Source organism: Myotis lucifugus, unplaced genomic scaffold (assembly GCF_000147115.1).
Source record: "Myotis lucifugus unplaced genomic scaffold, Myoluc2.0 scaffold_300, whole genome shotgun sequence".
Classification (NCBI taxonomy): domain Eukaryota; kingdom Metazoa; phylum Chordata; class Mammalia; order Chiroptera; family Vespertilionidae; genus Myotis; species Myotis lucifugus.
Window position 1 is genome coordinate 963,300 of NW_005871348.1, and position 72,089 is coordinate 1,035,388.

The 72,089-nt window shown below is 41.6% G+C and overlaps 3 protein-coding genes and 1 non-coding gene across 15 annotated transcripts in view; 2 read left to right on the forward strand and 2 right to left on the reverse strand.

The window, feature by feature from the left end:
* The window catches only part of IL4 (interleukin 4), a 7,984-nt gene extending 3,175 nt beyond the window's left edge, over positions 1-4,809 (forward strand). Inside the window, exons 3-4 of the mRNA XM_006100175.3 lie at positions 2,874-2,999; positions 4,699-4,809. Of these exons, the coding sequence (XP_006100237.1) occupies positions 2,874-2,999; positions 4,699-4,809 (237 nt within the window). The remainder of the gene's footprint in view (positions 1-2,873; positions 3,000-4,698) is intronic.
* Positions 4,810-15,208: 10,399 nt separating this feature from the next.
* KIF3A (kinesin family member 3A) lies at positions 15,209-52,434 on the reverse strand. 4 transcript variants are annotated; one of them, XM_014465551.2, is made up of 18 exons: positions 52,304-52,434; positions 49,426-49,699; positions 44,710-44,854; positions 44,481-44,565; positions 43,751-43,856; positions 37,916-38,055; positions 37,322-37,519; positions 36,592-36,766; positions 30,515-30,613; positions 26,318-26,326; positions 22,663-22,819; positions 22,078-22,258; positions 21,638-21,748; positions 20,991-21,116; positions 19,255-19,308; positions 18,836-18,904; positions 18,197-18,321; positions 15,209-15,929 (listed from the first exon to the last, which is right to left on the reverse strand). In XM_014465551.2, exons 1-18 carry the CDS (start codon positions 52,307-52,309, stop codon positions 15,881-15,883), a joined length of 2,109 nt encoding a protein of 702 aa, XP_014321037.2. In that variant the 5' UTR covers positions 52,310-52,434; the 3' UTR covers positions 15,209-15,880. The 4 variants fall into 4 exon arrangements, with proteins under 4 accessions (XP_014321037.2, XP_006100218.1, XP_023619561.1 ...); XM_006100156.3 differs by lacking the exon at positions 26,318-26,326; XM_023763793.1 differs by lacking the exon at positions 18,836-18,904.
* A 4,127-nt stretch (positions 52,435-56,561) lies between these two features.
* On the forward strand, positions 56,562-59,277 carry LOC106699072. Its single transcript, XR_002832003.1, has 3 exons — positions 56,562-56,831; positions 57,356-57,519; positions 59,149-59,277. It is a non-coding gene; the product is annotated as an uncharacterized LOC106699072 (transcript).
* Positions 59,113-72,089, reverse strand: part of SEPT8 (septin 8) — a 25,548-nt gene continuing 12,571 nt past the window's right edge. For 3 of the 9 annotated variants that reach the window (XM_023763751.1, XM_023763750.1, XM_023763752.1), the window contains 6 exons: positions 70,836-70,997; positions 70,218-70,314; positions 69,844-70,012; positions 69,498-69,630; positions 69,203-69,393; positions 59,113-60,427 (listed from right to left, as the gene is read on the reverse strand). In XM_023763751.1, the coding sequence (XP_023619519.1) occupies positions 60,262-60,427; positions 69,203-69,393; positions 69,498-69,630; positions 69,844-70,012; positions 70,218-70,314; positions 70,836-70,997 (918 nt within the window). In that variant the 3' untranslated portion in view covers positions 59,113-60,261. Of the gene's footprint in view, positions 60,428-64,092; positions 67,034-69,198; positions 69,394-69,497; positions 69,631-69,843; positions 70,013-70,217; positions 70,315-70,835; positions 70,998-72,089 lie in introns of those variants that run through there. The other 6 variants (XM_006100160.3, XM_014465556.2, XM_023763754.1 and 3 more) reach the window with 5 other exon arrangements.

Sequence of the window (72,089 nt, forward strand, 5' to 3'; positions counted from 1 at the left end):
AGCTCCCCTGGCCTGCGCCTGGGCCTCCCCTTTGAGTCCCTTTCCCTGTGCAGTTCTGAGCTGCGAGGCCCGCCAGGCTGTGAAGTGTGCCCCTGAGCTGGGCTGCGCACATGCGGGCAGCGAAAGCTGGACACGCAGCTGAAAGCAGTCAGCATAGGCTGGCTTCCTGTTGCTGCGATACCAATGGAACTAAAACTCTAGCCCTTTGTTTAAAAGGCCTTAAGAATTAGGTTGTTTTGACCTTTTTCCACTTGATTCAAACTCTTTTCAATTCCTATTTTACCCTAATGGCCTTCAGGAAGTCCTCTGACAAGTATCGTGCAGTGGTTCTCAACCTTCCTAATGCCGCGACCCTTTAATACAGTTCCTCATGTTGTGGTGACCCCCAATTTCATTGTTACAAATTGAACATAATTAAAGCATAGTGATTAATCACAAAAGCAATATGTAATTATATATGTGTTTTCCGATGGTCTTAGGCGACCCCTGTGAAAGGGTCGTTCGACCCCCAAAGGGGTTGCGAACCACAGGTTGAGAACCGCTGCGTTAGAGGTTTCCCTGTATTATACGGCCATCCATGCAATACTGAGAGGCAGCCCAATCTCTAGGCTCCAAGCCAGCGTTTCTCCAAAGTCTCATTAGGTTTTGATGGAAAAATAAGGCAAGGGGCTCTTCTCCTCTTGGCCCCCTTGAACCTCACTGTTCTCTCTACAGCCACACAGGGTCTGCCTCATCTGCGTCCACGGGTGGTATGTCTTCCCCAGGCCTCACCGCCCAGAGGCAGGGTGCTGTATGGGAGATTTCTTGGCTCCCTGAGCCCAAAGATACCAGTGCTGCTCTTAAATTTCCAACTGGAATCAGGGCCCAGGACTCTCACCAGCTCATCAAGTGGGTGCCCTTCCAAGGGTGTGCCCGTCCCCCCCACCCCCACCCCCGAGGGGGAGGTTCCAGGAAGCTTCTGTAGTTTGGAATTCTGGTGTTTCTAGAATTTTGCCTAGATAAGAGATGAACACAGGTATGTGCACAGATGACTCACTGCTGCGTTTATTTACAAAAGCAAAAAAACCTGCAATAATAGGGGATTGATCAATTAGGGTACAAATATGCTATGAGTTCCTACAGAGCTCTCAATCCCATGTTCCAGGTACTTTTGAATAACTGAAGAATACACTTGTACTATATGTTAAGTGTAAAAAGGTTACAAAGCAGTACCAATAGTTGGTCCCTATTTTGAAAAAAAGTATTTTTAAAAACCTGGGAAGATATTTACCAAAATAATAACAGTAGTTATCTCTGGCTGGTAAGATAATGAGTGAATTCATTTTTGTTGCATATATACTATTTTTATAGTAAACTTACATGACCGTGATAACTGTAAGAACGTACAAAGCTGCCTGGACAGTGCTTCTCATGTAAATCTCCCCTGGAGCTACTGTAATGCACATCTGTGGTTCAGGGGGTCCGGGTGGGGGCTGGGATTCTGCATTTCCAACAAGCTCACGGGTGATGCCTGTGCTGCTGCCCCACGGGCCACGTGCTGAGTGGGAAGGGCCTGGAGCGTGTCCTGAGAGAGGCCAGGAGAGCTTCATCTGCTCTGGATCGGACTCGAGCTAAGACCACTCTCCAGACCCTGTGACTTCGCTTTTTAGGGGAAATGAAGCACACACCAGGCCTGCTTCAGATGGATACACAACTCCTCTCCCAGGTTCCCAGCAAGAGCTGTTTCCCTGCTTGTACGTTCCCTCCTCTAAGGCCCAAACGTCCCCGGGAAGAGGCATGTGGCCAGAGCCCCGTCAGAGCTGCCAGCATTCCAAGGAGGTTCTGACCATGGACATGCAAGGTCAAAATCTCCTGACTGCAGCCCCGTCCAAGGCCCAGCTCAATGGCACCCTCTCTCAGATGCTTCCTGATCTCCCAAGGCCAGACTCCTGGGGCACCTCACCAGGATCCTGGCACTCACCTAGCTGCGGGGAAATGTCTTATCTCCTCACTTGGACCTGAGTTTATACACACACTGTTGTCTCCCATGGGGACAGCTAAATGGAGAGTGCGGCCCACAGCAGCACTGTTCAGGCAAAGGCTGGGCATCCCGTTATTCAGCACATATGTAGGACTTCCAGGGAGACCTGGGCTTTCAAACCCCATAGGAATGACTGTGAGCTCACGTAGGCACCTTCCACAGAAAGAAACGGACTTGAGCTCCAGATAGATGGATCTGCATTCAAATCCCCACTGTGTCCTCTCCTCAGTTGAGTGACTTTATTAGGCATCCTTTCTGCAAAACCCTCTAAGACAGTGGTTCTCAACCTTCCTAATGCCGCGACCCTTCAATATAGTTCCTCATGTTGGGGTGACCCCCAACCATAAAATTATTTTCGTTGCTACTTCATAACTGTAATTTTGCTACTGTTATGAATCATAATGTAAATATCTGATATGCAGGATGTATTTTCATTGTTACAAATTGAACATAATTAAAGCATAGTGATTAATCACAAAAACAATTATGTAATTATATATGTGTTTTTCGATGGTCTTAGGCCACCCCTGTGAAAGGGTCGTTCGACCCCCAAAGGCGTCACGACCCACAGGTTGAGAACCGCTGCTCTAAGAGAAAGGAAACGGGGAGCGTCTGAGGAAAAAGCTGCTGAATTTACAGATAACTGGGACGGGGAGAAGTTGTTTGCAGAGGTTGATGGCTGTGGTGAGCAGCCTTCATTACCATGGCAAGAATCCTTGAATACCTGGGCCCATGTCTGAGCTAACCTGCCTTTATCACTTGTCTTCCTGGAAACCAGAAACCAGAAGGAAAAACCTCTCTCCCATGTTCAGAACAGAGCTAGTGTACAACTATCTGGTATTTCTCTTTCTAGAACACAACTGAGAAGGAAACCTTGTGCAGGGCCGCGACGGTGCTTCGGCAGGTCTACAGGCACCACAAGTGCTTGACCAGAATATTGAGCGGACTTGACAGGAACCTCAGCAGCATGGCCAACAAGGTAAGCTGCATCATGCCAACAGCATGGCTCCCGGCGGACAGCACCTTCACGTCTCAATGCTCCTCCTATGAGCGGTAGCCCCGTGAATCAGCCTATCCATTCATTCAAGCAGTATTTGCTGAGGCTCTATGTGTGCCAGGTGCTGTTCTAGGCACTGGGGATACAGTAGTAGGGAGAAGGCAGAGTCCCTGCCCTCAATGTTCCAGTGGGGGAGATAGAAAAGCAAACTAACGTGCCCACGATGTCCAGCAGGGGTAAGTGTGCGAAGAACATAGGAATAAAGAACATAGGGGTTAGGAGGAAGAGGCTGATTAGGAGTTGGTGACATCATCTGAGAACTTAAATTACGTGAGGGAGCAGGCCTCATAACTAACTGGAGAAAGAACATTCCTGGCAGGGGGACAGCTGTGCAAAGGCCCTCAGGCAGAAATGAGCTTCATGTGTTCAAAGAGCGGTAGGAGGGCCAGGGTGGCTGGACCAGAGTGAGCAGGGGGTTTTAGCAGGAGATCAGATCACACTGGGCCTTTGGACTCTGCCCCAAGTATGGTGGGAAATACCCACCCGGCTTTTAGCAGGAAGAGACTACGATCTGATTTTTGTGACTTAAAAAGATTACTCTGGCTACTGTGTGGTAGACTGAATAGGGAGTGAGCAAGTGTGTCAGGTCACTAGAAGGTCAAGTAAGATGAAGACAGAGATGGCCATCGGATTTGGCATGACAGGGGCATCGGCAAAGCTGAAATAAATGGAGATGTGGTAATGAAAGGCCGACTGAAGTGGGATCCATAGAAAATGGGCAGGGAGGAGTGAGAAGGAAGAGGCAACGAGCACAGAAAAGTCTTCTGAGGTGTTTGCTATAGGTTGCGGAGAAATGGACCAACAGCTGAAGGGCAGGTGTGGAGTGAGGGAAGTTCTTTGAAGGTGGGCTACATACTCAGCATGTGAATGTACCAATGGGCATAGTCCAGTGAGAGGGGAGAACCAACAGTGCAGGAAAGAGGGACAGCTAAGAGTGGACGTTATCTAATGCCAAGCAGAGGAACTGGGGCCATTCACCCCTCCCTGGGCCAGTTACCTTATCTATTAGATAAGGTGACGGAATAGGGAGCTGACATTACACTCAATTCTCTTTTAATACTCTTAATCATCTTATAAAATCCGCACTGTTTTTCCCATTTTACAAAAGAGGAAACTGAAGCGTTCTATAAATGAAATGTTTGTCCTAAGCAATATAATCAATAGTAAACTGGTAGAGCTGAGACCCAAACTGAAGCAGTGGCCTGGTGGCAAGTACCTGGAATCCTTCCCACCTGGCACGCTGCACGCTGTATTGTTGCTATTTAATGGGCAGGAAGGCAAATGGACTGAACCTCTCTCAGAAGCCCAGGTGCCCCACAGAAGACCCAGGACAGCAGTGGACAGGTCTCAGCCTCTACCTTCATGTTAGGCCCCTGAGCAGCACCTAGCAGTGTGTGACACACGTCTCCAGACACTGTGGCACCCTGAAGGCAGATACTGGAAATAGGCAAGCCCTGCTGTCCTCGTGGTGGAGTCAGACTCCCCTTCAATCTAGACTGGAGGCCTGGTTCGATCATTGCTCTGGTGCTAAGTGCCAGAGTGGGCTTGACTGGAGCAGACAGGCAGGACAGCAAGACTCGAATATTTAACAATGCCAGCTAATGAAATGTTTCTTTTGTAGACCTCCTGTCCTGTGAACGAAGCCAAGAAGAGGACACTGAAAGACTTCTTGGAAAGGTTAAAGACCATCATGCAAGAGAAATACTCAAAGGGTGGAAGCTGGACATTTTAATTTATGAGTTTTTAATAACCTTATTTTAAAAATATTTATATATTTATAACTCATCATAAAATAAAATATATGTAGACTCTGACAGCATGGTTTCACTTTACTCGCAATGGCACCTTACTTGACAACTTTTGGGGAAACCAATTTAATTTGCTGAGAAGCTAGTATGGAAGTAAAAAAGGAAAGATTGCTTTCCTCTCCCTAGCTGTGGACATAATGCACAAAATGACTAGAGAACACAAGTCCACTTAAGACATAGATGATGAGAGCGAGCTGCAGAGTGGGCCCATGAGTCCTGCTGACCACAATTCTGAATGGAGGTGTCCCCTGGGTGCTTAGAACATGCTTCTCTCATTGGCACAGGGTTGTTACATTGAGACTATAGGGCAGTGATGGCGAACCTCTGACACGCAAACTCATTTTGTTGGTTGATTTTTCTTTGTTAAATGGCATTTAAATATATAAAATAAATATCAAAAATATAAATCTTTGTTTTACTATGGTTTCAAATATAAAAAATTTCTATATGTGACACGGCACCAGAGTTAAGTTAGGGTTTTTCAAAACGCTGACACGCTGAGCTCAAAAGGTTCGCCATCACTGCTATAGGGGAAAGTAATTCTATCACACTACATGGCTCTGCAGTGAATCATGTTTAAAGCTCTAATAGTATAAATTATCTTGATTCTCAAGTCTTAGAATCAACAAAGCACAGAATTATGGTTACAGAACAGACTGCAAATGCTACCAACCTGACACTCAAAAAGGTATAGCTGAATATGGTTGAGAGGTAAAAGAGGAGGGAAAGAATGAGAGGTGGGGACCTAATATCCCTAGCCCACTCAGCGACGGGGTCCGTTAAGCAATACTGTCTACAGTTGATGGAATGAGAACAAGAGATTTAAGTATTTATTCAAAATTGCAAAGGTAATAGTGTGTCGCGCCAGCACAGCCAAGGGTGAACCTGAGTGGGGGCGGTTGAAAGGCTTAGAAAAGACAGACAAGAGAATGAAAGCCGGGTCTCGGTGGGACGCTGCTTCTCTGAGAGACAGCGCTGACGCCCACAGCCATGCCTTTATTTTATAGCAGATGCCACGAAGCAAAGTAAGGGCGTGACCAAGATGTTTACAACATTCTCCTGGGTTTCAACCCTACTCAAGTACATGCAACTGAACTCTATCAAGCCCACATCACTCAGGCACATGGGGCCATGTGTTTGGACCATAGGTTCAAGCTTACAACCATAGCTGTTGGCTATAGTTGTGCTGGGAGGGTCCTGCCCTCCAAGCTGGGACTTGCACATGGCAATGAGAGGACTGTGCCCTCTCATCAGTCCAAGGCTTGAACCTGTCCAAAACACTGTAGTGGCTCCCCACATAATAGAAGATCTAAAAATAATCTTCTATATATATAAAAGCCTAAGCAACAGTTACGCCCGAATGACCGGAAAAACCTAACAACTGGTCACTATGACGTGCACTGACCATCAGGGGGTAGACGCTCAATGCAGGAGCTGCCCCCTGGCTGCCAGTGCGCTCCCACAGGGGGAATGCTGCTCAGCGAGAAGCTGGGCTAATGGCAGCGCTACCGAGAGGTGGCAGACGCAGCGGGCCGGGGTGAGCACGAGAGGAAAGGCACCTGGCCCCAGCTTGGGCTCCTCCCTGGCCACCTGCCATTTGCGCACTGCTACATCCCCCGAGGAATTCCGGACTGCGAGAGGGCACAGGCCAGGCTGAGGGACACCCCCCTCTCCTGCACGAATCCATGCACCAGGCCTCTAGTTTACTATAAAACATTTGGAACAGTAAATAAATGAGGTAAACCCTCACTTTCCAATAAGGAAACCAATACATACTAGTATCTGAAGTTGATAAATCAAAAAATAGTTGGCAAGAGTGATCATGAGTTGATTGTGGTAGCTAGAGATGGGCACATGGGGGTTAATTGTACTACCCTGCTTTTATACATGTTTGAAAGTTCTTATCATAAAAAGTGGGTGGGGGGATCAATAGTGAGTGAATAAAGAGATTATTGGTATTACCATGGTAGCCAAAGAAAACCTAAATACAAAAAAGGGAAGGAGTTTGTTGGGAATGGAACTTGGGTAAGGATGGGTGAAAGCAAGGGAGGAGGCGGATGGCTTTCTATTTTAAATCTGTGTGTGACCATGTACACAAATGATAACGTTTTTAAACATTAAAAAAAAAAAACTAAAGTTAAAAAGACAGATGATCACAAACATTGGCGAAGATGTGGGAAAATCGGAATTCTCAGGCATTGCTGGTGTGATTGGAAAATGGTACAGGCACTTTGGGAAACTGCAGCAGCCCTGCAAAAGGCTACACTTAGTTACTACAGGACCAGCAATTCCAACCCTAGGCCTCTATCCAAGAGAACGGAGAGCACGTGCCCACACAGACACCTCTACCCAGATGTTCACAGCAGCATTACTCATAATAACAAAAAATCAGAAACAACCCAACGGTCAATCGACGGATGAATGGACAGACAACATGTGGTATATCCACACCACAAAATATTACCGGGCGATAATAAATGAGGTACACATGCTACAATGTGGATGAACCCTGGAAACATGATGCTAAGTGGAAGAAGCCAGGCACAAAAGGCCACATATAGTACGATCCCATTTATATGAAATGTCCAGGAGAGGCAAATCCATAGAGGCAAAATGTAGAATACTGGTTGCTAGTATGTGAGTTATATCTCAATAAAGCTGTTATTTTAAAAAATTAAAGGGGAAGAAAATAAGTGTCAAGTCACTGAAACTTGCCTTTTGAAGACATGTTCTCTGCAAGAATATGGATCTAAAACAGTGAATGAGCATTCTTTTCATCTTCGCTTACACGTGATAAAAATTAATACTAGTACTAAAATTATACTAACACATGTAACATCTTTTTAACTCTTTCAAAATAAGGGAACAAATCAAAAGCTTAAAGTCTCACCCTGACCACAGGCAGTTTCACCCTGCCCACATAAAATACCAGCATGCCCAGGGCAACCAGTAACTAAGTCATGGAGCCTTCAAGGCCCCACTGAAATGTGAGTTTCCCTTCTTCTTTGATTGAGGCACATTTGCATTCAATGGCTAATGTGAGCTGTAGCCTGCCACAGGATATGAGCTGTGGGCTGCAGTTTGTGTGCGAGGCCAGGGTGGTAGAGAAGGGCTGAGGGGAAGAGGTGTTTTAGATGGGCCACAGCAAGGACAGAGGCGGGCTCCAGGAAGGTCTGTCATAAGATAAGCTTCAATGGTTATGATGCAACTAACTCTCTACTTACTTCCTGACAAGTGAGGCTGGGCTCTGGGTGGAAACACTCAACAATAAGCCCTTGTTTACCAAGGGAGTGAGACAACATGAATTGAGGCCACACATCAAAAGTATGAGTGAAGGAACTTTAGGATTAAGTGAAAGTGGAGATGCTTGTCATTTAAGCACATTCGCTTAGGAAACTTAGCCACAGCCCATGCCTGCTTCATGCAACATGCCTCTTGCCTGTGCATGGAATGGGTGACGTTGACAGCGAAGGTTAAACACCTTCCTCCTGCTAGCAGCTACCTCCTACCTTTTACCTGTGAATATATTATATCTCTAACTGGCATTAGTAGGTAATAAATACCTATTGAACAAATAAGTGAAAGAAAAAAACATTTCCATTTCACTTATATGTGGAATCTAAAGAAAATAAATGAACAAAATTGAAACAGACTCATAGATACAGAGAATAAACTGAAGGGTGCCAGAGGGGAGGTGGGTGGGGGTCTGGGTGAAAAAGGTGAAGGGATTAAGAAGTACAAATTGGTAGTTACAGTCACGGGGATGGAAAGTACAGCATAGGGAATATAGTCAATAATATTGTAATAACTATGTATGTTGCCAGGTGGGTACTGGAAATATCAGGGGGATCACTTTGTAAATGACTGTCTCCCGTGGTTCTCAACCTGTGGGTTTCGACCCTTTCACAGGGGTCACCTAAGACCATTGGAAAACACATATATAATTACATATTGTTTTTGTGATTAATCACTATGCTAAATATGTTCAATTTGTAACAATGAAATTGGGGGTCACCACAACATGAGGAACTGTATTAACGGGTCACGGCATTAGGAAGGTTGAGAATCACTAAACACTAAACACTATGCTGTACCCCTGAAACTAATAGAAAATAATACTGAATATAAACTGTAATTTTTAAAAAACCATGCAACCTAATAAGAGAAAAAACAAGTTTCACTCAATCTATGGCTGACTGACTTTTACTGAGACATTCTTGGCCCAATTAGAAATGTTGGCCTCGATAAAATGCATCAGGGGCTCTCTTGCTGCTGCTATTGATGGATGTGTCCATCCGGTAACCTGGCCCTGTTTTCCCCCCACCTTTCCCCACATCATATCCGTCGGCCTCTCAGGGCGCCCAGACCACCTGAAACTGAGGAATCCTGCGGCAGAGTGTGTGCACAGCTCTCTCAGGGAGCAGGGCGCCGCGGCCTCTTAGCATGCAGGGTGAGCTCCGGTTCCTACCAGCTTCCCCAGAGGTGGAGCGAGCACTTATTCTAGTCCAGTGGTTCTCAACCTTGACTGCACATTAGAATCACCTGGGAATCTTTTTAAAATCCTGATTTCTGGGCCTCATCCTCCAGAAATTGTTTCTTTGTTATGGGGTGAGGCCACAACATTACTAACAAACAGAATTTCCAGAGGATGAGGCCCAGAAATCAGGATTTTAAGAAGATTCCCAGGTGATTCTAATGTGCAGCCAAGGTTGAGAACCACTGCTCTTGGGGCTGATTCTTTGGTTCAACTTGCAGCTCATTAGGGCTCCCATTCCCAGGTGGAAACTCCTGTTCCTGTCATGCCTAGTATTTCCTGAACGGGTCTCTGCCCCAAGCACTCTGACATTCTCTCTTCAGCTCTCTGAAGTGTTTATCTTCTAATGCGTCCTTCCTGGCCACTTCTTCCTAGTTCGACTTCCAGTCTCCAAGCAGTCTATCCCTTTCTTGTTTCCAATAGCCAGTGTAAGCCCAAACACAAGCATGTGCTGGTGTCTTGTGTGCTGACCGCACACCGGTAACTGCTAGGCAATGAGAGTAAAGAGAAGTGAAGGTGCAGGTGTTGGCCATCGAGGTACCAGCCAAGTGCAAGAGAGCCAGCGGGGCGGGGGGAGGGGTGGGGGGTGGGGGTTTGGCTCCTCTGGCTCACAGCCAGTGCAGTCTCCAGCACACAGGGTGACATCATCTGCTCTCCCAGCGCCCCACCTAATCCTTCACCGTCTTTCCAGCAGTACTTTCTTTAAAACACAATGCGAGTGACCACTTAAAATCCTCCCGTGGCTTCCCGCTGCTTACAGAAAACTCACAGCAGGAGCCTGCCTCTCTTTCCTGTTCAGGCTCCATTGTCCCACCCCTTTTGCCCAACTTACCACCAAGGCACAGGGCATGAGGATTCAGGCCTGGACTGCCTTTCCCCGCATGTTGGACTGCCTCCCACCTCCCACAGCAGTTCCCTGGAGGAACAGCCTTTTCTGGCCTTTTGGTCAGGTAGACGTGTGCTAGGCACCGTGTCAGCTGCTAGGGAAGAATCCACGCCTGGCTGTTCCCCCTTCACCCTCCTTTACGACAGCCCTCAACATGCGCTGTCATTCTCCATTGACGTGGCCACAGCGCAGGGTGGGTACACGGGAAATCCAGAAGACACCTGTGACTGAGCAGCATAACTCAGGACGGAGGAGAAATCAAGGTCAGCACAGTATTTCTGTAATGACTCTGTACTTTTAGGTTGAGTTAGGCAATATCCTCTTGCTAAGATTGGTATCAACTCTGAGACAAATTGTATGTAGTTGTAAAGTCCCAGTTAAATTCCTTTGTACAACTGGAGAAATAAAGCCTTTGATTAAAAACTAAAATTTCCCCCACCCTCAAAACAGGGATGGGGGAGGGGAGCAGGCGTGGAAGGATGTCTGATCTGCCATATTCTTTAGTGAGAGCCATAAACGTGTTTGGGTAAGACAAAGTGATGTTCTGATCACGTTGATAAAAGCAGCTTGAAGATCGGGTCACAGGAAGCCCAAGATAAATGCTGAGAGGAAACCGGTTCTTTTTGAAGTAGCCTCTTCATAATCATTTTCCCACACGTTTGTTCAGCTTCCGAAGGAGGACTGAGTATCTGATTTGCTTTGCAAATGACACGGCTGAAGAATGCGACATTCAGATAATGTTGTAACAAATGTGTTCAGAGGGAGGGCTCAGCTGGATGTAAGTTGTGGCTTCAGAGCCCTGTCACTGCTCCCCTAGGCACAGGCTACTCAGGTCCCTTAGGCTGATACTGGGGGTTCTGCTTTGATTTCTGGGAGTTTTCATGAGAAGATGGGATGGACAACATGTTGCTGACGCCAGGGCAGGTCTTTAATTTTATCTTCATGTTCTACACACATATTAGAGTTTTACATAAGCTAGCAGTCGGGACAAGGAAGAGAGCAAGCCCTGAAATGTCTCCTCTCCTCTGCAAAAAGCACACAAGTTCTTTGAAACGTGCCAACAAATCAGAACTTCTGGACCCCTTTGTGACGATAAGGCTCTAGCATGGTGCTTGGTAATCATTAAGTAGTTATTAAAAGAACCCATGATAACACTAACCCAAGCACTGTTATTGTTTTGAAGATATTTTAATCTCATTACAATTGTGAAGAGATCATGATATTGCCACCACTCAAAAATGTCTCCTTTTACCTTTTAGTGAGATACATTCTGCACACATACTTCTTTACGTTTCTGTTCTCAACACTAATGAAAAGAATAACAAAACTTGGATAAAAATATTTTTGGTGAAAACTAATTTTATCAATGAGAAGCACATTTAAAAATCTCTCTTCCCATTTTCTGTTAAAGACTCACACCAGCATGAGAGTTTCTGGGTGTGAAATTAAATAGGTGTGTTTCTTTCTTTCTCTCTCTCTCTCTCTCTCGTTAGAAGGATTTTTTTTTCACTGATTTTTAGAGAGAGTGGAAGGTAGGGGAGAGACTGAAAGAAACATCAATGTGAGAGACACACACTGATTGAATGCTTCCCACGCACGCTCTCCGACCGAGGCTGCAACCAAGGTATGTGCCCTTGACCAAAATCGAACCCGGGACCCTTTAGTCCACAGGGCGATGTGCTAACCACAGAGCTAAACTGGCTAGGGCTAAACAGGCCTCTCTTAAACACATGAAACTGAGATGCCAAGTACAAAAAACTGCCTGTTAATATCAGGATGGACATAAACACAAAATAGTTCAATAAAGAAGCAGATCGCTACTACAGGCATTATGTAAACACTTTTATTTCTTATTTAACCATGCTGCACATGTATATACAATATCAATATGTACAACTTGAACAAATACAATTTATACATAAAATACAATGGGAAGTGTGGCTTTTGAAATTAATGCAACAAATTTATTGTACAATTTGTAATTTAGGCCAGTATACAGTATTATAGCAATGCTACTGAAGTTATTAATGATTTAAACTAGTCAAACTACAGTGTAAGTTCAAAGGCACTAGGAAGATCTATGTTTTGTTCTAGTATTTTAAATTAAAAATAGCTAAAAAGGAAAAAAAATGCATATATTAAGAAATTAGGCAGACACTGGAGTGCTTAAATGTACACCCTACCAATTCCTTAATTCACAGCCCTGTAGGAAAGAGAGGGACATTCCTTAAGAGTCAAGGGGAAAGACATTTTAAAAAGACTATGAAGAAACAAACCCAAAAATCATAATCATAATTTTTCTAAAAATCTTACAGATGAAGTGGCACCCCCCCCCACAATCCCAAGTGACCTTAAATCTCTTGCTGCAAAAAGAAAGGTCCCCTTTTCCTAGAAAGTAGATCAAATGGATTCTATTTGTGGGATAAACACATGGATTCAGACCTCCCTCCTTGAGTAATCTTATACTTTAATACAAGCACCTAAACAAAAATGAGGACTACGATGATATTTTAATATCCTAACTATCAGTATATATAATTACAGGGCTTATTAAAGAATATACCACAACCAATAACATTCTACCAAGGCTCCTTTTAATAAATAAATAATACTTTTTAAAATTAAAGAGAAAATACCCATTCAAAAACCTATTTATATGTGCCACTCATTTTAAGTCTGTCTATTTCATATAATGAGCAAGTTTGCTTATCTATATCCTTATATGAAATTAACACTGAAGTTACAAAATATTTTATCTGTGCACAAAGACACAGTAAGTGTGAAGAAACCACAGAACTGCTATGATTGGAGCTAAGAGAATCGCTGTCTAGTCAGTGTCCCATGTTTTCATACGGATGAGTCAGGCCTGCCTAAATATATAATTCTGTTATTTCATAAGATGAACAATTATTGTCCATCTGGTATAAGTTCTAATGTAAATACTTTTAAAAAACTGCTAAAGTAGCCTATTTTAAAAAAAAATTTTTAATGCTTTGACTTTCTATAGGTTTCTTTTTGTTATTATAGTGGAGTGGAATAGAAAACAATCTAACATACTGGCTTAAGTTTTCTGTGCTGTTTTAGAGCTTAATGTAAAAGCTATTCCTTTCTTATTAACTAGATAATTAACCCTTTGCACTCCGAACCATTCTGGACATTGGCTACCAGCTACTCGACGCTACTTTGCGGCGGAAACGTGCATTTACAGACCCTCGTATTATTTAGTATAATTTTGGAACCAAGTAACGTATTATAATGATATTGGACTTATATGAATTGGGTGACATCGAGGAATGTATATTTGCAAAAAAAACAATATTTTATTGTTTATAATTTTGTACAGTATGATAAGTTTTGTAACACTCCCCAATATGCATTGCAGGCTGATTAGTGCATGTTTGACAGTAATAAGTGGTTTGACGCCTGCCACCAGGTGTTTTCCTGTTAGAGCACACAATGCAGTCCCGTTTTCTTTGTCCCACATCGGGAATATGTAGTTTATTGTTTAATCCGACACAAAACCCGCTGACATTTCTTGTATATATCTTAGTAATTTTACGATATTTTGATTTAATTTCTTGTGCCATTTCAAGATAAAACTTCAGGGAAACATGCATGTCTCAAAAAGTTGCGTTGAAATAACTCAATTCCCCGTAATCACTAATAAACTGCAATGTCCCCTGAGAGGGGACATCCGAGTGATATGCTAGAATTCCGATGTCCCCTGAGAGGGGACAGCGGAGTGCAAAGGGTTGGCGATAAACATGAACTTCTAAAAAGAAGTATTCATCTTTTCTTTCTATTGGTAAAATTAAGATTTCCCTAGAATAATTACTAACAGTTAAATGTGCATCTACAACTGCCAAGATATTCTGCTCACACAAAGCTCTTACAAGACACGTATTCACCTCAAGCCTTCACAGTACGTAAACAATTGCCTCACAGAGTAAAGTTATAAACTTCTATCTTACATACTACAAAGAAAACACTACCAGTTAAATGCAATTCTTATTACCTAGAAAATATGCACCATACACAGGACATTCAGTACACACCTTTGTAATGTACTTTAAATTTATGGACACATTTTTACTACCACCTCACAAGTACACCACCTTTACTCACCCCCACTCTATACATGGCTTTGTAATTATAAACCATTTAACCAAACTTCTTAAACTAATGTTAACTTAATGCTAATTTATTTTAAAATTCACAAAAGATATATTCAGTGGTGTAACATAACATTAAAAAATAAAAACAGCCCTGACTGGTTTGGCTCAGTGGATAGAGCGTTAGCCTGTGGACTGAGGGGTCCCAGGTTCGATTCCGGCCAAGGGCATGTACGTTGGTTGCGGGCACATCCCCAGTAGGAGGTGTGCAGGAGGCAGCTGATCGATGTTTCTCTCTCATCGATATTTCTAACTCTCTATCCTTCTCCTTTCCTCTCTGTGAAAAATCAATAAAATATATTTACAAATAAAAAAAAAATAAAAACAAAAATTTTGTAAGCAGCCAAAAAGGAAAACACAATTCTATATGTTACAAGTTATTTTACTATAAAATAAGTATTATTTTTATTTTTTAGAGGAAGATGGTCTGACTGGATTTGTCAATGGAAGAAATTCAAGGAAGAATATTTCTTTTAATAAACTATAAAGAAAAAACAAAACAAAGTATTTTAAAGGTAGAGGATTAAAAGCTATTTTTCTTGCTTTAGTTGTACTTTCTGGGAAATGGAGACTCAATTTTCATCACAATTTAGAACTTAAAAGGAAGCATCCATTAATCACACTTCAAAATAAATTTTAAAAAATATACACATATAGCAAAGACTAGTGACCAGTATTTAGCTTAATTTCCTGCAACTGTGACTCCTTTATAATTAGGTACATACTCAATGTTTTAAGAGAACATGAAATCAGAACAAAAGTATATTTGATTTAAACTCTAAATGGCAAAAAAGGTCAAGAGAGGTACAGTTCAAACATATTTTCAACGTGTACTTCTAAAGATTGCTTGTAAATTATAAATTTTCTACAGGTCATCTAATACTTAAAATGCAATAAAGATAACACAAAAATGAGAACATATTTAAACAGGCCGGGCGGGTGTTAGGATTGAATCGTTTCTTAGATACGCAGCTCAGACATTCATATACAACAGCAAAACAGGACAATTAGAACTGCTGTCTATGTGCAAGACAGGACCTACATTTTATTCCATTTTGAACATCCAGTTATGTAAATAGACAGGAGTTGAGCAAATTACTAGCAGATTTATGAATGCATTTCGACAGCAACTCTCTATAGTAGGAGCTGCTCCCCAACTTCCCTGCATAGTATAAAATGAAGAGTAATATGACTATTTGAACAATTACCAGTTGTGCAATTTCAATGTTATATTGACATATATAGACTAAAAATTATTAGACAAATTACTACTTCCAGTCTCACTCCATGACTTACAGCTTTCATTACTTGAAATTACACAAAAGTCTTCAGTGTTTTAATTAAATATTTTGTCCAGGCATGACGATAGTGATATTTTTATTGAGACTTTAAGTCTGTAACATTTACTGAAGTAAAGAGTCAATTACAGTTTCAGGCTTTGCAGAACGCTTTCTGTTTGGAGAAGAGAAAAAGAAAACATGAAGACTTTCCTAAAAGACTGAAATGCAAACACTTTACATTATGTAGAAGATAAAACAAGGGGGCATAGAGCCTAGAACCAGGCCAAGGTTTGACCATGTTAAGAGATCAATTCATGCCCACTTTTTCAGGCGAGGGAAAGGTCACCAAGAATAGGTGCAAGATCATGGCACTCCACCCTCCACCCAGAGAGGTGAGAAATTGAGTGGATGATAATTTCCAAAACTGGACTAGACAACGCAGCCAGGCCAAGTGGCTGCATGCTTGCCAGATTGAACCTGCTGATGATCTCTTCCAGGGTAGGCTAAAGGTGCGGGTTTACTCAGAGACAACATCATCTGAGGCAATACAGTACAGATGCACATGTAGGGACTGATGTAAATGCTACATTAATGTACCATGTTTATTGCAATTTTGCTTAGCATATTGCACTATGCATTTCTAATGAGAAACATACACTGAACATTATCATGTAATGTAGTATCAATAAACCATTTAATGTGTATATTTGTCTGTGTTTAAGAACATCTATTGTTTTCATAATACAGCAGGCTAATTCTGATGCACAGAGATGGTGGGTTTGGCTAATGTAATGTTGGCTCACATGTTTGTTTTGTTTTGTTTTGTTTGTTTACCAAAAAGGTACATATTTTTAAATGAGTATTCTGAAAACTGTATCCAAATAACATTAAATTGTTTGTTTGCTTTAGGTCCACATCGTTCTTAAAAAGTGACTGAAAATGGAGAGATCTCATTTAAATAATTTGATTTCTGGCTTCTTCTTTGAAACAAGAGGCGTTGGAAACAATGGGCCCTCTAGTCCCAAAACTAACCAGGAGCAAGGTAGCAGCCACTCGTTTCGGACAGACTACTCTCCATGTTGTCCCCTCCCCACGGCTGCCTATTTTTCACCTACGCTGAAGCCAACTGTCTTACCATTTATCATCACACTTGCATTGTTAGTTTTCTTACTAACTTCAGAGTTAAGAGGAAAATATCTCTATTAAAAGTGGAAAAGTGAAAGGTCTAAAGAGATTCATGTTTCTTTGAACTGCTATGCTTCATTCATTAATGCATGGCTTCTGCTGGCAGATGAAGAGTTTTTAACCCCTAGCACATAAATGCTAAAGAATGTAAAATTTGTGCACTTTTAATATGGTACTGATTCCTCCTCCTTGAGTTCAACTATCCCAAATTTATAAATGTTAGGTCATGTCTATGAGATCATGCAACAAAAAAATATTAAACCCATACAACCTCACCTTACATGTAACTCAAAAATCCAAGTGCTCAAAGCAGTGGGTAAAATGAGCTTACTATTCCCTCTCATTTCAGGAGCCCCAAAGTCTTACAATCAGTTTAAATAAGCTCAACAGCACTTGATGGAGGGCAGAGGGAGAAGCTTAAGCTCCAGCCTCTCACGTCCTGGTTCCCTGGGCTTAGGTGGTGGCACATACAGACTACTCAACAGTCAAACCAGCCCCCAAAGGAGAAGAAAAGATGGTCAGAGAAGTTTTCTTTAACTGGTGACTGAGGACATCAAGTGATTGGGACAATGTTTATGATAGAAAAACAAATCAGCTGAATGTAATACTTAAGAGTCTAACCAGGCAAATTAATTAGCGTCTCACTAGAAGAATTAGTGTAAGAATTAAGGAATTAAGATAGTAGATATCTTGGAAAGAACAAAATACATTAAAAATAAAATCTATTACTCAATACAGCTAAAGACGTTGGAAGACCTTAATTCTTTAGCAAGATGTTATTTACTCAAATCATAACTAATAAGAACATTTGTGTGTGTGTGTCAATCCTCACCAGAGGATATTCTTTCCATTGATTTTCAGAGACTGGAAAGGGGAGGGGAGGAGGAGACAGACAAAGAGAGAGCAAAGAGAGGAGAGAGAGAGAGAGAGAGAGAGAGAGAGAGAGAGAGAGAGAGAGAGAGAGAGAGAGAGGGAGAGAAACATTGATGAGAGAGAGACACATCGACAGGTTGCCTCCTGCACACAGCCCAACCAGGGTTGGGGATTGAACCTGCAACCGAGTATGTGCCCTTGACCATGAACAATGCAGGTCAGGGCAAGAATTGCGATATTTAAATGTATCAGCCAAAATATTTATCATCTTAACTAAATTTCCTTTAAATATATCTAATTAGCATCTCACTGCCTTGATTTCGTGGGACTCTAATTAGCATCTCACTGCCTTGATTTCGTGGGACTCTAAGACAGTCTTACCTTCTCCCTGTCTTTGGCCTTGCTTTCCCCTTTGAAGTCCGTGGCCTCTCCAATTTCATCAGGGACTGTCGCAGGCTCTCCTCGGTGTAGGCAAGATACACGTGGGAAAGGTCCACTTCAAAGGGCTTAAGTAAAGGAAACCAACACCAGACAAATCAGATTTGGGGGAAGATTTAAAGCACTGAACAAACTCTAGAAAAAAGCCACAGAAGACAAGACGAAACAAGTATCTAAAGACATCTTCTTTAACTCCACTGATCTCAAATGTATTCAGCCAGGGTTGGCGAGTGAGCCCTGACACACCATAAACTCCTTAGCAGCAAAGCTGCTATCTCCTCCTGTGGACCCAAGACTAAGACTAGCTTTGAAAAGGACATTCTGGTCGCTAAACACATCCCCATGACCCAGAAAGGTGGTGAAAAGAGGGAGTCCAAAGAAGATTCCATGCCACTCTTTGGAGGAGGAACTCCGCCTGCCATCACAACTGTCCTAACAATCGCCCCATCCAAGAGCCTCTATTCCCCAAAATCAACCCACTTGTTCTAGCACATCTGACTGATTTCATGTTGATCACATAACTTAGTGACCCACAGCCCTATAAATATTTTACACTGTAATTTTTTTTAAAAGCACTCTTACATCTTTCTCTTTTTTATCAGGAATTGGAGTTTGCTTCCTCATGTTATTTCCTGTGTAGGCAACACATTTCTTGGGGGTGGGAAAAAGAGACAGAGGAGAATTGTTTTAATTAGCAATTAATACTGTGAATTAGCAAATTATTGTGAGATCTACTGATGTTACACTCATGAAACATAATTTGAATGCTGGAACAGAAAGGGACCTGGAAGTCCTTTGGTACTATGTAGCCCTGCCCATGCCATTTCCACTGAATATTCTGTGTATTATAATATAGTTAATTAGAAAAACATCTCCACCCTACTGCAGTCTCATCTGATTCATCCTATGGACCACCTCTCCCCCCACTGGAGCCAGCAAAATTCCTAGACTACAGGTAGTACTCCACAAGGATTCCATGAAAGGATGAAGGTAATACTCACTAGCTGCCATTCTCCTATGTCTTCATTCCAATGGACATAGTTTTCAATCATTTCCTTTTAAGAGTCAAAGATAGTCTACTTTTAATATTTAATAATACTTAAAATACTGAAAATATTCATGAAACTAAAATCTTAATAAATTATGGGGGAAATTTTGTCTCAATTATGTACTGCATGATACACTTGTTATAAATTTAAAAATATATGCTTTTAAGAAATATATGTAGATGCAATTAAACTATATAAAAATAAAAAGCAAGGAAATGAAGAACATGATTCAGAATGAAAGTTACCTTGAGTTGGAAGAGGCAAAGGGAGGGAAGAGGGAGAGGGAACCATTTGATTGGAAGTAGGTTACTATAGTGGTCCTAGCTTTTGTTTGAGGTGATGAGTTCACTACAAAATAACAAATTAAATCAAAGGAGGCCTTCCAGGGCCAATAAGGAGAGTGTACCAAGAACCAAAGGTTAATTCTATACACCTGATGTTCAAAGGAAAAAATACTACGGCTTATTTTTAGACAAACTGCTTACAACTGTATAGAGATTCAAAGTAAAATTTTAAAAAATCAATATGTTAAAGTGTACTAAAATGTACTAGAAAGATGAATATTTTGGTAAAGAAAAATAGTATTAAGGATTAGCATCTGTCTGGAAATGGAAAATAATGATGGTTGTACAACATTATGAATATACTTAATGTCAGTGAATTGTACTCTTAAAAATACTTAAAATGGTACATTTCATGTTATGTATGTTTTACCCCCACCCCCACACACAGAGAATTAGCATCCATAAGCAGGGAGAAAAAGTTCCAACAGGAGTTCTGCTTATTTTATTCATAGGATAAAGGACATTGAATGAATAAACAGCAGCTATATCTTGATTCTGACTGTGACTACATTAAGTCCTCACTTAAGGTTTTGTTCGGTTCTTGGAAGCTGTGACGTTAAGGTAAATGATGTATAATAAAGCCAATTTTATCACAAGCTAACTGATATAAACAAGAGTTAAGTGTCTATATTTCTGGTCACAAAAACATCACCAAACTTCTAAATAAAGACCCCAAACTACTAATATTAAACACTGAAATAAATGTGATAATTATATATAGATGAAAGATTAAGATCATTATTTTCCAATTGGCTCATCCAGTTCAGGGAAAAATATTCACGGGATGTTGGAGCTTGTCCAAGCAGCTGAGAGCACGAGGCGAAAACCAGCCCTGTTCAGGACGCCCTTCCATCACAGGGCACACCACACACACATACGCTCACTCAGACTGGGGCAATGCAGACATGCCGTTCACATCATGTGCACATCTTTGGGATGTGGGAGAAAACCTGAAGACCCAGAGAAAACCCATACAAACATGAGGTAAACATGCCAACTCCATACAGACAGTGGCCCTGGCTGGGAATCAATTTTTTTTTCTTCTCATCAATGATATAACAACGATGACCGAAACAATGTTATTTAAGCACCTTCTATAAATGAATCTGGATTTCTCTAAAGGACTGAGAAGTTCTTATTTAGATACTTAGATACTCAAACAGAATTATGTACTAAGAAAAGTTAAGACCTAAAGTGAAATGTTATGGCATTGGTTCAAGAAAATTTTATCATCAACAACTGAAATGTAAGTATTTACCACCAATTAAATGACAAATTATATTTCCTTATTTCTTAACCCCAGCCAAGTGACCTATTATCTAGGTCAGAGAACTTTCCTCTTACCTGGTAATCCTGAGGTATAAAGTTATCAATAACAAGCATCTGAAGCCGAAGCTCCCGGCTAAGTTGTCGAATGTTCTCCAATAGGCCTTCAATTTCCCTCTGATGTTCTTGTTGGAGATCAGCCATCTATGAGAAAATCAATGAAAATATTAAGGACAAACAAGATTTTAAATACAAAATAGTTCAATCTGACATAGAAACCCTGTAAGAGCTTACCCAGTTCTTTCACTAAAACAATGGACAGAATGACACTAACAATGTCTTATTTATTTTATTGTATTTTATTTGAGAGAGAGAGAGAGAGAGAGAGAGAGAGAAACATCGATGTGAGAGAGAAACATCAACCAGTTGTCTCTTGTACGCACCCTGACAGGGAATCAAACCCACCACCTTTTGATATACAGGACAATGCTCCAACCAACTGAGCCACATTGGCCAGAGCCTCACATGTCTTTTTCACATTATTAGTTAAGGTTAGAAATTTAATTTAAGAGCTAAAATTAAAAACTGCACATCAAGGATAAATTTTTATTTCTTTAAAATTGTAAGCACACATGATTCCTTTCGGATTCTTAATCATACTTAATAAAATAATAAATTTTTTTAAATTCAGAACTACATTAGTAGGTAATTTCTAAGAGACCAACCTCTGACTTTGCAGCCATCAGCATAGTCCAAACTTTCTTTAATTTTTTGGTCTTTCCCTGTGCTTCCTCTTGCAAACTGGTATATTTTTCTTCAATATCCAAGCGTTCTTGCTATGAGAAAAATTGATAAACTTCAGAATAATTTATTCTTTAAATCACAAATTTATTTTTTAAATTTTATTGTTTAAGGTATTACAAATAGTACATATGTCTCTCCCCCCCCGCCCCCACTTACCTCCCCCCCGCCTCCCCCCCCCACTTGCCCTTGCCTCCCCTCCCCCAGTGTCTTGCATCTGTTGGTTGTGCTTATATGCATATTTAACAAATAATATGCTTAGCAGCCATCTTCAAAGCAACCCACGGGTCTGCTTTAAAATGTTATTAAAATTATATTTAGCTTTTCACTAGAAAAAAAATGTCAACCAGAACCAAAAAGATACCTCTTTTTCCTCCAATTCTCTTCGAAGTTGCTCTGCTCTTTTCCTCCTTTCTTCCAGTTCCATATTAGATTCTTCAAGAAGTTTCTCTTGTTCCTCAGCTTTCGCCAATAAATCAACACCACCAACAATTACCTTCTTCTCCAGTGCGGATAATTTCTCTAGCAAAGACTGATGCTCTTGTCTGTTGATTAAAATGAGAATACTCTATATTCATCGATTATCTACTATTGTACCAATATCATTTACCAAATTTAATGAGTTTGGATGCAAAATTTCAAAATAGGAATATGGTTATGCAACATCTCTATCAAATTATACCACTGGATAATTCATTACTGTATGATTTGATCTATAACTAATTCAAATTCACTTAAAATTTTTTCCTCTCACAAAGAGAGGAAATAATCAAAACATGTAATTTTCAGAAATACAACATACACAATGAAACCGTCTATCCAAAAATAGCTACTCTGGAAATAAAAATCAAGCTTTTAATTATTATTCAATTTTTTTCCTTATACATAAGTCCTCGGAAAAATACAATAAATTTAAAACACAAATCTACATCAATTCAGTAATACTCACTGGGCCTTAAGAAGATCCTTTTCCCGTTTCTCTAATTCAGCCCTAGCCTTGTTTCTTTCTTCTTCTTCCATGTCAAGCTTTGTTTCAAGTGCTTTTCTCTCTTCATCAATTTTTGCTTGCATTTCAACCATCTTATCAGGGGAAACTTTCTTTTTACCTGTTTGAGTCATTCAATTATCCAACAATCACTTTAGAGTCAATGTTTCAGACCAGTATACTAGTAGATTCTCTTCATTTTTATAAAAGGTACATTCCTCAGTAATATAAGATCAAATATTAACATTTTAAGGAAATCAAATGAATAATTTATTTTATGTTCTTAGAAGAACTTTTAAACTAATTGCTAAATTCAAACTGTTTTCCAAATGTGCAATGATTAGGACAAAAGTAAGTAAAAGAGGAGCAAAACAGATGAGCAGAAAAAAAAAAGAGAAAGATTAACAGGAAAGCCAAAGCAAGCAAACAAAAAAACACAGATCTGTGTGTCTCAAAATAACATATATGGTGGGAAAAGCAATGTGATTATTTAGTTACTTTTTTCTGATAACCAGATACAAAATAAAGTGGCTTCCCAAAATACTTCCCTATAATTTATTTAAATAAATAAGTAAAAGTCACATATATGTTTAAAATGAACAGATAAAAATATCAGTCAGAACTTATACCAAGTAGTTTTCAATATATATCTTCAGAGTATTTATAAAATTTTGTTTAATAAAATTACTGGAAAATATTTTATTTCACGGTATGCTTTTAAAGGAAAAAAGTCTATACTAATTATATAACAGTTACATAGTAATTAACCAGGCATTTTATAGTTGCTGAGCTGTCATGATGTCATATTTTAAATGAAAAACTAAAATAACTCATTATTATATCAAACAAAGGACCCTAAATCTGTCACATTAAATACAAATATTAAGTATAAGTAGAAATATTACAAAATAATCAAGCTGGAAACACAGTTTCCAATTTATTACTTTGATTATAATTCTAGTAAGTAGAGTGGTTAATATACAAATAATAGTATGAATAAAAGTGCTAAATTGAGTGTTGTAAATATTCAATAAAAGTTTATTGAATGAGCCCTAGCCTGTTTGGCTCAGTGGATAGAGTGTTGGCTCTGGGCTGAAGGGTCCCCAGTGCGATTCGTCAAGGGAACATACCTCAGTTGCAGGCTCCACCCGGCCCTGGTTGGGGCCATGCAGGAGGCAATCAATCTACGTGTCATCGACGTTTCTCACTCTGTCTCTCCCCCTCCCTTCCACTATCTCTAAAAATCAATGGAAAAATATCCTCGGGTGACGATTAACAACAACAAAAGTTTATTGAATGAATTTCAAAATCATGACGTTGAAATGCAAAATCAAAGAGAGAAAATAAAACTAGCATGTTAAGCTGCTTATGAAACTGAGTCAAAGATCTTTCATTTCTGGTAATAAATATACTTTCTTTGAAACACACTTTCCTTCAGAAAAATGATCAAACTTTTCACAGAATTGGCCTGAGGCTCTCCTGGGAGCTTTCTGTATTTTTTAACTTCTTTCCCAAGGACCACAGAAGAGTGTAAACCAGAAGACTTTCTCAGTTGTTAATGTCTCCACCCAAAATAACCCCTCCTGCTAAGAAGGAAAAGGAACTGAAAAATAATGATGATGGAGATAGATATTATCTGAATATATTCTTTCGGAAACCATGAGACAAAGAATCATGCATAGGCTTCAATTCTTTAGGTTAAAATTATAGTAAAAAAACCCCAAGGGTTTAATTTAAAATATATTACCCTTCATTTCTAAATAAATATACGTCTGAAGCAAACTTAAGCCATGAAACAAATAAGTTAAATAAAAGATTAAATAAAAGCACTGATCCAAATTCATGCTCTGGTATGGTGTGATTCATTGCATTCCAAAAGTCAGGATGTAGACCTGATTCTACTGGCTTCTTTGGCACAGTCACCTGTATTGAATGTTCTGAATAACACTATTAAAAGATAATTTAGAAAAGTAATCTAATCCCTATTCCCAAAGAATTTCCCATTGATAATACTATTTCTTAGAAATTTGAGGGGGAAAAGTGTAGGTTCAGGTATAATGTAAGTGGCATGCATAATAAATTATAGCTTCCTTTCTACCTCAGAATTTCAAATATTTAAAGAAAAAAAACAGCAAATATGTTAAGGGGAGAAAACAACAACCCTGTATGTGTGAAGACATGGATATTAATGGTATAAAAGAAATGATCTGGTCAATATATGCACATTAATTTTTTTAGGCCTCCAGGCTTCTAATTGTCAACGGTTAAAAGCATATAGTTTCCACCCTTGCCGGTTTGGCTCAGTGGATAGAGCATCAGCCTGCAGACTGAGGATCCCGGTATGATTCCGGTCAAGGGCACATGCCCGGGTTGCAGGCCGATCCCCAGGAGGGGGTGTGCAGGAGGCAGCTGATCAATGATTCTCTCTCATCATTGATGTTTCTCTCCCCTCCTCCCCCTTCCTTTCTAATATGTTAAAACACACACACACACACACACACACACACACAAAACCACCATATAGTTTCCAAGCCCATTAAGAGGCAATAGAATAAAAAGATTTTATATTTAGAAATACAAAAGCACATGCCTACTGATGAATTACTACTATAATTAAATTGCATTAGTTATTAAAAATCATTCAGGTAATATTTTCAAACTGATGTTTTAGCAACAAAGATCTTATTGTGCTCTTGTAACATTTTCACAAAAATAACCATGTATATATAGCTAGGTTCAGTTTCAAAAATCTAGTATTTCGCAATATATTATTGCCAGAATTACTCCAATAAATCATTATATTTCTCTTCAAATAATATTTAAAGCTAAATGTAGATATGTACCAACTCTTCTAACCAGGCACTTGAAAATATGAAATCACTAAAAGTCACTTTTACATTAATTTTTTAAAATTTCATTCAACAAAACCAACCAAACAAAAAAATGCTTCTAATACTGCATAACAGAATTCAGCACAAACTTTCAGATAAATATATTTTTAATTGCCCTGTGACATGTGCTCTATCCAAAACTGTGAAGGGGGACATTGGCAAGGTACAGTTAAAGGGAAGAATCTCAGAAAAGTGTTAATTGAATTTCATTTTCACTATATGAACACCCATGGGCAGAAGTAACCAAGCATCTGATTCCTCACTTAAAAAAAAAAAAAAGGAAAAAATGCCTGAAATTATTTATATTTGTATTTCCAAAATTTGGCTTAATGGGTCTTTTAAAATTTTAGAAAAAAAGATTATGCCATCTAGTTCTGGTGATACATTATTTTTGTCTCTGCTGTTAATTAGGTCTAGCATATCCTGTGTGTCTGTCACTGTCAATCTAATACTTCTGAATTGTTCTGCTAAGAAGATCTTTTGGAAATAAAAAAATGTTCCTAATATTTAAGTCAATAAAAACGGAAGTAAATTTTAAAAAAATTATTTAGAAAAAAATGGAGGTTTTTTTTAAAGCTAAAGTTGAAAGATTTTTTAAATACAAAAGGTGGGTACTTACCTTGTTAAAAAATCATTAAATTTTTTAAAAAATGTAATATAGTTAAATGACAAAGTTCTTTATAGTTTGAATAATTGTACCACGGGGAGTGCAAATCAATCACACCAACCTGCTTGATCTTTCAATAAGAAGTAGTAAGCAAATCGTAGACAGGAAGCATATGCACAGAGATGAAGAGGAAAAAAAGAAAAACATTATTTCTTATGTAAAACAAAGAAAAATGTATAATAGCATTTATTTATAGTATAAGAAGAAAAAATCAAATCACTATCAAAACTGAAAGAGCAGTTTTATGTAAAAAGTAAAGCATATTCAACACAATCAGAGATGTAATTTAAGCAAAGATAATAGGAAGATTAATTTCGTCTAATATTACAATTCAATTCAATGTGAAGAGCTCACAGACTCCCAAACTCCTGCAAATATAACAGTTCAGCACCATGTGGGTATAATAACAGTAGACATGGAATTGGGAAACTGCTAAGACCTGAGAAGTATTCTAAAAGAGCAAAACAGAAAATTAAGCCAATTTAATAAGTTAAAAGCAGCAAAATTCACACTGTCCATTTTCAAAATTTCCCAATTCAATGTTCTTCCAATGTAAGGAACTGTTACAGGTGTGCCTCCCTTTAAGAAAATCCAACCCAAATTAGATTATAGCAATTTGCAATAATGATTTAATTAACAAAAGGATTTAATGAAGAATTCTTTTAAAAAGCAAGATCTTCTCTCAATACATTTGATTTCCCAACTTGATTTAAGGGCAATTTTTTCAGGAAAAGAAACATACACACCAAAAACATTTATTACATAAAGTGAAGTACACCTGTAAATAACAAACTTGCATTCAATTAGTGGCTCATTAAGGATAATTACAATGATTCTATAGAAGTAAATAATCAATTGATGATTCAAGCAAAGAACACCTAAATAAAAAGGCCATTCATATTTTTTAAAGGGAAAGTACATACAAGTTACACATAGCAATCATGCTGGGACAACCATCTCTGTACTTCATCAGCACACCCACATCACAAAAAAAGAACTTAATGTTGTGTGCCAGGTGCACAAACCGCTTGAACTGGACAAAGTACAACTCATTTCATAATAGACTTTCATATAACTAGTCTTTAAGGATTAAGGTAAATTTTAAAACAGAAAATTAATGCCTCCCACTCAGATATTTTCTTGTATTTCAGAGTTTATAATACAAAATAATACCTCTATATGGTTTCTAAAGCAATGTTATGTATTTTATGTTATCCTCTGAAATTAACTGTTTTTGGTAAAATTTAAGAATTGTCAATAGAGAATACAATTCCTAATATTCTTGGAATTCTTTCTCTAGAAAGCTCAAGGCATAAGAACAATAATCAAATGTTTTTGCTATTGGTTTCTAAAGGTAAGTATATAGATAATGCTTTAAAAGACAGTAAGCTGAAAGCTAGTACAAGAAAGCATCAATTCCCTTTTCTTCTGAAAATGAAATATAAATAATTAAGGTTTAAGAAAAAGTCTTTAGGTTTGAAATAAATCAACAGATAATGCATAAACAATTTCTTGTGGATTTGATTTCTATAATCATACATTAGAAAATTTCTTAAAATCAATCAGGTAATTTAGATATAGAGATAAATGGCCATTTGATATGAAATACTAGTACTATTCAATTTATCTTCACTTGCTTCAAATTTTACTTTTTATTTATTTATTTGGGTGCTTTCACTCTTAAGCTACCCTAAGATTAAAACACCAAAGCCTAAAACCTTTATAAACTGTAAGACATGTTATAATTGGCACTGTATTTCATCCTGAGTTTTAGAAAGTCAGGATTTGTTACTACATGTCCATTATACTAACACAAGGATTAGAAATCTGTCATGAAACCATGAAACATGAAAAGGAACCGTAAGAAGTATTCTTTTATACAGCTTACTAGCTCTCTTTACATTATCTCAATTGCAAGAGCATGAATCTCTCTTCCATTGTGTCAAACATAAATTTAAGTGTATGTTTTAACAATTATAGGTTACTGGAAGCAATGAAGGGGGAGGTCATCACATGCTTTGTTTACTGAGAAGTCCAACATGTATTCTTTAAGTCATGACAGGGAGCAGTGCAGCATTCCTCAAATGAAGCCCACGGGTTATGAAAAAGCCAAAGCTCTGTTAGAGAACTTAAGAGCTACCACTCACTAGGCAAGAACTTATCCAGAGGTTTCTCTATGACAGAACATGTGGAGTCTGAACTACTGCTGCTGCTACTGCCTGGAAGACAAAGAAATGAGCCCAACGGGAACCAAAGAAAAAGGAAACAAGAAAAGGAATACATACACAGAAAAATTCAGTTCCAGAGAGAGAATTGTAAAAGACAATCAAGCTTTGTATTAAAGAACCAAAACTTACTTTCCCTCAAAACCAGTCTTGGGAGTCTAGCCAATATGCTCTACTATCAAAGCCATGCAGAATTAGAAACTGTATTCCTTTAAGCATCTACTGTGGGCAAACCCCACTATTCACCTAAAACACAGTAATTCAGAGGGTTGGAATGACAAGAATAAAAAAATCAGTAAGTCATTTGGTGACATTTAAGTTTATTTAAACTATTTAGGTTGATAAGTTAAAGGAACTGAGTTTTAAGATTTGAAGTCATGCATAATTAAACTTATAAAATGACAAATTGCCTTACATTATAGACAGGATGGTTTGTCTCCAATTTCACTCATTCTCCTTTAAAACATCACACTATTAGATATAGACATAATTATGTATGGTTTAAGGTTTCATGGTCAAACTTTGAAAAGCTCACTGAACATTTTATAATTTCTAAGCCTGAAAGGAAGGTATTTTACTATTAAATATTTTTTGCTATTTAAAATTTTATTTTTAATAAATCTATTATCTGCTTTAGCTTTGAATAATTTATTTTGTGAAAAACAGGTATGGCCTGGTCAGTGGGGCTCAGTTGTTTGAGCCCTGTCTTGTGCACCAAAAGGTCCTGGTTCAATTCCCTGTCAGGGTACATGCCCAGGTTGCAGGTTCAATTACTGGTCGGGAGATGTTAGGGAGGCAAGGGATTCACATTTCTGTCTCACACAGATGTTTCTCTGTTTCTCTCTCTCTCTCTCTCTCTCTCTCTCTCTCTCTCTCTCTCAAGTCAATAAATAAGAAATAAATAGGTATGCACACTAAAGTGATTCTCTAAGTCAGGGTTTGGCAAACATTTTCTGTAAAGGTACAGATAATAAGTGTTTAGATTTTGAGAGCCATACAGTCCCATGTGAAAGCAGCCAGTCATAAACAACATATAAACAAATAAGCATGGCTGTTTAATAAAATTTCATTTACAAAAACATGTGGTAGGCTGAATTTGGCCAGCAGACTATATTTTGCCAACTCCTGCTCTAAATCATGCTTTTCCTGTCTTTTGAAGTTATAAAATCTTTATCATTTGTGAATTTTGGAGTCCTGATCAAGCAGTAACGGGTTTATTTTCAGCAAGATCATTTTTTTTTCAATGTTAAGTTTACTTTAATGACCCCCATCTCCCTAAAGGGTGGGTGCAGCCAGCTAGGCAATGGCAAAAGATGTGCACTTGAACATCTTGCCCTGATTACGATAATTTTAATAAGACAAGCAAAATATGCACCAGCTTGAAAACAATGACCCATGTTAATGGAAGAGAGTTCCAAAATAAACAAACATTTAGGGAAAAAATTTTTAATGTAGGCCATTTAACATGTCTCTCTCTTTTGTATGTTATCCATATCTTTATCACAATAAACAGTGTTAATTTGTACTTGGCAATAAATGGCACATAACAGGGTGAGAATGAAAGTACATTTTATAAAGAAAAAATCAAATTGAAAAATTAGAATTCTTATACAAATTTATTAAAAAATTCAATGACTTTGAAAGCCTAATTATGCTTGAGAAAAACTCCACATTATCCTAAGTTCCTAAAAAGTTTAGGTTCATAACGTACATAAAAGTCCCCACATAAAATTGAAACCTTACATGAAAGTATAAAATAGTATATCCACTATCACTAACTTACAATTCTAAATTTTAAAATAAAAATAGAACATAGGGTATTCTAATTCAGCTATAAACAGAGAAGTACAGGAGGAAAAATAATACAGAAAATAATAATAAAAAGTTAACCAGGTATATGTCATACTTCCTGTTTGACTTGCTACCGTAACTAAAAATGGCAAAATAAAAGGCATGCACTCAACTTCCTTGAGAATGTTAAGCCATCATTAAGTAGCAATCTAAGGTAATTTCTAGAACTAAAAAGAACTTACCCCTTCTTTTTTTCCTTTTCTCTCCATCTTCTCCAACCTCACCCTCTTCATCATCATCCTCTTCTGACCCACTGATATCAGAGCCTGATATTTCTTCCCCTTGAATACAAATTTATTACATGATTTTTATTCCGCACCAGGTCATTGGCTATATAGAAAATGCCTACATCATTATTCCATTAAGTTTTTGTTGCTCTAAACAAACCTTGCATTAAAATTCCTAAACAGCATATCAGATATGCTAACTTCAGAAATAGATATGATATACACACAGACTTTATTTTTAAATTTCCTAAAGAGAAGTTAAATTCTTATCCATTTAAATAATAAAGTACAGTTCTAAATATATATAAAATTACATGTTACAATTATTCCAGTCTTTTAAAAATGTGATCACTTTGAGGGAGCATTTTCCCTTCAGTTTTCTGTTTAAGATTTTAAATAATTCATTCAACCTGCATATTTTATTTTATTGATTTTTTTACAGAGAGAAAGGGAGAGGGATAGAGAGTTAGAAACATCGATGAGAGAAACATCGACCAGCCGCCTCCTGCACACCTCCTACTGGGGATGTGCCCGCAACCAAGGTACATGCCCTTGACCGGAATCGAACCTGTGAAGGTCAGTACTATATTACAGTCAAAATAGTTATTTAAAAATACCACTATCCATATATGAAATGTCTAAGAAAAGTAATTGGAAGAAAAAGTAAAATATACACTAATCACAATAATATAATACTTGAACCTGTAAATAAAGGATGGAAAGAGATTACAGAGTCTTCGGAGAAGGAATTCATTAAAAAATATTTTGGCCCTAGCTGGTTTGGCTCACTGGATAGAGTATCGGCCTGGGGACTGAAGGGTCCCAGGTTCGATTCCGGTCAAGGGCTTGTACCTTGGTTGCAGGCACAACCCCAGTAGGGGATGTGCAGGAGGCAGCTGATCGATGCTTCTCTCTCATTGATGTTTCTAACTCTCTATCCCTCTCCCTACCTCTCTGTAAAAAATCAATAAAATATATATTTTTTATAAAAATGTTTTGTTCTTTAGGCCCAGAAACAATGACACCTCAGTAGCAATGAACACACCTAATGCTGAAATTTTGGTTTCTAAATACCATTCTCCAATAAAAGGAACCAGGGAGAAATAGCTGATTTTTAGACTGGGATAGAGAAAATACAAAATGAGCCCAAAACACCTGTGGTGTCAGAAAATAAGGAAGTGCTAAGTAAACAAAAAAACTAATGGGAACATACTGGAAGGATATAGGAACAACTCTGTAGGAGTTCCTAATGGCCAAAGCTGGAACAATTTGAGCAATAAAATATATATTATTACTGTATCATAAACCACAAATATCCATACTGACATCCTATATAATAGAGGTAATATGCAAATGGTCATTACGCCATGACGCGTAACGACCAATCAGCAGGAGGGTGGGGCAGTGAGCTAAGAGCAGTGGAGAGCTACAGGAGGGCGAGGCAGCAGGCAGAGGGCAGTGGTGGGCAGGGCAGCCAGCTGAGGCAAGCAGCAGCGAGCTACTCTTGCACGGATTCGTGCACAGGGCCACTAGCATATAAATAACTGAATAAATAGTGAAGGAGAAGGGAGTGCTCTTCCATACAACAGAATTCCAAACACTAAACATCAGAAGAAATGATGGAAAGAGAGTCACCAATGACCAAATGCCACAGAGTTACTGTTTCAGGCAAGAACCCTTGATGGATGCTAAAATCAGTGGGAGAAAGTTTAAGAATCAGGAGCTTCGTATAGTCTCAAAGTAGCTCCCCACAGATGCATATTAGTTATAAAGGAGAAAATAAAGTAAGTAGTAGATTTATAGTATAGAAATCCTGCAGAATAATTATCAGAGAACTACTGACAAACCCAAATTGAGGAACATTTTACAAATATATAACCAGTACTTTTCTAAAGTGTTAAGAGCATGAAAGACAAAAAGAGACCGAGGCTGCCAAAACCGGTTTGGCTCAGTGGATAGAGCGCGGCCTGCGGACTGAAAGGTCCCAGGTTCGATTCCGGTCAAGGGCATGTACCTGGGTTGCGGGCACATCCCCAGTAGGAGATGTGCAGGAGGCAGCTGGTCGATGTTTCTCTCTCATCGATGTTTCTAACTCTCTATCTCTCTCCCTTCCTCTCTGTAAAAAATCAATAAAATATATTAAAAAAAAAAAAAAAAGAGAGAGACCGAGGAACTGGAGACTGAATGAAATTAAAAAGACAACTAAATGCACAGTGTGATCCTAGATTAGATACTGGACTAGAGAAAAAGGGCATGAGAGGGAAAACTGTCAAAATTTAAATAAGATCTTCACATAAATGACTATTTTAAAATGAAATAAAACTGTTTTACTGGTAGGGCCTAAAAATTTTTTTAAGATCTTTAGATTAGTTAAGTTTGTATCAATGTAAATTACCTTGTTTCATTAACTGTTCTATGATTATGTAAGACTAGAGGCCAGGTGGATGGATTCATGCACATTGAAATTAATTAGAAGAAATATTTTAGAGGACGGGGAGGGACTGGGAGATTGGCCCGCTGGGGAGGAACCAAGGAAGGGCTCTAGGACGTGTGAGGCAAGCTAACCTACTGGTTGGAGCACCTGCCCCCTGGTGGTCAGTGCATGTCATAGCGACTGGTCGAATGAGCAGTTGGACACTTAGCATATTAGGCTTTTATTATATAGGATATTAACAACAGGGGAAGGTGGGTGATGGGTATATAGGAACTCTCACTATATTTGCAAGTTTTCTATGTGCCGGAAGCCGGTCCATCCTTGCTGCTTGACACAGTCGCTGCAGGAAAGAAACATCTGCACAGCATATGTTTCAATGGACCTGGCGTATATAGCATACTGTTCTTAATATGTTTGCTCCCTTTAGCGCCATGTGTTTTAACCAAGGTCACCTCTCCGAGAAAGGTTGTTTCCCCAGGTGGGGATTTTTCCATGAGGTTAGGGAGGGGATACAACCCCTTAATTAAGTGCCAGGCGGGTAGTTAAGCTACATAATCTTTACTCCCTGGAATGGAGATAAGAAACGCCCTAACCTTTGTAATAGAAATTGACAGGATTAAAATCCGCTGGTATAAATACGGATGTAACAAGACAATAAAGATCAGATCCTCATCAGATCCTCATCAGTTCCTAACCAGAACTCCGACCAGAACTTTGGCTGGAGATCCTGGCTAGAGGTCCTGACTAGGCTGCTGATCAACTGAAGGCTGTCTTCGTGTCATTCCTTCTTCGCCGACTCCGTCCACACCTTTGGGGACCCCTGGACCCGCTGGGATTGGACCCCAGCATCTATGAGTCTAAAATTATTTCAAAATAAAAAGTTAAAAAAGTAATTTTTAAATATTTTTGCCTACTTTTTATTGTTCTTATGATCAATTCTATTAACCAGATTATAAAACTCTGTCAACTGTCCTACAAAAACAAATGTCGTAGGAGCATAAATAAAATGAAATGTGTTAAAAATAAAATTAGCATTTCCATATGATCCAGCAATTCCAATTCTGGGTATATGCCCAAAAAAATTGAAATCAGGACTTGAACAGGTATTTGTATACCCACATTCATAACAGCATTATCCACAACAGTCAAAAGTCAGAAGCCACCCAGTGCCCATCGACAGATAAATGAATAAACAAAATGTGGAATAGCCCTAGCCGGTGAAGCTCAGATGGTTGAGCATATTTCCATGCACCAAAAGGTCTCCAGTTTGATTCCCAGTCAGGGCACATGCCCAGGTTTCAGGTTTGATCCCAGGTTGGGGTGCATACAGAAGGCAACTGATCAATGTTTCTCTCACATCAATGCTTCTCCCTCTCCCTTTAAAAAAAATCAAAACATTTTTTTTTAAATGTGGTATATACATACAACAGAATATTATTCAGCCTTAAAAAGGAAATTCTGACACATGCTACAATATGGATGAACCTTGAGGATATCATGCTAAATAAAATAAGCCAGACACAAAAGGACACATATTGTATGATTTTACTTATATGAGGTACCTAGAATAGTCAATTCAGAGATAGAAAGTAAAATAGTGGCTACCAGGTGCTGAGGGAGAAAGGGTGATGGGGAGTTAGTGTTTATTGGGTACAGAGTTTCATTTTGGGATGACTATAAAGTTAGAGATGGATGATGGTAATGGTTGCAGAACAATGTGAACTTATTTAATATACTTAAAAATAGTTAAAATGGTAAATTTTATGTTATGTCTATTTTACCACAATAAATAAATGTAAAAAAGATAAGTCAGCAAAATAAAGGTATACTCAACATTAACAAATCTAAGAAATTTAAAAATTTTAAAATATACTGACTATAAATACCACCTAGTGGTCACACTTAAAACACCAAATTTCATTATCTAAGAGGCAGGTCAATTACAACTGCTTTTCCTCAATAATCTTACTCAAGTGTACTGAATCAGCACCTTCTCCAAACATTTGTGATGTTGGCATCTCTTGATTTCACATCTGATCTAACCAGTTTTCCCACAGACTGAAAAGAGGCAGTTTCAAAGCCCTCTGGTGTACCTGGTATGCAAAGGAGCCCTATGCCAATCGGTGCTTAGCATGAAGGTACAGGAAGTCACTGGGCACTTAGTGATGGTAAATTTCTCAACCGCATGAATAAGGTCTTCAAACTAGCTAACCTTCTAATATTATCTTATTAGGAAAGAATTTACAAAAGAGAACCTCATGTTCAAATTTAAGTATGAAAGCTATTTGAAGACTATGCAGTGAATTTTACTTATAGTAAACTTGGTGATAGCTTTCTGTACTTCAAACAACAGTGACTGATATCTATCACAAGGAACTCTGGTCATAGTCATCTAAATATATGGTATAGAGAGCCGCGGCAGAGGCTGAGGCGGTCACTGGGGAGGTGAGGCGCGCTCTTCCCACCTCACCTCCACTCCGCTGAGGCTGGGTGGGTGACCCTGCCCAGGCGCCTGCTGAGCCCTGGCACCCAGGACCCAGGGCCGAGGCGCTCTATGGGCGGGAAGGGCCCGAAAGGACAGCGCCTGAGAGCATGGATGGGCACCTTGGGCTCGATGAAATTCTATGATCTTGCTTATTTCTATCTTGGGAAGTCCTTCCCAATGTCTACCCAAGATCTTGTACTGCTGACGCACCAGTTCTCTGACCCTTGGCTTGACCTGACTGATTTGAAAGGTTTTAAAGCCCTTGGAGAAGTGAACTGTGGGGGCCTCCAAGCTGCTGGCTCCCGGCCCCAGATGGGGCAGGAAAGGACTGACCCCCACAGCTGTGCATCGGACTCCCGGTTTCTGGCAGCCCCTCATTGTACCCTTTCCCGGGCACAGCTCCCCACACCCCAGGAAGGAAGGAACTGGCCTTAATCAGGCACCTACTTGCCTGTACCAAAAAGGAGAACCTGCTTCACCAGTTGGCCTGGGTTTCCTCTAAGAAGCCTTCCTGGATTGACTGAAAGATGAGGCTAAATTCTACTAAGTTGACTGCCTCCTCCCTTTGAGGGGGATGGAAGTGGGGAGACCCCAGCCTCCAGCCCGCACAGCCCACTGCACCCGGAGCCCCTGGGATAACACTTGGCTTCGCCCTTGCTCCCGTCCCATCCCATCCCGGTTCCTCCTGTGTCGTCTGAGCTGAGATTCCTCTGAGATGGAAGTCCCACCTCCTGTCTAATAAAGACTCTTGACTACTGAACAAAAATAAATAAATAAATAAATAAATAAATAAATAAATAAATGGTAGAATTTGCTCTTATACAGAGACAAATAAAAATTAATTATTTAATAAGTGGTCATATCAAATCTACAAAAGGTCATTGGGATTAAGATAGAGGTTTAAATTAAGTAAAGTTTTTAAATCACATATACAAACATTATATACATTTACTTGAGCTTACTTAATATCAAGTGAGCAAGCAGAAATATTCCTTTAAATATCAATGTTAGAGGTGCAAAGAATTTTTAATAGGTGGTTTTTATTAGTACACTTAGTGGTGAAGCAACATATTTTTAGCCAACATTAAAATCAACATTTTGGGGAAAAGTTACCTTCCTCAAGCTTTTTTTTCAGTTCTTCTATTTCTTTCTGAAATTGACGAAGTAAAGCATCCTTTGGATCTTCATTAATTCTAGCTTTATTTTTAATATTCTTAGCACGGTTAGCGTACCGTAATGTACTAATAGTTTCATCATAATTGTAATCTGCTGGCCCAATATTTGCACACTGTTGAATTAGGAATACAAAACAAGACATTGTAACACCTGATACAGTTAAAATTAATACCATTACGAAGATAACTAAAATAATTTCTAAAGCATACTTCTACTCTCATCTTCTTGAAAAAGAGAATAAGACCCTAGCTGGTTTGGGTCAGTGGATAGAACGTCAGCCTGTGGACTGAAGGGTCCCAGATTCGATTCCTGTCAGGGCACATGCCTGGGTTGCAGGCTTGATCCCCAGTAGGGGATGTGCAGTAGGCAGCCACTCAATGATTCTCTCTCATCACTGATGTTTCTATCTCTCTTTCCCTCTCCCTTCTTCTCTGAAATCAATAAGATATATTTAAAAAAAGAAAGAGAGAGTAAGTATAACCACATGTATTTCCAAGTAACACAGTATGGGCTTGTATACATGGTATACTAGAAAAAGAATAACCACAAAATCAAATAAAGTAAAAAAATCAATAGTTTAAAAAATGTTATGCCTATCTATTATAGGGATAAACAGGAACCTAAAAGTTGCCTGATGATAACTATAATATCATCAATTAAGTCTTACCATCATGGTCTTTGAATTTCCTCCTAAGGAATCCTGAAGAAGACGAGTCAATTTAGAATTACGGTAAGGCACATGAGTGCTTTTTCCATCAACCAAGGCAGAAATTACATTACCAAGGGTGGAAAGTGAAAGATTGATTTTTGTAGCTTCCTTGAGGCGCTGTCCAGTAGCTCCAGTTTTTGCCTGTCTTTCTGAACCCTAGCAATAAAGACACAGAAATAAAGCTAAAATAAAAAATACAGAATATTGTTTTTAAAGATTAATAAAAAGTAATTTAACAGGAAAGGAATCTGATATTGTATCTTGAATTCACATCAGAATGATACCGGAAGAGAAGTGGGGAATGGTAGAGATGAAACAGGACTGGCCATGAACCAGTAATTGTTGAAGTGGGTGATGGTTACATGGAAGATCATTACACTATTCTATCTACTTTTGTACAGGTTCGAAATATTCCATAGTAAACAAAACACATACACAGGTTAACAACTTAAAAATCATATATAAATCACACCTTTTCACTTGAATTTTTATTCATTTATAAACTAAAAAAATTACAAGAGTTATTCTTTAAAGTAGTAGCCTATTACTTACAGCAAGATCTACAAGATGGAGCTTCCCCATCCTGACGTGCATGTTACCATCAACGCCTTTTTCACTGCATTCTATGGTAATTGTAAAGATGGCATGGGAACGGGAACTATGCTCATTCATATTAGTTGCACCAACAGAACCTTGAATAAAGGATGGAAATTCTTAAAAGGTATAATAACAGGGAGTACCTTTAAAAATTAACTATCCAGAATGGTTTATAATACTTAATTTTACCAGAGCCAAAAATCAAACAGCCTGGCTAAACCATAAAAGCATAGATGTGTTTAGCCATTATTAGCAGTTTCTGACAATTTATGTTGATAACAAAATAATTTGTAGTATTTCTTATACTAAAGAGGTAATTTTAGGACAAAGTAATTAATTTTAACCCGAAGTATTACTGGCTACAAAAATAACTAATTTACATAAAAATACATGGTAAATAATTCAAAAAATATTGCTGTTTCAGCTATCTCTAAAAAAATATTATGTTCTGCAAATCTAAATCACAGAAATACTTGTATACATGCATTAGATGGTGCTAGGATATTCGGCACAGCATTTCACAACAGCAAGAGATTAGAAACAACCACAGGACAGTGGTTAATCCATTACAGACTAGTCATAATATGGAGTTAAAAAAATAAGGTAGCCCTAGCCGGTTTGGCTCGGTGGATAGAGAATCGGCCTGCGGACCAAAGGGTCCCAGGTTCGATTCTGGTCAAGGGCACATGCCTACATTGTGGACTTGATCCCTAGTAGGGGGCATGTAGGAGGCAGCCAATCAATGATTCTCTCTCATTATTGATGTTTCTATGTCTCTTTCCCTCTCCCTTCCTCTCTGAAATCAATAAAAATATTTAAAAAAAAAAAAAAAGGTATAACATGGAAAGATACCCATAACATATGGCTGGGAAACAAAAAGAGAGGAATATATAGTATAATCCCTCTTCTATTAAACAAAAGCATCCATTCCAAGTATTGTGTGGGTATAAATATTTTACATGAATATATTCTGTAAACAAAGAAAAAGGTGTTTTGTTTTTTATAATACACATATTATTTTTTTCCTTAAATTCCTAAGTATTTTAAAAGCATTTTACCCAATTTCAAAATTATCTTCCTACTATATATTCATGCAGAATTTATCCACACAAGCTTTGATTTTAGAATTTAAACATTAAAATATAAACATTATTAATTATTAACATGGCTGTACTGAAGTCAGATAACTGGAATGTAAATTGCACTAATACAGAAAACGAAAGCCTAGCCCAGCCTGCGTGGCTCAGTGGTTGAGTGTCAACCTATGAACCAGGATGTCACAGTTGGATTCCCAGTCAGGACACATGCTCGGGTTGCGGGTTCAATCTCCAGTGTGGGACGTGCAAGAGGCAGCCGATCAATGGTTCTCTCTCATCATTGGTGTTTCTCTCTCTCTGTCTCTCCCTCTCCCTTCCTCTCTGAAATCAATAAAAATGTATCTTTTTTAAAAAGAAAGAAAAGTAAAGCCTAAATAAGTCAGTCAGCGAAAGACAAATATCATATGATTTCACTTATATGTGGAATTTAAAGAACAAAATAAATGAACAAACAAAATTGAAACTGGCTCAGATACAGAGAGCAGACTGGTGGCTGCCAGAGGGAGGGGAGTGAGAGACTGGGAGAAAGATGTGAAGGAATTAAATACAAATTGCTAGTTACAAAATAGTCACAGGGATGTACAGCATAGGGAATATAGTCAATAATATTGTGATAACTATGTATGTGCCAGTTGGGAACTGGAAATATGGGGGGGGGGGGCAAAGGGGAGAACTATGTAAAGTATATGATTGTCTAACCACTACGCTGTACAACTGGAAACCAATATATAATACTGAAAGTAAACTGTAATTGAAAAAAAGAAAAAGTAAAGCCTGTCAAAAGAAGGTAAAGAAAAAATTAGGGGAAAAAAAGCAAAGACTTGTGACTTCATACTACATTTTTCTATTTTCTTTTAAATCAAATTATGAATTTCTTCAAAAAATATAGAGAACTATTAAACCTTGATTTTGCTGTTCCCTTATTGAGAGATACTAGTATTTGGGATGGTTTCCCACTTTAGGTCCTCATAAGGAACACAAAATGAGCATCTCTAAGCAGATACCTCTCTCTCTCTTTAGTATTATTTCCATGGGATGTATTTTCCAAACTGGAATTACCAGGTCAAAGAGTAGAAATCATTTTATAGCTATGTGATATCAAATCACACTATAGCAGTATTTTCCAATTTGGATGAAGAGAGAACGTGTCATTTGAAAAAATCTTATTAATACCTATTGTTTTTGCAATGTAAGTAAAACAAGCTATTTCTGATTGTAATTTTTCTGCATATCTGGTTATAAAAACCAAGAAATGCAACAGACATGCTGTTAAATGTGACCTATGTTGAGCTTTACAATCCCTGGGAGAGAAGAGCTTGCAGCAGAGAAGTAGACTCAATGCTCCAAACATGGACATGTCATAATGGAAATAAAACAAAAAACATTTCCATAGCTTTAATTTTTATCAAATATTTATTTGGAATAAAAAATGTTTTTATGCTTTTCAAGAGGATATGAAAAAATGTATCCTATAAATATGCCTGCATGTGTATAAACTCATGTATATGTAAGAATATTTAATGCAGTATTGCTCAGAACAAAAGATTGAAAACAACCCAAAAGTCCATCAATAAAAGATTAGATAAATTATGTAGATTCATGCAATGAAATACTACATCATTCTTTTAAAATGCTTATATATGTACTAGAGCCTCAATGCACGAATTGGTGCACGGGTGGGGTCCAGCTGGCCTGCCCCATTGGAGCCAATTGGGCTGGGCTGGCCGGGGGAGGGGCCTCGGACAGTTGGCAGGCCTGGCCTCACCCCCTGGTCAAACTCCCAGTTGAGGGGACAATTTCCATATTAGCCTTTTATTATATAGGATAAGTATGTGTTAATGTGAAATGATCTCTAAGATAATATTGTTAAGTGAATAAAGTAAGAGGACAAGCTCTCTTTAAAAACACATAGACTACATCAGAAAGGGTACATTAGAAACTAACAGAAGTTGCCACCAGGAATGGGAACCAGGTGACTGAGACACAAGGGTAGGAGAGAGACTTGTTTTTCAATGGATACTTCTATGCCTTTTGAATTTTACACTATATGTATGAATTACCTATTCAAAAATGTAATTTTTAAGAAAAGGAATTTGGTGTAAAGGCTGAAAACACTGCTCTACAAAAATATTAACCAATTTACAAGGATGCCCACATGTAAATATACTGGAATAATTTAAATTTGCATTTTAGTTGCTAGGCAGGCTGTTTGTGAGATGACTGACTTATTTTCTTAAGTATAAAATTAACTATTTCTATACTATGACCATCTGTAAAAAATGGAACTAAGTTTATATTTGTATTGATTCTTTTATCTATTTATAATAGCGTCTTTTATTGTCCCATATTCCTCTTCTGCTATTTCCCTCTTGATAGTTATTTTACTATATTTCAATATGATAAAGTTTATATTTTTATGTTGGAACTTTTGTGCTAAATATTTGTACTAAATATTCAATTCTCGGACTCTATTTATTAAGAGTATTTTCCTCTCTGCTATCTTAGGTTTTCAAATCCCTTTATCTTTATTTCATTTTATTAAACTAATTCTCAGGTACTTAATGGGAGCTTTTGGTCACTACTATAAATAAAATCTTATGTTAAAAATTTTAAAAATTAAATAAGCAGTACATGAACATATTCCTGGGACAAAAAATTTTAAAGTATATTTTTAAAAAGCAATGAAAGCTCCCAACATCCCTTTTTTCCAATCTTACTTCCCCTTTCCTAAAAGTAACCCCTATTAAATGTCCTTTCATTTCTATTTTACATGCACACATGTGAACATACAGACACACACACATACACACACACTATCCAAACACATAGTTTAATAACTTGGCTTTTTTACAAATTTATTAATGGGATGATGTAGTAATACTATTCTGAAATTTGCTGTTCACTTAATAATACATATATCTTGAAAATATTCCAGGTCTCTACAAGGAGATTAAACTCATTGTGATTTTTCTCAGAGCTTCATTATAGTCTACAGTATTTTTGTACCATAATTTATATAACCAATGTTTTGTTTATAGTTATTTAGATTGTGTCAAACTTTTTATCACAAATAATGTCTCAATAGAAATTTGTTATACTTAAATATATTTTTCTAAAATATATATCTAGAATTAGAAACACTATGTCAAAAGAAATGCATTTTTTAATTTCAACAGTTACTGTTATGCTGCTCTTCAAAAAACCGTACTATTTTATAATCTCATCACCAGTACAGCCTCACCAACCTGTATATATCCCTTCATCCAAACTGATGGGTAAAATATCTCCCACTGTTGTTTTAATATGCATTTTCCTAATTATTTGTGAAGTTGCTACAAAGTAAGTGCTCAATAAATGTTACCAAATATTAACATCCTTTCACATGCTTATTGCTGTGCACAGTTCTGTGAATAACATATTTGTACATATCTTTTGCTCATTTTCCTGTTAAAATTTGGTCTTTTTCTACGACTTGGTTTTTAAGAATGCAATTGATTTTTTAAATATGTTTTTATTGATTTCAGAGAATAAGGGAGAGGGAGAGAAAATCAGAAACATCAATGATGGGAGAGAATCATTGATCGGCTGTCCCCTGTACACCCCAAACTGGGGATCGAGCCTGCAATCCAGGCATGTGCCCTGAGCGGGAATCAACCGTGACCTCCTGGTTCATAGGTTGACATTCAACCACTGAGCCATGCTGGCTGGGCTGCAATTGATTTTTTAAATATTTGTTTAATTTCCTTGATTTTTAGTCTAGTCATAAAAAACTTTGAAACATGTTTACTTCCTATGTTCTAATCTTTCATCTCTAATCTCTAATTGCTATTAGCAACATCACTAGTATGAGGCCTGGGGCATCTGTGTATTAAATATTGCTGAAGTTCTTTATTATTTAGACAAAACCTGAAACAACTACTAAAAAAAAAATAAAAAAATACCACTTCGGTTCGATTTCTGGTGAAAACATATGCCAGGGTTGGGCCCGATCCCTAGTGTGGGGCATGCAGGAGGTAGCTGATCAATGATTCTCTCTCATCTTTGATGTTTCTATCTCTCTCTCCCACTCCCTTCCTCTCTGAAATCAATAAAAATATATTTTTAAAAAAATAAAAAAAATAAAAATAAAAGAGACCATTTTTTTTAAAAATATATTTTATTGATTTTTTACAGAGAGGAAGGGAGAGAGACAGAGAGTCAGAAACATCGATGAGAGAGAAACATCGATCAGCTGCCCCCCGCACATCTCCCACTGGGGATGTGCCCGAAACCAAGGCACATGCCCTTGACCGGAATCGAACCCGGGACCCTTCAGTCCGCAGGCCGACGCTCCATCCACTGAGCCAAACCGGTTTCGGCTAAAAGAGACCATTCTTATAAATCACTTAGAACAAGCACTTCCTACATTGTAAGTGCTCAATAAATGTTACCAAATATTACTGTAGCTAACAAATAAACAGCTATATAAAATATAGCACTAGTACTAAGAAACAAAATTTTGGTCAGCACAGAAAGTAATCTGTGATATCTTTCATCCATATGTGCTCTCTACCTAGTAAATAATCAAAGAGAAAGGATTTTCAAGAAACTTAAAAATCCAGTCTTTGTGGAACAAAATGTCACACCAGTTTTTGCTTCTAAACCAGCCTACTCAACACATAAATGTTTAATCAAAATTATGAATTACACTTACGATTTTTGTGGCCCAGTGTCATAATTCTGTCCATATCATCAGCATTATTTACCACATAAGCTGATAAATCTTTGATATAAACTCCCACATCAGGTCTTTCTTTAACCTAAGAAAAATAATCATAAGACTTAACACATATATCCATAATTCTTTCACATCTATTCATTGAACATCTATGTATTATTTATTGAACATTGAACATCCACTACATATAAATAATGTGTAAATAAATGTGTTATTTAACACAATTATTTATTAAACATCTGTGAGACACTGCTTGATATTGAGTATACAGTGATAAACAAGGTAGACAATCTCTACACTTGTGGAAGTGAAAATCTATAGGGAGAACATACAAATAATTACACACAAAAAATATTTTATTTCCATTGTGATAATGCCATCAATTAAAAAATATAAGACAATATAAGAATACATTAGAGAGACTTATGCTGGTGAAGCAGAGACAGAATAAGTTTCCCTAAGATGATGTTTAAGCTAAGACTTAAAGAAACAGGAAGTAGCCAATCTGGGTTGGGGTAGGAGGAAAAGAATAAATGTAAGGATTCTGAAATAAGAATAAAGTAGGCTGGAAAGAGTAGGAAGCAGGACAGGGGTGGGAGTAGGATAGGGTGGCGAGAGTGTAGGATATCTGGCTATAGAGGTAGGCATAGATAAGGTGAAGCTATTATTGGTCTTTGGAAAGTACTCCAATTTCAATTATCCTTACCTCTAACCTCTGTGTCTGATCCTTGCCCAAGAGGTCACGAACCTCTTCATTATATATTTCCAAATAAGACACTCGAACCAAAAACCTATCAATAAAACATCACTTTAAAAACATAAAACAGTGAAATATTTATAAGAACAGCTTTAAAGTGTGTTTATGAAATTTGTACCTATATGCCTTTCTTAAGTTTGTACTTCTTAATATTGGAAAAATAAAAGAATTATTTTACCTTGTATCACCCTCTGCTTTTGCAATATGACCAAATATATGAGCAAATGAATTTGGAATGATTCCTCTCAGTTCAGGAACAGCTCGAACACCTTCCATAGTAAAAGTTTTGCCTGTTCCAGTTTGTCCATATGCAAAAATAGTCCCTGAAAATAAAGAGAATCAATGTTTTTTTAGAGTATAAGTCTGTAGAACAATAGCTCTTAAAATTAATTCCTTTGACACTGTGACGCAATTTCTTCTCTGAATTCTAGTACAAATTTCACTTTTATTGACAATTACAATATGTGTACTCTATGCCTCATGAGCAAAGCACTATTAAAGTACTAGAGTCAGTGAGATATTTCTAATTATTAATAAAAAGAACTCCAAACCATAAATGTAAAATCTTACATTTAAAAACATTTCTTGTAATGTGTACAGTAATTACGTAATGTAGACATTAAGTTGGAAAAGATAGTGTAATTACAGCAAAAGAATACAGGTTCTAGATCAGAAAGACCTCAGTGTGAATCACATATCTGCCACTTTTTATCCACTTGACCTTAAGCAAGTTTCTATCCAGACATAGTCTCCTCAAAGATAAAATGGGAATAAAAATTTAGCTACTCTACATTAATAGTAAGGACCAAATGAAACACTTCAAGTGACCAACATGACGTCTGGTAGGGTACAAGTAAATGGTAGTTATTTTCTTCATAATCCTAAAGTAACTGCATCCCAGTACAAAGCTCATAAATATTCATAGAAATGAAAAAGTATCTAAGACCCAAGGTAAAATTCACAGTCTAGCATCAAACAAAAAAACTGCCAAGCTTGCAAAAAAGCAAAAATATATGACTCATAATTAAGAAATCAATCAACAATCAAAACCAACTCAGAACTGACACAAATGTTAGAATTAGCAGACAAGGACATTAAAACTGTTATAAAAACTGTATTCTGTATGTTAAAAAGTTCAGTGGAAACTTTGGAAGAACTTGGATGGAAGACATAACAAGATCAAAATCAAACCTCGAGAGATGAAATCTACAATGTGTGAGATGAAAAATACAATAGACAGGGTTAATGGTAGAGCAGACATTGCAAAAGAAAACATACAAAAAACCCATCATAAAGAAAGAGAAAAATTTTTGAAAAAAACAAGTTGTGGGATAATTTCAAGTAGTCTAATATATACATTGGTGTAGTCCCCCAAATAGTAGAGAGAGGGGAGAGAAAAAATGCTTTAAGAAATAATGCCTTAAATTTCTCCAAATTTGATGAAAACTACAATCCCACAAGTCCAAGGAACTTAATGAACTGTAAGCACAGAAGCATGAAGAAAAACATACCAAAAAAAAAAAAGGAAAAACATATCAAGACACATCATAATCAATTGCTCTAAGAAGAAAATGTCAAAACAACCAGAGAAAAGAAAGACATTATATATAGAAGAACCAAGATAAGAATGAAAGCAGATTTCTGGTCATAAAAAAAATACAAATGAGAAGACTATAGTAATATCGTTAAAGTATTAAAAGAAGAAACTAAGAATCTATACTATACTCTGAAAATACTTTGAAAAACAAAAACAAAATGAATACTTTTTTAGACTATAAATGCAGAAGAATTCATCACCAGTAGACCTCCCCTCTAAGAAATGTTAAAGGAAGTTCTACAATGCAGAAGGAAAGTGATACTAGATGGAAATGTGAATCTACATAAAGCAAAAAAGAGTACCAGAAATGGTAACTACATGGCTTAAATAAATATGTAAGATTTTTCTCTCATTATTTAAATCTCTTTAAAAGGTAACTGATGATTTAAACAAATGTAATAACAATGTGGTTTGGAGTTTATAACATGTAGAAGTAAAATATATGACAATAGCACAAAGCCTGGGAGGACAGAAATGGGAGTATAGTGTAAAATGTTCATATTATACATAAACTTGCATATCACTTGAAGATAAACTGTGATATATTAAATATTTATACTATGAACGTTAAAGCAAACACTAAAATACAACAAAGATGTATTGATGGAATAATAAACATAATTCATTAATCCAAAAGAAGGCATAAAAAGAGGAAAAGGTGAACAAAGAACAAATGGGACAAAAATAAATAGCAAGATGATAGATTTACACCTACCCCTATAATCATATTAAATGTATCTATTAAAGAAAATGAACCTGTAGTTAAAAGCCTTCTCACCAAAATAAAACCCCACAAAACAAACAAACAAAAACTCCAGGCCCAGTCAACTTAACTGGTGAATTCTTAGGGAAGATATAATACTAACTCTAGACCAGTGGTTCTCAACTTTGGCTGCACATTAGAATCACCTGGGAATCTTCTTAAAAAAATCCTGATTTGTGGGCCTCATCCTCCAGAAATTCTGTTTCTTTATTATAGGGTGGGAGTAGGAGAGAGCAGAATTAGATGTAACTATTAATACGGATAAAAGTTTCTTTTGGGGGGTAATGGAAATGTTCTGGAAACTGATAATGGTAACAGTTGCACAACACTATGAATGTGCTGAAAACCTGACTTGTACACTGTAAAGTGGTTAAAGTAGTAAATTTTATGTTATTTGAATTGTTATCTCAATAAAAAACCCCACTAAAATAATCAAGTGCATTTCTATACATTCACAATGCATAATTCCAAAAATGAAATTATAAGAACAGTTCTATTCACAAAAGTACCAAAAAAATAATTAAAAACAAATTTATGAAAACTATAAAAATACTGATATAAGAATTTAAACAAGACATAATAAATGGACAAATATATCATGTTCCTGGACCAGAAGACCCCAACATTGTCAGAATAACAATTCAACAAAATCCCAGGTTACTTTGGTAGAAATTGACAAGGTGATCTTAAAATTTATATGAAAATGCAAAGGACACCAGAAAAAACACACAATTTTGAAAAAGAATAAAGTTAGAGATCACATATTACCTAATTTCAAAACATTATAAAGCTGCAGAAATCAAAACAGGATATACGTGGAATAGAATAGACAATCCAACATAAGCCCACACATTTGTGGTCCACTCATTTTTACCAAAAGAACCAAGTTAGTTCCAAAGGAAAGGATGGCCTTTTAAACAAATGGTGCTGGAACAACTGGATATCCACAGGCAAGAAGGAAAAAAATAGGGAAAGAACTAAACTCTTACTTCACATCACATATAAAAACTCAAAATGGATGACAGACCTAAATGTAAGACCTAAAATGTTTACAACTTTGTAGATAAAAACATAGGAGAATCTCACTCACAGGGAAGAGCCAAGGTCCTTTCTCCGGCCTACAATACCCACATGAGCTGCTCTGCCCATTTACCGCTCTGACCTTGTCTAAGACACTTGGGTTTGTTCACTTGATGCTAACTCCTCTGGCCTCTTCTCATTCCTGGAACACACCAAGCACATTTCTGCTCATGGGGCTCTGTGCTTGTTTGTTCCTCTGCTTAGAATGTACTTGTCTCAGCTATCCACGTGGGTAGATTCCTACTTTCTTCAGGCTCTGCTTTTATGGCACTTGGTTGAGCGTCAACCTATGAACCAGGAGGTCACAGTTTGATCCCGTCAGGGCACATGTCCGGGTTGTGGGCTCGATCCCCAGTGTGGGGCGTGCAGAAGGTAGCCCATCAATGATTCTCTCTCATCATTGATGTTTCTATCTCTCTCTCCCTCTCCCTTCTTCTCTGAAATCAATAAAAATATTTTTAAAAAAAAGAAATGAAGGATACACTAACTGATCTGAAGAACAAACAAACAAGCAGAACTGAAACAGACTCACTGATACTCACAGAGAACTAAACAGACTCTCAGAGAACATTTTGACAGTTGCCAGATGGGCAGGGGGTTAAGGGGATAGGTGAAAAAAGGGATTAAGAAGTACAAATTGGTTGTTACAGAATAGTCACGGGTATGTAAAATACAGCATAGGGAATATAGTCAATAATATTCTAATAACTATGTATGGTGTCAATGGGTACTAAATTTATGAGGGTGATCACTTAGTAAGTTATGTAATGTCTAATCATTGGGGTGCACACCTGAAGCTAACATAATAATGTATGTCAACTGTAATTGAAAAATAAAAAAATTTTAATGGGAAAAAATTGGCCAAACAAGTTGTTACTACTCTCCCAATTAATTGTAATACAGACTTCATAAAAATAAAATAAATATACATTAACCATACGACCCAGCAATTCCACTCCTAGGTATCTACCCAAGAAAAACCTTAAAATGAATCTGTACAAAGCCTTAAAAGGAATGCTCATAGCAGCATTTTATATAATAGCCAAAAAACTGGAGTCCAGATTTCCATCAAAGATCATAAAAGGTGATATATTCAGCAATAAAAAAGAGCCAAACTACTGATAGATGCTACAACATGAATGACCCTCAAAAAAAGTATGCCAAATAAAAGAAAACAGATAAGAAAGATGATAGTGTAGGGTTTGATTTATATGACATTCTGAGTAAAGGTGAAACCATAAATAGAAAGCAAGTCAATTGCTACCTGGGGGTGGGACTATAAATGGACATAAAGGAACTTTTGGGGGTGATAAATTGAATTGTGTGCTAGTTTCACAACTGTATGTGTTCACTACAACTCATCAAACTATAATTGCAATAAGTGAATTTATGGGTTAGTAATAATACCAAAATAAAGTTGTTTTTTAAAAAAGTGAACTATATAAAGTACTCACCATTGTAGCCTTCAAGAACAGAATCAATAATAGGCCTTGCAGTTAAGTTATAAACATCAAGTTGTTTACTCTCTGGTCCAAAAACTGTATCAAAAGTAAATGTCTTTGGAGGTTCATTGGAAGAATCGGTCTTATGTACAGTGATAGTTCCCCTCATCTCATCCACACTGACAGCCTGTCTGTAGCACATGGACTTCTCTCTCTCATTGAGGGGTCGGCACCTCACAACCACCTTCACATTATCACAGCTTTCTGGCTTCTCTGACTTATTGATCTGGTGGAGAAAATATTTACAGATCATGAAAAGAACGTTTACATTTACCTTCAACAGATTAAGTTTAAAATGTGAAAAAGGTGACTTTGCCATCTCAGTGCCTTGCACATGTAAGTACTCCATAAATATCTGTTAAATGCAATTCAAGATCTTACAGCTAATAGAAAAAGTGTACTTAAAAATGTGAAAAAGAAAAGTTTCTTTTACAATACAAATGAGGGGAGGGAAAATATAATTTACATTTATAGTAAATGCTACTCAAGCAGAAATGAATCAGTATATTATTGTCATTCTGCACAAAAGTTCCGGACTTCCTGAGTTTCCTACCTGTAGGAAACACATGTGAACAAAATTAACAACTTTAATCATCAAGAACATAGTAGGTAGCAGGTCCTCTGTTCTCCTGAGACTTTTATTTTTTTATAATGAATTAGTAAATTTTTTATCATATAATACATCCATATATAGTCTATTTTCTTTATAGAAGACAACAATAAATGAAAGACAAAAGGGGGAAAATGGCAGCAGAGAAAAATGTTTTAGTATGACTACTATTTGATACTCTTCGATGCACTAGAGAAACAATCTACTTAAAACTCTTCAATGGTTTCCCACAAATCTTAGGATAAAAATAAAAATCCTTAAGGTAAGATCTGGCTCTGGCCCATGTCTACTTCTCCTATCTTCTTTCACAAGTTACCGTGCTTGGCTTTCTTAGCCACAGCCACAGTGGCTTTCTTTTAGGCCTTTTATTGTCACCATGGTCCCTCTCACCACAGACCTTTTTACGTGTAGTTCCTTCTGCCCTAGAACATTCCTCACTCTGCTCTTCATTTATACTGCAGGTCTCAGCTCAAAATTCACTTCACCTGGGCAGACTTCTGAGTAGGTCAAATCCTTGTACAGGCATACCTCAGAGATACTGCAGGTTCAATTCCAAACCACAATAATAAATGGAGTAATGTAATAAAGAGAGTAATGCAATAGGAGTCATAATCTTTTTGCTGGTGGAAGGTCTTGCCTTCAATTTGTAAAAACACAAAACATCTGTGAAGCGCAATAAAGAGCAATAACACAAGGCATGCCTGTGTAGGCCCTGAGAGCACTTCTCACTTTTACATCTGGTTACAATTACACTTTTGATTGCTCATTATTTAATTAGTGTCTGTTTTTCTCTGCCTACACCAGAGGTTGCAAACAGGTAGTCAAGGGGCTGAATTCAACCCACAGATGTCTTTTGTTTGGCTCATAGTATTTAAAAATCTCTCAGCCCGGCCAGTGTGGCTCAGTGGTTGAGAGTCAACCTATGAACCAGGAGGTCACGGTTCAATGTCCGATCCATGCCAGGTCCATTGTGGAGTGTGCAGGAGGCAGCCGATCAATGATTCTCTCTCATCATTGATATTTCTATCTCTCCCTCTCCTTTCCTTTCGGAAACCAATAAAAACATATATTAATTTTTATTTCGTTGCTAAAAGTTAAAAATTGAAAAATTTCACAAAATAACAATTAAAGATTCTCTTGTGGAAAAAAATAGATGATCTGACCTCTGTAAGCCAGCATTCCTACATGGCAACACTTAATCAGAACCTACTTCTATCTATTGTATGCCACCAACTGACTTCATTAATGTTAAGTGGCTTGTCTCTATAAACATGTATGGTTTTGACCTCCGCCCAAGAAGACAAGCTTCTCTCTTCCCAAGGTCAAGAACCAGGCTGGTTTTGCTCAATATTGTATCTCTGCTGCCTACCATGTGGTTGGTGCCCAATATTTATTCAATGAATTGATAAACAATTTGAAAGCAACAAGGAACAAATATTGAGTATTTAATGCTAAGTGGCAAGCACTGTCCTTTATTTCTCCTGAGCAGTATCTTATTTCATCCTGATAACAACCCCATGAGGAAAAGTAAAATTATGTGGGAACTATGGGCTCAGAAAGATTAAATTGTCCAAGGCCTCGTAACCATCAAATAACCGGCCATGGCTCAGGTGTTCTCCTGATCCTATACTGGACTACGGTCACCCCTTTCCTAAGTGCACAAGACAAGCGTACCACCCCCCACACACTCACACACAAAGACACCTAGGGGTTACATTCTTGCACTGTAAGCCAAGGCGCCCCAAGAGAAATGACAGCTCGAGTCAGGGGCCTGGCGTAGGGGCAGGCAGCCCTCGCTCTGCTGCCTTCCGGAGCCTGGCTCCGCTGTGGAGATCCTATGGGGAGCGAGCATCCAAAACCGACTCTCTGTGGCCGCTCCCAGATGCCCAACCCAGCGGGCAGAGCTGGAAGCCAGAGCGCATCCTCTGGCACAGCGCCTCCATTCCAGCAGCGCAGGCCCCACAGGATGCAGCAGCAACAAAGATAGCAGAGCTTGCCCCGGTCCCTCCCAAGGGCAGGTGGAGGCCCGCGCAGCCCAGGCCCACCCACCAGGCTCCCCAACCGCCCGGGACCCGGGACCCGGGACCCGGGGCTGGGCCGGGCCTGCCCCGCCCCACCCCGGCCGCCCGCCAGCCTGCTCCGCGCCTCCATGGCAACGGCCGCGCCCCCGGGCCAGGCCGCGGAGATGAAGAACCACAGCGGCTGAGCCATTCTCCTCACCGGCATTGTGGCTCTCTCCCGTGCCCCGTGGACGTCCGCGCCCAGGGTGCAGTCCAACGACGCCGGGTTCGCGGGACCGGCTGGCCCAAGATGACTGAAAAACCGCCTTGGCGCTCCCGAGACTGCGGCTCCTGGGCGAGAGTGCGCTGTGCGCAGGCGCACCCCGGGCTCGCCCCGCCCCATTCCCGGGCCTCGGGCTTCCTCCGCCGCTTGAATTACGCCTGCGCAGAGGCTTTCCAGTCCGTCTCCTAGGACGCCAGACAGACTGCGCCTGCGCAATGCGGCCATTCCGCAGCGCTACAATTCTGGCTCATTTGGGGGCGGGGACGACTGGCTGTCACTAGTTGGGAAAAGGAGTCGTTTCTAACACAAGCCCCATCTTCTGGCTCTTGCAATACTCCAATATTTAAAAAAACACCAGCAGCCCTGGCCGGTTTGGCTCAGTATTTGGAGCGTCGGCCTGCAGACCGAAGGGTCGTGGGTTCAATTCCCGGTGAAGGGCACGTACCTCGGTTGCAATTCCCGGCTCCCTGTTCCTCTCTCTCTCTCTCTTTCTCTCTCTCTCTCTCTCTCTCTCTCTCTCTCTCTCTCTCTCTCTCTATCAATGGGAGGAATATCCTCTAGTGAGGATTTTTTTTAAAAACACGAAAAGAAAAACCCCAATAGCAATTGTACATTGTGCCCCCATCTGAAGAGCTAAAGACTTTAGATACATTACTGCGCTTGATTGATGACTTGTTTATGATCTCTCACCATTAGAAGGTGAGGTCGTGCGGTGTTTTGTCGACATTCTCACTAGTATCTCCAAAACTTAGAGTGGGACCTAGAATAGGACCTAGCACAGGGTAGGTTTTCAATATATTTTTATTAACGAACTAATGATCCATCTATCATCTTCCTTATTTGAACCTCTCCCCTGAACACCACTCCCCTTGGATATGGAATAGGCATTTCAAATTTATTGTGTCCAAAATTGAAAGGTTGATTTCCATCCCTCCCCCAGTATCCATCCCTACCACTCCTGCCTGCCCCCCACCAAACGTCAGAGAACTTACCTCGTCACAAATGTAACCAGAATTCTGACAATTGTTTGGGTCAAAACCAGTCTCTTTCTCTCATGCCCAATATCCAGAGCTTGTTGTCTGTATCTTCAAAGATAGAACCAGAATCTGACCATTTTTTCACCACTAGCACCATTGCTCATCTATATTACTACAACAGCTCAGAAACTGCTTTCCTTGCATGCATTCTTATCCCCTCTTAGTCTGTTTTCAACACAGGAGCCAGAGTGGTAATGTTAAAACATGAATCAGATAGTGTCTTTTCTCTGTTCAAAACCTGTCAACGACTTTCCATCTCACAGTGTAAATGTTACAAACCTTCTTCCCATGTCCTACAATCTTCCCCTTGCTCAGTGTCTGCACCAGTCCCACCAGGCCTCCTTGATTCATGTCATCACAGGCATGCTCCTACCTTAGAATACAAGGGCTTTTGCACTTGCAGCAGGAACTAATAAAAATAGCTATAAAGCATTTTATTTCGTGCCAGTGTACTGTTCTAAGTACTTTACTTTCTTTTTAAAAATTAATTTAATTCACATAATAACCTTTTGAACTAGGTATACTGGTTTTTTTAAAAGAAAATGGGAATAACTATTTTACAGATAAAGAAACTGAGGCATGGCGCCAAGTAAGTAATTTGTCCAAGGTTATACATATGGGCAGTGACAAAGCTCAGATCCAAACTGAGGCCCTGAAAAGCTCTCCCCCTAGATATCTGCCTGACCCCGTCACCTCCTTCAGAATATCTGCTCACACATCACCTCAGTGAGCCCTACTACCATCTATTTTAAAATTCCAACCTTCAACTCCAGTCTTTTTTTAAAAATATATATTTTATTGATTTTTTACAGAGAGGAAGGGATAGAGATAGAGAGTTAGAAACGTCGATGAGAGAGAAACATCGATCAGCCGCCTCCTGCACACCTCCCACTGGGGATGTGCCTGCAACCAAAGTACATGCCCTGTGACCGGAATCGAACCTGGGACCCTCCAGTCTGCAGGCCGACGCTCTATCCACTGAGCCAAACCGGTTACAGCGTTCAACTCCAGTCTTATCTCCCCTTCCGGCTCTTTCCATAGTACTTACATCATCTGACACACTATATATATATATATATATATCCATCTTTATTGAGAATATCATCACATATCACATAATTCATCTATTTAAATTGTACAACTCCATAGTTTATGCTATATAGAGAGTTGTGCAACCATAACCACAATTTTAAACATTTCCATCACCCTAAAAAGAAACTCTATACTCATAGCAGTCACCCTCACTTGCCCTGCCCCCCTCACCAACATCCCAGCCCTAGGCAAATACCAATCTACTTTCTGTCTATAAATTTGCCTATTCTGGACATTTCATATAAGTGATATTATAGAGTTTGTGGCCTTTTATGAATGGCTTCTACCACTTAGAATGTTTTCAAGCTCCGTCCCTATTGTAGCATATATCAGTCATTACTTTTTTAAATGTATTTTATTGATTTTTTACAGAGAGGAAGGGAGAGGGATAGAGAGTTAGAAACATCAATGAGAGAGAAACATCGATCAGCTGCCTCCTGCACGCCCCCTACTGGGAATGTGCCTGCAACCAAGGTACATGCCCTTGACCAGAATCGAACCCGGGACCCTTCAGTCCGCAGGCCGATGCTCTATCCACTAAGCCAAACTGGTTAGGGCTCAGTCATTATTTTTTATGGCTGAATAATATTTCATTTTATGGATATACCATTGTGTGAATAGGCCACAATTTATCTGATTCAATATTGATGAACATTTGGGTTGTATCAGTTTGGGGCTATTACAAATAGTGCTGCTCTGAACATTAGTGGGTGTCTTTTGTGCACACATATGCATCTCTGTTGGGCATATACTTGGGAGTGAGATTGTGCGGCTTCCATGTATTCTCTGTATTTCTGGACTACAATCTACGGGCATGTCTATTTTATTCATTGTTATGGCCCAGCGCCTAAGATACTGTAGGTGTTAAATAAACATTGCTCAACGGGAAAATGGGATGCATGAATGAACGATTTTGTAAGGGAGATCATCGCTTTGTGTGTGTGTGTGTGTGTGTGTGTGTGTGTGTGTGTGTGTGTGTGTGTGTATGGGGAGAGAGAGAGAGAGAGAGAGAGAGAGAGAGAGAGAGAGAGGTGGTCGAGGCTCTGGGAGGTCAAGTCGCTGGCACGAGGTCACACTAGGAGTCAGGACTCCTCTCAAACCTAAGGAAAGAAGCAGGTATGTGGCCGGCGTCCTTCTCCCGGGCCCGCGGGGTCACCAGCTGCCCCGTCCCGGCTGGAGACTCAGCGTGGGGCGGGGGCTTCGGGCGGGCAGAGGCGCGCCCGCGCGGGCGCGGCGGTGGGGAGCCGGTTCAGAGAGGGCCTCTCGCCCACTTGGGCCCCCGGTCGGGGGGGGCCCGGGGTGGGTCCCCCTCCCCGAGGGACCCCGTCCAAAGGGGGGGGGGGCTCCGCACCCGCGCGCAGGTGAGGCTGCGTTGGGCCCGCCGAGCCCGCCTGCCCCGGGCGGCCAAGGCGCTGGGTGATAAAAGGCCGAGGCAGCCGCTCCAGACAGAGGACTCGCGCTCGCGATGGCTTCGGGCGCACGATCCCCGCCCTCGGAGGAGACGCCGGACGAGCGTCCGATCGCATTGGCCGCTAGGCTCCGTCCCCCGCCGCCTCGGAGAAGGTTCCCCGCGCCGTCCAGGGAGAGGCCCGGGGAGCGGGCTGCGCGGACCCCGCGAGCTGCAGGCCCCGCCGCCGTCCCCACGGCCCCGAGCGAGCGCCGGCTGGTCGCCCACCTCCACCTGGCCCTGGGCCGCGAGGCGCGCCTGTGGCGGGGCGGCCACCCCCAGGTACCGGTCCCCGCGACGGGGCCCTCCCGGGAGCACCCGCATCCCCCGCTTCCCGCGCGCTCGGGACGCGGCCGGGCCCCACCTGCACCCGCGCTCAGGTGAGCCGCGCCCGGGAGGCCGGGCAGAGCCCCCGGTGGTCCCCGCACGAGGCACGAGGCGGAACTCACTGGTTCTCTCACTCGGGGTTGCCCTGCGAGTAGAGTAGGTGCTTGAAGGGCCTGTGGGGTGGGGAGCTCTGCCCCGGCCGGGAAGCGGGCGTGGGGAGGGGCCGCAACGCTGAGCCGCTGGGCCGCAGGGAGGCGCTTCCCCCTCCGCGATTTTTCCCCCTTTTTTTCTTTATTGATTAAGTTATTACATATGTGTCCTTATCCCATGAAGGCGAAGGGGCTGCTCACCTTAAGCAGGCGGCTCCTGCCACGGGTGGACGGGCCCAGCCGCCACCCACCTTTCCTGCCATCCCCACTCCCCCTTTGAGCAGGTGGAGCTCCGCGGCGCTTTGCAGGAAGTCGTGCTGCAGCTCGGGAGGCTGCGGGACTTCTTCCCCCTCTCCCACACCACTTCCAACCTGGCGCTCACCACCTGCCGCCGCCTCCTGGCTTCAGCGACGGTAGGGAGCCCTGGGAGGGATGGTGAGGGGTGTGGGAGAGGGAGCGGACCTCCCCATGCTCGACTCTAAGTACCTGGCTGGGAGAGGGAGGCCTGGCAGCGGACCCTCTCCGCACCCGCCTGTGCCTGTGGCTTAGTGCTGTATGGTCGTCAGGGGTGGCTTGGAGTTGGGAGGACCTCGCTGAGAAGGGACCTGCTGTGCGATAAGGTCTGGACCTGTCCAGCTTGGCCCAAGCCAGGATGGAACTTCGGGTTCCCTGAGAAGGTGTCCATTCCCCCTTCCAGTCAGTCCCCTAACGAGGAAAGGAGGACTGACTGGGCATCTGCCCTTACTGATACCAGGAGCAGTTCCACTGGTCAAACCTAAAGCTGCCACTAACTTGTTTATGGAGGAATACAGTCAGTCTTTTAAAAAGGGGGGTGGGGGCGGGGTGGGGGCTTAATTTCTTTAAAAAAAAATCACAAGTGCTTCACAGTTTGTTTCTGACATTCATCTTCTACTCACTGGTTTGTTCCACACTGCAGATAAGGGAGAGCTTACTCCACATTGTCACCATCGCCTGCTTGAGACTTGCTGCGAAGGTCAATGAGAAGAGGAGGTAGGCGCCCCTGGAGTCCACTCTGGACTGCTCTTGGAGGTCTCAGGGTGTAACACTGGAGCACTCAAGTTTCCTGTGTACTTGGGAATGGTGGGCATTTTGTCTTTGTTTTAAATATATTTTATTGATTACAGAGAGGGAAACGTCAGTGATGAGAGAGAATTATTGAATGGCTGCGTCCTGCAGGCCCCACACTGGGGATGGAGCCTGCAACCCAGGCATATGCCCTGACCAGGAATCGAACTGTGACCTCCTGGTTCATAGGTCGGTGCTCAACCACTGAGCCACACCAGCTTGGGAATGGTGGATATTTTGAAAAAGTTATTAACTTCCCATGATATCTGCTGTCCTTTCTTTTTAAAAAAATATTTTTTTTATTTATTTTTGGGTGCCCTCAACGGGAATCGAACTGGTGACTTTTTGGTGCACAGAACGATGCTCAATCAACTGAGCCACACTGGCCAGGGCTCTGCTGTCCCTTCTTAGGCTTGTCGGACTCTGGGAGCCCACAAATGGAGAATTAGAACAGCTGCATCTCCTGGCCCCGCAAACCTGAGCTCCTGGCAAATAGATCTTGCCTCATTGGTTGATGCCAGATGCCACCTCCCCCACTAAGCCGAGGCATCTGCTGTTGAGCTAAGAAAATGGCCTCACAAACCATGTGGCCTAATGTCCACGCCTGGACACTACATCTAAGAAAGGTGCTTGAGACTCTAAGATGTGACTGTGTCCATGAAACTGGTCCTCAGGGATTCTTGGACCCTTTTTGGAGAAGAGCAGGGGTGGAGGAGAAGCCTCCACAAGAGCTCCAGGCTTGCTTCACTTCTAAGTTTCACTGTGGCTTCTCTCAGGAGAAGATCCTCTCCCAATGCCCTCCCCAGACCTCCTTCCCTCCCCTTTGGGTATACTGGAACCACTGCCACTTCCACGGGGTCTCCCTTAGCTGATCTCAGGGTCTGAGGGGATAGAAGAAGTCACTTGTGTCCAGTTCCAAACCTACAATAAAAATACTTTTAATTTTTTGTTTAATATAATTTATGCCCCCAAAAGTTACTTTGCCCAACTAAAAATCAAGTAAGTGACCTTTAAAAGAAAGATATCTAAAGGTTATAGTAATACTTTATCTAAAAAAGCAGAACCAAGTCTTTAATACACTTGGTACTTGAATGTTTACTTAGAGACAAGCCTTATTAGTCCCTCTGGGGGGGCGGGGGGGGGCGGGGGGGATCAAAGTCTTTCCAAAACTGAACTGCCTTAAAACAAGGCTAAGGGGAATATGTTTGCAGCTATGGTGTTGCCAAAACCGAGGCTGTCTGCTGCAGACCACGAAACTCAAAAGCCTACTTTTTCTCTCTACCACAAGCAATCCTGGTAGGGCTCAGGAACAGGTCCTGGAGAGCTTTGGGTGAGTTCCTACCGCTGAACAGAGAAGATGGCATAGCCCCTGTCTCCAAAGCACCTTTGGGTGTGAGCTGAAGTGCAGGTGGGACTCAAAAGCTGTTTGCAGAGGGTGACCATGTGATATTCACTACACATTGTAACAGCTACCGAGGGACTTGACAATCTAGATCTGGGTAGGTCTTTCCCTCAGAAGTATTTTCTGTTAGGTCACTTGAAGACAATTCTATTAGGCTCACGGATGTCCAGCCCCATGGATAAGAAAAAAAAAGCTACCATGACATGTTACAGGGCTTTGGCCTCTTTATTGTCTTTTTACAGTTAATTCCACGCATAAAGGACTTCATCAAGTACTGCGGCTCTGACTATACCCCAAGAGAGGTGCTAAGGATGGAGCTGGCTATTTTGGACAAACTGCACTGGGATCTCTGTATTGGGACGCCGCTGGACTTCTTGAACATAGTGAGTACAGGGAGTTTGCAGAGTCTACCCTAGACTCATCTGTGCCTTTGGAACAGCTCACAACAAAGGACGGCCAAGCACACGCGTGCACACGTCCTTGCACATGCACCACAAAAAGGTGGCCCACAAGGCTCATGACATATGGAGCAGTGAAAATGTATCTTAAATCCAACACAGTTCCACCAGACTTCCACTTCTAAAGGACATGAGAGTAACTTTACAAAGAGTTTTAGACGGCACTATTATGGTGAGTTTCTCTTAAATACACATTGCAAAAATATTTAACTTTCCATTCTATGAATACTGTACATAAAAAGCTGTCTGCTCTTGTTACACTTTACACACATTCACTTAGCTGTCTTGATTCACCTACACACAATCCTTATTGAGGCTTAGACCATATTGATCTGGCACTTAAAAATATCATATTAGTCGGTATTTGTGTTAGTTAGGGAATGATGGTCATCTTCAAGGATATGATTCTGTTAGTAAGGCAAAATTATGCAGTGTGGAAATGTCATGGGGTTTTGGTTTGTTATGAGGCATGAAGATTATATCACCAAGGGCTGTTTCATTATGAAAACTGGCCACTGTTGCCAAGTTGCAGTTTCTTCTCATATCAGGCAGATACAAGTAACTTTTCTGCCACTTTTCAGCATTGGAACATTGTTATCTGGGTACTTCGGGCCTCTTAAGGCCAAGTGAGAAAGCAGACTGCCTTTTCTCTCCAAGCTTGAAACTCAGCTTGACCACAGAATGGGCATGAAGCCTCGAGCCCCTTGTGGGGCCATGAATGGAAGTGAAAGGGACTGGGCAACATCTGATGCTCCCTGATGAAAATTTAAGTTGTTTGCACTTTTGGTCATTGATCTATGAAAAGTATGGGGTTTTCTGTTCTAACATTAAAAACCACAATCTCCAGTTCCACGCCCTGGTGGTCGTGGGCTGGCCCCGCGTGGCGGAGCTGCTGCCTCAGAGGAATCCTTCCCTCCACGTCGCGTCCCTGACCAAGCAGCTGCAGCACTGCATGGCGGGCCACCAACTGCTGCAGTTCAAGGGCTCCACACTGGCCTTGGTCATCATCACCTTAGAGTTGGAGAGGCTCATGCCCGACTGGTGTGCTCCTATCTCTGATCTGCTAAAGAAAGCACAGGTAGACATCAACTTTGCCCCCAGACCAAGCTCTCAGTTTTGTTCCCTGAGCTGCCACGCTCTGTCTCCAAAAGGGGACCCATGGCCCTGCTTGGCCCTCGGCCCAAGATGCTCTGGCCATGATGACTCTGTGAAGGGTCTGCCGCAGGGCGAGGCTCTCCGCACTTGGCACACCCTCTGGACTTGGGTATGGGATACACGTTCCCCTCACTGGGCCAGTTGGTGGGTTTCTCTGACGGTGAGAAAAGCTTTATCTCGGTGGCAGCCCTTATAGCCAAGAGGAGGGGGGCCGTGGTGTCCAGTTCAGAAGGAAGCAACCCAGAGCTTAATACTGAGGAGTGTACATTTCAGACCTCTCACCATCGATATGAGTCTATGATCCCAGGCATTGGGCGGGGGAGGGGGGTCAGAATCTCTCAGGATGGACAGAGTAGGGCGGAATGCATAGTTAGACTCATGACAGTTTTACTGGGGTTGGAGATGGGTGTCCCTGAGGTGGTAAGGTTAATGTGCTTACGTTTTGTGATTGGACCCCTTTCTGAAATTGCTCCAGGCTAACATCTGGACGCTCACCGCTCATTCCTTAGAATGTAAAGTGGTTCCGCACCAAGATGACCGCTCTGTTTTAATTACAGGTCGGCATTGAGCAGTTTGATATTGGTAAAGCTGCAGCTGACAAGTTAGTTTAGTCCTCCTCCTGCACAGACAACTTTTTCTTTCACCTGCGCTCCTACCCCAGTGCCCTTCAGAGCGTAATGGCAACCTCTCCTTTGTTGGCCACCTCTGAATTCTAGGCTGTATGGATTTTGTAACAAGAAAGGGGAAAAGCCCTAGAAGAACAACTGAGAAAAAATTCCTGGGTCCTTAGAAGAAAATAAAGGGAAAAAAGGTTGGGGTCACTAGAGATAAGGGCCCTGCTCCCTTCTTTCCCCTGGACCTTTTCCCAGGGAGAACGAATGAGCGCTGATGCTGCAGCTTGGTTTTCCTTCCCCAGCAAGGGCTGGTATCAGCCCCAAGCGAGCTGGAGTATGAAGCCAGAGGAAGGCCTTGCTCAGGGCTGAAGGGCCGGGCTGGTTGTTTTGTTTATTTTGTTTTGTGTGTTTTTTGTTTTAGGGCCAGGCTGGTTTTGACTGATCAGGTTTTGCTGCTCTACCCCCCAGAGCTGGCCAGGTCCTTCCGGCCTCCCAGGCTCATAGCAAGCACATGTGCAGCACCTCAAGCCCCGGCCAGCCTGCCTGCCACTGCAAAAACAGGACAGTCCCTCCAGATACAATTACCCTGATTTGGCCATGACTTACTCTTCTCTTCACAAGGACTGTATTATAAAGTACGCTTTGTTTAATGTAGGATAATTTGATCAAGCTTTAAGAATATTTTCCCTTACTCTTAAGCAATGTCGTTGATCGGCATAACTAGAGAAATTTTTATGCTGAAGAATATTTCAAGGTGTGACGCCTGTGATGGGAGGTGCAGCTCCAAGAGCTTTTGTTGAGATGAGCAGGTTCTGAGGCCGAGCCTGCTCCAACCTCAGTGCTGCTGGAAGGAGGAAGAGGAGGAGGAGGAGGTGATTAGCATGGCTGTGAGGGAGACGCCAGCTGCCTCTCTGAAGCTGGGACACTATAGAGCCATTTTTTAAGCAGTGGAGTCCAGCTGGCAGAGATGCCAGCCGGAGCTGTGTAAGTAGTGTTGGGATGTGAATGACTGAACCACACATTTAGAGGTGGTTTGTGAAGTCTTTCCAATGTGAACAGTTTTTGTAAATGTGCTAAGCCATGGGGTGTATGACCTGCTACTGGGTGCAAAGTGGTCAAGGCCCAGATATTCTATAATAGTTGTCTGCACTGTAGTCGGTACCGATCCTGATCTTTTCTTGAAAAAAATTTGCTTGTTGGAGCTTTTGTTAAAATAAACTTTAAGTCCTTGCAACCCTGTCTGAATATTTTACATATAGTGGGTACCATTCACTTAGACTTGCTAGAGTCAGGCACAGTTGGAATACCATCTCCTGGGCCTCATCAATAACTGTCCTCAGCACAGATGGAGATGCCAAGAGCAGCATGTAGCTCATGGCCACAGCTCTCATCAGTGGCCAGGACTGTCCTCTGCCTCCCTCCCTCCATTGTCAGTGGGCACCGCAGTGGGTGGGGTGGGGCTCATCCTGAGCGCCCACACCAGCTCAGGCTACCTTTGACTTTGGGGAACTGGTGGGAGGTATCTGGACCTCTTAGATGGTAGCCTGGATGTAAGCTGAGTCCCCAGAGCGAATCCAACTCTGAATTTCAAAAGAGAAGGTAGATCTGTGAAGCCCAGTATTGGGCTAAGGGACAGCCTTGTGGCTCCATCTTTCTGTAAATAAAATTCCTCTTCTTTGGGGAAGCAAACTTCTGTATTGCCTAAGTACCATTTGTAAGTTAAAAAAAAATTTTTTGATGCTATTCAATATTGAGCTGGGGTCCCATCTACTCTCCTCTAACATTTCCTTCTCTCTCTCTCTCTCTCTCTCTCTCTCTCTCTCTCTCTCTCTCTCTCTCTCTCTCTTTTTAGATTAGGAACTCATATCCCACCTCAGATCAGAGGTTGGGGATCATTGTGGTGGGAGAAATATGGACACAATCCATCTTCCTTTTGTCCCCTCTACAGAAGTACTGTGGCTGCAGAAAATGGAGAGGGGAGAAGGCTCAGATGGGCTAAGGGTTGGTGGGCATCATGTACCTATCTTAAACTTGTCCAAATATTTCTTCCCTCTAATGGGTGAGCCGAGTTGTACAGTGCTGTCCCCTTCACCAACAAGGCCCTTCTCCCCTGGTTCCAGGAGAATCTGTCATTCAAATCTTGGTGAAGACTTTCCTCCCTGCTCCTTGCCTCCCTGGGGGTGGAGTTGAGCTGTACCTTCATTAGGGGTGTCTGCATACCAGTCTCCCTGCTGGGCTGTCAGCTCCCCAGACTTTAGTCCCAACCTCCTCATTCTGGTCTTCACAGAGATTAGTCTAGTGCCCAACAGAGAAAACTCAACAAATGGACCCATGCGCTTGTCATCACTTCCTTCAACCACAAGACTACCTTCCTTAACCAACTATTTGCCTGCCTACCACTGCATCCCACCTCTACAAAACCATCTCAGGCCCATCCACCCACACTCAGACTGAACACTTTCATACTGGCTGCATTTCCACTGTTCTCCCAGCATTCATAAGGTTGCCAAAGAGCAGCTACAGCTCACGAATTAAAGGTATAGGTTACCAATATTCCAATCCCAATACCTCCAAGTTACTAGCTGTGTGACCTTGGGTAATTAATTAGCCTCTCTGTGCTTAGGTATGAAATGGGGGAAATGGTACTTAGTCATAAAATTCTAAGTTTAGAGGGATTAATGCATGTACTGTACTTGGGAGCAGCGCCTGGCACACAATAAGAACTCAGGTGTTAGCGGTCCCATGTCAAGCCTCTCCCACAAGGGTGCAAACTCTTCAAGGGCAGGGTTTGCCTTCTTCGTGTCCTGCATAAACCCTGTAATTCCTATAGAAGCTGATCCACCCCACAAAGTTCACAGGAAAGACAAGCTGTATTTTACCACAGTGGTAGCAGATTAATAGGCTAGAAAACTTGTTAAATCAGAAAAGCTACTGCCCAAAAAAGACACCACAAAAAAACTCAAAATAAATGCAAAATTTAATGGGGGGAGAAAACAAGTACAAAGTGAATGGAAAGGAACAAAAACAGTCAATGAATGAAGGAGTAAATGAATTGACAAGGGGAGCGTTTTTAGAAAAGCATGTTAACGTAACAGACTAGCAAGCCACACTTCCCTCAGGCCCCTTATCCAGTAATATGAGCCCCACTTAACAGGGAGCCCACACAGAGGCATGAAAACATCCATGCAGTCCGTCTGCACCGTTACAAACCACCTAGGCTCCAGTTCCCCATAACTGGGGTGACCATACTTCCCGGTTTGCCTGAGATAGTTCTGGCTTATGCCTGTTGAGCTGGAATAATTAACAGCATCTCCTTTCACTCTGAAACCTCTCAGTTTGGACAATAAATTATATGGTGATTCTACCCCAAACCAACTTGATTCTTGAAAGACAAATGCCAGCATGATCCCACTGACAGCCCAAATAATGCCAATCAATGATACTGAGAAACAAAAGGAGGGGGAAACAGACTCTGCGGGCAGGGGCCACATTCCATGAGGGGTAGCCAGTTAAATAATGGCAAGTTTTAAACTCACCTTGTGCACCAAGGATTAATTTGGTCTCAGCTAATGATGACAAAATTCCAAACACAAACAGCGCAGGGAAAGAAGTGTAGTGAGGTTCGCCAAAGCTAATGAAACCTGTGGAGGCAGCTCAGACCCCAGAAAGTGCAATTGGAACCAACCACCATCTGGCCTTCCAGCGTGCCCCGGGAGTGGCCCGCCGGCCATGGTGGATGGGTGGCAGAATCTGCCCACTCGAGTCCCCAAATGGGCTCATGAACCAGGAGTCCTCATTTCTTATAAAACCAGTGAACCCACTGGGTCATCAAGCCTCATCCTCAGAAATACATTAGCTGACAGCGGCTATATCTTCAGGTCATACTTCTGCCCAAGTTTATATACTTTCACATAATGACTCTAAAGACAAGCCGCATCTGCCTTAGATATGCTGACCTTGCCTGTTTGGATACCCACATGATCACAACCAGAGGTGGATGTCCTGGGAGGCTAATGAAGCCCAGCCCTCAAGGCTCCGTACCTAATTGTGTATTCATGTTCTTCTTCTTGAAGAAGGCTTCTCCAATAGTTCAGGTTCCTACCCCTTCAAAATCTGGATCCACCATGGTCATGGCATAACACTGGGAGAACTTTCACTTTGAGCATCAATAACACCTGCTCTGCTCCTGGCAAGTGGAGCCCCTCAGGTGCAAAGGCTGCCTTTTTCTGGCCATGCCTCAGTGGACACAGGCAGCTCACCCCTCCTCCCCACTCTGAATGGAGCACCATCTCAGAAGGGCAGGAGGAAGCCAAGACATGGTCCTGCAAATCAATAAGGCAGGCAATGGGGGAGTTCTGGGGGAGGAAGAGGACATGAAAAACAAACTATCAACCCCAAATCAATCAGCACGGCTGCCGGAGCTTCCAGCCCGGGAGTGCACTAGGCTGTGATGTCCTTGAGAGGTGGGCTGCGTGTTACTCTGGAGCCTGTGCCCAGCACAGTGCTTCATCAACATTCAATGAAATCCTTCCCTCCTTTCATTCATTTCTTGTCTCCCATTTTATCAGCCATATTGTCAACCCTGATCCTCTGGGTGGCTTGCCAACCAACAGGAACATAGAAGAATCAATGATGCTAGTACTTTCTTAAAACAACCCCCTTAAGAATGCAGCTGAAAGGGAAAAGCTCTTTGCTGGTAGTTTTTTTCTTAAATTGTCCACAGACATCAGACACCTTCATCTTTTGCCCTGTGACTCAGCCAGGAAAAAAGGAAAGAAGGACCTTGAGATAAAAACCTCTTCCCGGCTGAGCACTTTGGGCCTTAGGAACACGCAGGACTGGTTTGGGAGTCTTAGTCCGAATAAAGAACACTTAACACACACGGAGTTGGTCCCTGTTTACAGGTAGCACCTCAGGGGCACAGACAAGGGCTTGGGGCTGCTGTTCCATTTACATTCACAGTGAAAACTCCAGGCGTGGTCTTGTTCGTGTTCCGCTTTCATCCGTAAAGAAATTCCAAACACTGTCATTACAGGATGTTTATTACCACCTCTCCCTATATATGATAGGGATACTTTTACATAAAAAAGGCTGAGATATTTTTAGTCTTTAAAAATCGGGGTATCTGTGTTACGTATGAAAATAATGGGAGAGGGTATTATTTGTCTTTACGCTTGTGACAAAATAAAAATTTAGAAGTGTTTTAAAAGTTGTTATGGAAATTAAACTCTAGGTTAGAAAAATTAAAACAAAGTGAATCGGGAATATTTTTTGCAGCATGTATACCACACCACACGGCCACACCTAAGGCACCACATGAGTTGCCATCTTGACGCTGAACAATTAGGCCGAGCATCGCCGGCGGCGGGGGCCTTCGCTAGAGCGGCACATAACTGCTCCGTCAAGGAATAGTGACACTGTAAATGGAAGACCAGCCACTGGCTCTGAAAAAAATAAGCCTCGTCAGTTTGGGATTCCAGCATTCGTATGGCTTTGTCATGTTTGCATAGAGAGGGGGGCGCGGCCTGCCAGACCCGGCACAGCCTGGGGCGGGGGTGGGGACAGAGCAAGGCTGTAAACACTGGAGTCTGTACCGGCTCCCAGTCCGTCCTCACACCATGTTATGGGAGAAGGGTCACAAGGTGTAACTCAAGCAACTTAACACATGAAAGTCTAAAGTCCGCTCTTGACATGTAAGTCTGTGCGTGCGTTAACTGAAAAATAAAAATAAAACAAACAGAACAAAAACAGACACATTAAAAGATACGCAGACGACCAAATCAAACAGAACCAAAAGACAGCAAGGTGGACACTGGGAAAGGGCAGTCAGTTTGGCATTTGTCACGAGTAAAGCAGAGAATTCGCTTCAGTTTGTGTAGTCCCAGGCTGAGGGTCAAGATCTGATTGGGAAATAATTTTGCAAAATATGGATTAAAATTTAAAGAATAAATACAACCAATCAAAGCCATTTAACTAAATGGTCATAACTGCCCCCTCGCTCCCCCACAAAGGCACTCCTGACTCACCCTGCTCCCCTGACCAGGGCGGAAGGGAAGGGTGCTCCCAGCCACCCCACCTATAGCACTCCTGGCCTCCACAAGGCCAGCCTGGGAGGAGAGCTCTCTCTCCCAGAGGCCAAACTGACTGAAGCTTTCTGGCATGTCCAGTAAACAGAAAAGACCTGTTTTTCAGGCCCAGGCCACACGGGATAAGCAAGGAGACCTGGCACCAGTGTCCAGCCCCCACCCTGAGAGCTGTGCCGGTGCCCATGCAGGCAGCCTGCTGCCCACTCACTGGTCCTCAGACCCTGACCTGGCCACAGGTCCTTGTCTTCGTTTCTGAGTGGTTTCTCCATCGCTTATTTTCTAGGGGGACTCTGCCTGACTTTTCTCTATGGCCTGGGCCACGCTGGCGGGGAACGGGACAAAGTCACTTTGGGTGTCAGCACCTGAGTCATAGACCTGTGTACCCCCTTCCAGGAAAAAACAGATTTCTGAGCCACTAGCTTGTAATCCACACAGGTTCCAATTAACAGAGCCCCCCACACCCACCAAGCCCAGAGCTGGACAGGGAATGAGGGCTGCAAGCAAAAGCCAAGCAGAGGGGAAATCCACGCAGCTGAGGGGAGTGTGGGGCTGTGTGCTCCCTGGGGCCAGGCAGGGGCTCATTAGTCCCAGCAGTTGGGATGGGACCACCAGTGAGCGGGATGGGGGAGACGACGGAACAGAGGAGGGTCCGTTCCAATGCAGAGAGCAGGCCTTAGGAATGAGAACCAGCACCCAATTCCTAAGTGCCTGGCTTTGTCCCCCTCGTCTCCCCCAGGGAGAAACTCTCCCAGTTTCATTTCCTTAGATGTGTCTGTGCTTCTGTGCATGCGTGTCTGGGGATGGGGTGTGTTGGCAGGTAGGTGCCTGAGCCTGTGTATGGGATGAGGCAGGAGAGAAAGATAGTGTACACGTACATGTCTGTGTGTTCATGGGGGTGTGTTTTGGGGAATGTAATACAGCTATGCACTGCATGGCCTTCATCATGGGGTTCCACTGCCACCAAGAAAGGAAGGGCCTGGTACACACATCCCCAAACATTTCAGGAAGAAACAGGCTACCTGCTTAGTTCCTAGGTTGGCAAGGAAGGAAGGTGCCTGACACAGGCCAGGGGCTGGGAGAGGCAGGGATGGGCGAGATCCCCACAGTGTGATGTGGTGGGGGGCACTGAGTGAAGTGAGTGGGGAAGGGAGATCCCCAGGAGCCAGGGCATCTGGACTCCAGCTGAAAGGGTGGAAACAGGCTATGAAAAAAATACCAAGGAAAGGGGACTCTGCATTGCCTCCACCTGGCCAACCTGTTGACTGACTCCTGGAGGCTGGGAAAAGTCTCCTTGCCATCCCCCCTTCTTCTCTCCTGAGTCTACTCTCAGGAGAAATACCTCCAGCCTCTACTTGAGGGACGGCCCCTTCCCGACCCGGGAGCTGCTGTCCTTCCTTCAGCCAGGAAGTGATCATGGGGTTCAGGGGGTCAGTGCTGGCTGGGATCAAGTCTCCGCTGTTCTCAGTCACCACCTGTCAGCCAACAGGGATCCCACGTCCACTGCCTCAGGGACAGGGTGGGGGAAGGGGAAAGCACCACAGCTGTCCAAGCAGAAACCACAGGAGCTTTTGGAATCTGTCGGGAAATGCTGACCTTGCCAGGCCCTGTCTTTGGCCTGAAAGACCTGCCCTGAGACCCCTACACACTCTCTGGGGCCACTCCCTGCCTGTGTGGCCCAGCCTTCACCACCCCAGCTCTGTGGAGGCTGCAGGAAAATGAGAGGAGGGAGGGAGGAAGGGAGGGAGGAAGAGAGACATTTGTGCAAGAGTGCACAAATACCTGATACCTTGAGATATCAAGATCACTAGTGAAAAAGAAAGGTGAGCAAGAAGGAGGTGAAAGGGCAAGTGAAAATGAGAGGAAAATGGTAAAACAAGCAAGAGTAAGTGAGAATGAAAGTCAGCGTGAGGGAGCCGAGGGAGGGACAGGGTGAGAGCCCAGGAGAGAGCAAGAGCCAGGGCAGCGCAGGGGCCCCACACCTACTTCTTCTTGTCCTTGTCCTTCCTCAGGGGCTGCTGCAAGGTGGTGTGCAGGGCCTGAGACTGCAGGGCCTCCACGGCGGCCTTCCTGCGGTTGAAGGCGTTGGTCTCCTCCTCCAGCTCCCGGCGCTTTTCCTCCACCTTGCGTTTCTCCTCCTGGTGGACCCGCTTGAGGTGCTCAAACTTCTCGTGGAGCTGGAGCAGAAGCGGGGAGTCGGGCTTCCATGTGGGCCGGGAAGGTGCCAGGCCCTCCGGCCACCCAGCCAGGCCCGGCCTCACCCCAGAACCCCAACACTCACCTCCCTTTCCTTTTCCTTCAGCTCCAGCTCTGTCTCCTTCACTTTGTTGACAAACATCTGCCTCATCTCCTCCTCCTTCCTCTGCAGCTCACTCAGGAACTCCTTCCTTTTGGCCTCGTATGTTTCCTGCAGGCTGTGGAGACCCAGAGAAAAGAGACCCAGGGTGGGATTATAGCGGGGTGGGGGCGGCAGAGCCTGAGAAGCCGAATCATGTGAGCGCTGGGGGCAAGAGGATGCAGGATCCCGACAGCCTCACTCCCTGGCTCACAAGACCCCAGAAGCAGATGCCAGCACGGCAAGTGTGGCTGAGGCTGGGAAGACAGGTTCGCTGTGTTCAGGACGTCACCTGAAGGGGTGGCTGTCCCCATCGCTGTCCTGGAAGCCCATCTCCTCCAACTTGCAGCGCCGGTAGAGCTCGTAGTGCCGGCTGTGGGTCTGCTCGCGGAGGTCCTCCATGTTCACCCGGATCAGCATCTCCCGCAGCTTCACAAAGTCGCAGTGATTCTCGTTCTCCACTGCAAGCAGAGGGCACACGGGCGTCAGGCTGGCACGCGGAGGGGCACAGGAGGACAGGGCACAGGACAGCAGCAGACTCCAGAGGCAGGACAGGCAACAGGGGGGCACAGGGAGGGCACAGGATGGGGGCTACAGGCAGCAAGCAGGACAGGGGACTAAGTTTGGGCCCCCAGCTGGGGATGTGCTCTCCCCGCCAGCACTCACCCTGCACCACTCCCCACGGGTACTGCCGTGCTCGGACCAGCTTGTTCCCCACCTTCACCTCCTCGGTGCTGCCCACCACGGCGAAGGGCAGGTGTGCCTGGAAAGGGGCCCAAGGACACGTGAGCACAGGGCTGAACAAGGTCTGGCCAGATGCTCACTTTCCGGCTATCTTTTTTATAAGTATCCTGGGACCTCCAAACAAGGGACCGGGCTAAACCCACAAACCTCCTTCCTCGTGTTCTAGGGTGTTCTTTCAGCCCTTGGGCTCCCCAGGGGCCATTAGAAGCTCCCTCAGAGGACTGTGGGCCTTGCTCTTCCTTAAGTTCCCAGCCCTGGCATCCTGCCTGCTCACTCCTACAGGTTTCAGGTCCCCACCCTGACTCCGTATCTTGTGAAACTCAACTCTGGGGAAGCCCCAGTACCAGCCCAATACCCAACTCCTCCCGTCCCTTGTCCACAGGACACAGGACTCGGCCAGCTCCCAGATGCCCACCCACCTCTCCTGGAGAAGGAGAGGCTGAAATCCTGGGGAAGAAGTCCCCCAGGGCTGTGTCCGAGATCTGTGCTGCCTGCAGGCTCTCTGGCCCCACAGTCCTGAGGCCCTTGCCCAACACTCACATTCATGACTGCATTAATCTCTGCAACTGCCTCGTCATCAGTGGGAAACTGGTAGATCTGGACCCCATTGCTGACCAACTCGCCCATGATCTTGATCTTGAACTTGTGGAGCTCACTCTTGGAGATGGTGTCAGCCTTGGCAATGATGGGAATAATGTTCACCTGCCAGGATCAGGCGAGAGGGGGCAGCATGTTAGTTATTCCCCGACTGTGGACAGCCCTGCCCAGGCCACAACCCTGGGCAGAGGGCAGGAAGCAAGAGAGATAGAGCTGCTCCATGGGGAGGCCCGGCCTGCACCCAGCCACCTGGGGCCATACTGATGGGTTGTAGCAGCACTTCCTAGAGCTCCTATTCCCCCAAACCCACCCCCAAATTAGTCTCCTGGGCATGCTCAGCTTTGACCCAGAGTTCTCTGAAGGTCTTAACGGGCCTGGGACATGATACAAGCAGCGGCGGAGGGCTGAGCTCCCACCTAAGCAGGTAAGATGACCCATCAGCAGTAGCCACAGGAAGGCCTCAAAATCTCGAGGGCTATGGTTACCCCGTTTTCACAGTGAAAATGAACTCCTGAGATGGGAGGGCAGTCATGTTGCTGACAGTGCACGCCTTCTAGGGCCCCAAGCCCTTCCCATCGTCTCCACGAAACTGCCCTCTTAGTCCTCACTCAATTCTGGGCCTTAACTCTCCTCTCCCAAGTGGGCTCAGGAGACCCAAGGGAAATGCATGACAGGAAAGACAGGGGAAGTGAAGGGAACAGAGGAACTAGGAATTGAGAGAGAGGAAATGAGCAGAGAACTGGGATGCTCTGGGGAGAGGGTCAGAGGGTCGAGGAGGGAGAGGAGGCCAGGAGCCAGCAGGCTGAGAATAAGAATTCAGCCGGCATATAAGCATAACCAATGGACACAAACACTAGGGGAGTAAGGGCCTGTGCTGGGGGGCAGGAGCGGATGGGAAGAGGTCAATGGGGGGGGAAAAGGAGACATATGTAATACTTTCAACAATAAAGAATTTAAATTTTAAAAAAAAGGAATTCAGCTGGAAGGAAGGGGCTGAGGGCCAGACCCGGGGGACAGAGCTCTGGAGAAGAAACCGAAAGCAGGGTGTGCCCACCGGAGGAGTAGGGACAAAGAGAAAAGAGAAAGGACCGAGTCAAGGGGGCTATCTTCTGCAGGCCTCCAAACAGCAGAGCCTCTGGAGACTGTAATGGACAGTCACACTGCAGCCAGCACACCCAACCCCAGCGGAGGACTGTG

Bases quoted from the DNA above. Each gene is read 5' to 3' on its own strand.
- KIF3A (XM_023763792.1), bottom strand. From the start codon at position 49,822: ATGGAGTACTTACATGTGCAAGGCACTGAGATGGCAAAGTCACCTTTT. The intron at 36,767-37,321 runs GTAAGACTTAAT...CTAATTCAACAG, and splicing joins GAAATTCAAAGACCATGATG to TGTGCAAATATTGGGCCAGC. The intron at 22,259-22,662 runs GTGAGTATTACT...TTTAATCAACAG, and splicing joins AAGGATCTTCTTAAGGCCCA to ACAAGAGCATCAGTCTTTGC.